The 72,089-nt window shown below is 36.4% G+C and overlaps 2 long non-coding RNA genes across 2 annotated transcripts; one reads left to right on the top strand and one right to left on the bottom strand.

Annotated features, from left to right (window-relative positions):
• The first annotated feature begins 35,512 nt into the window (after positions 1 to 35,512).
• Positions 35,513 to 39,841, top strand: LOC141376315 (uncharacterized). The gene is made up of 3 exons (XR_015500849.1): positions 35,513 to 35,846; positions 36,064 to 36,204; positions 36,955 to 39,841. It is a non-coding gene; the product is annotated as an uncharacterized LOC141376315 (long non-coding RNA).
• Positions 39,842 to 62,305: 22,464 nt separating this feature from the next.
• On the bottom strand, positions 62,306 to 65,968 carry LOC141376313 (uncharacterized). The gene is made up of 6 exons (XR_015500831.1): positions 65,733 to 65,968; positions 65,344 to 65,487; positions 64,515 to 64,631; positions 64,093 to 64,134; positions 63,641 to 63,771; positions 62,306 to 63,300 (listed from the first exon to the last, which is right to left on the bottom strand). It is a non-coding gene; the product is annotated as an uncharacterized LOC141376313 (long non-coding RNA).
• Positions 65,969 to 72,089: the final 6,121 nt, after the last annotated feature.

Raw genomic sequence — 72,089 nt, 5'->3', positions numbered from 1 at the left:
ATATAAATGCATAATCCTCCGCCCCTGGTCTTACCGCAGTCATCCGCCGTTCTGTCTGCTCGGAATGTGTGATGCTCTGTTTGAGATTCAGCGTTGTCTGGTATCCCGCTGTTTAGCCATGTTTCTGTGAAAATCATGACGTTACAGTACCATAATCTTTTGCTGTGGTTAATGCGCAGTGGAATCTCACCCATTTTGTTCACTGGTGACCGTACATTGGCGAGAAAGATGCTGGGTAAGGAGAGCCGTTGGGGTGTTAGCTTTAGCTTAGCTCTTAGCCCGCTGCACTTCCCCCGCCTTTGTTTACGGTCTCGAGCACTTCCGCCCAGCCTGGCAGGGAAACACCGCCTCGGGTGTTCTGGCGATCTCAGGGATGAGTCGAAGATTGCTAATCAAACTGTCTGAAAGGCACAAATCAATATCCAAGATATCCTGTCTGGTGTACGATGTAAAGGCACTACTATTCTGCACGAACAGACCCAAAATGAGCAGGAATAATACTGCAAAACTGCAGAAACTGGAGAGACGCTCAGCTTCGCAATGTGTACGCGCTGCCATCTTGCCTCATTATTTGGTCTGCTGTCTGGTGCCAACGCATGCATCCCACCAGTGCTGATATGCAGTCATATCGCACTGTAATCATGTGGTATTCCTCATATATCGTCACCTTAGAATTATAAGGTTTTATCTGACATTTTTGTCAAAATTGAGTTATTGACATATTCTTATTAAATGACAACTTATTTACATTATGGGATGTTTTTATAAGTTGTTCACATTTTAAGACTTTTTATTTAAAAAAACAGATGTTACACATACTGTTTGCTATGGAATGCAAAAACTTTAAAGCTTAATTACTCAAAATCATTCAAAACGCAGATAGAACCTTATAATTCCAAGAAGACGATATATATGTGTGTGTATATATATATATATATATATATATATATATATATGTGTGTGTGTGTGAGTGTGTGTGTGTGTGTGTGTGTGTGTGTGTGTGTGTGTGTGTGTGTGTGTGTGTGTGTGTGTTCGTTTGTGTCACTGACGACCCAATGTTTGTAATAGTGCAAGTATTTTTTTCCTGTTAAATTATATTTAATTATTTGATAACTCAGCACAGTTTACCTTTTTTCCTTGAAGATGACTATATCTGATACACAATGTTAATTTGATGTTTTACCACTGGTATAAAATAAAGCAGTATCATTATTAAAACTTAAAAAATGGCTTAATTGACTTTACTGCAGAGCTATGAAGATAAATAAGCTGTCAGTGAACAGACAATATTGGAAATAATAGTTTGGCGAATTTTATTAAATTTATGAATATGATGCTCAAGCAATGCATGGGTAAATACACTTTTACAGTGAAAATGCTAGTAAAATCATGAGGCTCAAATTAAACCTTCCAAGTTGAAAAAATGTAAATATGGCCTTTGAATTATATATTATGACAGTTTTATGATCCATTTGTGTTAGATATATAATATGGGTCACTAAAGACCCTAAAATGTAATAATGATTGGCAAAAAAACATTCATGCACTTAAAGGTTATTCTGCAAAAAAAACTAAAAATAAATGTATAAAATATAAAATATATAAAATATATATATAATATATATATATATATATATATATATATATATATATATATATATATATATATATATATATATATATATATATATATATATATATATATATATATATATATATATATATATATATATATATATATATCACTTTAAATATTCAAATTTCCTCTCATTAAGCACTTATTCCAAAGTCATCCACAATGTCACGATGACAATATTGTTTTCAATTATATACACACTGTGCTCTGAAACTCACAATTAAAAATTCATGGGCTCCAAATAAAACAGCATTAAACAAGGAAATAATAAAGATCAGAGATTTATCACGTGCAGCTGTAAAACCGTAAGTGTCAGGAAAGTGGTTACAATGTCATTCATAAAAAATTAAAAGGATCTTGTCTATATCCTCTCTCTCTCTCTCTCTCTCTCTGTGGTTTCATTTTGTCAAGATGAGCAGCAGGCATTAATGACTCTCTTGAGATGCTCAGAAACCTTGAGGAATCGGTCAAGGTCGGGCCCCTGACGAGGCTCAGATAAAGTGATAACCAACACTTAATAGGAGGAGACAGAGTTTGGCAGAGAAGGTGGAAGAACAGTGGAACAGAAATCAAATCCTCCACTCTTATGCATTTTACATGAGACTGTCAGAAATACAAGCACTGGGCTAGCAGGTTTTTTTCACTCTTTGCATGATAAACAGACAAAAAGAGACATGCATGTCTGGAGTGGATCTGTAAGTAGGAATGCTATTTACACCCCTCGCCCCCCAGGAATAAATAGACTCTATATTAGATGCATTTTTAATTCAATGTTTTTTATAGACAACATATGGTCCACAAGTCAATTACAACTTACAAAAGTGATGTTATTTACATATAAAGTACATTAGTATGATTGTAAAATTAATTTATTGTCACGATTACCAGAGATCTAGCCTATGCAGATCGCTGGAGAACTACATCTACCTTGATGCTGTGCGCCAATCAACACCTGCTCCAGATGACAATTATCCAAACACACACACACACACACAGCTGAAACTCATAAACAATGATTACATGGACTAAAAAGACACCATCTTCAAAAGCACTGCTGATGCTTGCCTTCCTGTGTTTTCCTGTGTACCTGTTTTGACAGACAGACAGACAGTCAGATAGATAGATAGATAGATAGATAGATAGATAGATAGATAGATAGATAGATAGATAGATAGATAGATAGATAGATAGATAGATAGATAGATAGATAGATAGATAGATAGATAGATAGATAGATAGATAGATAGATAGATAGATAGATAGATAGATAGTGTCACGGTTGCAGGTTTGTGCGCTCTTCCGGAATGTCTGTGTGATCATGTGGGTTTGTTTTGCTTTTGTGACCCACGTGTATTGTTTTGGTCACGTGGCCTTACGTCACTCCGCTGGATTGATTATTCGCCAGCTGATATACATCATCGTGACTATATAAGTGCTACGTGTTTAGTGTTCATTGTCAGTTCGTTACGTGTGCTCATGTGTGTCTTTCTGTCTGTGCTCAGGACCGTGAGGAGTTTCTCCTAGAGCCTGATTTCCTGTTTGATTCCTGTCCTGTTCCCCTAGCCCTAGCACCGCACTCTTTTGTTGCACCTGTTTTTTGAGTTTGACTGTGTCTAATAAATTCCTTTGTTCACTCGCAATTGGATCTATCCGGACATTTATTTGAACGTGACAGATAGATAGATAGATAGATAGATAGATAGATAGATAGATAGATAGATAGATAGATAGATAGATAGATAGATAGATAGATAGATAGATAGATAGATAGATAGATAGATAGATAGATAGATAGATAGATAGATAGATAGATAGATAGATAGATAGATAATGATGTTGTTTACTTTTTACTGAAGTGATAATTAAAACATTTATTAACCAAAATGGACTTACAAGTAGTTAAGCTAGCCATTAATATTTACTCATGAACTCATGTCAATGCCTTAAATCATCATGAGTTCATAATGAAGTAACGTTTAACTTACATATTAGTACATCATTATTCATGTACTGTTATTGTATTATAAAGTTTTTCCTAAAATAAATGCAAATATAGGAATTGAGTTCAATTTACAGCAGGTGGTGTGTTTGGAATGCAAGACTCATTTGTAAATATGTATAAATCTCTTCAGTCGCATCTTCAGTGCATGTTTACAAGAAAATGTCGTAACACTTTAGTACACAATTTGTGCTGTTAACTACACTCTCAAAATAAAGGTATGAGAGCTGTACATGGGGTATTACCTTTTCAAAAGATACACATTTGTACTTAAAGGGTCCATATAAAATATGATCTCATTCTGCATCCGTAATCCTACTCAAGACTAACCCAACTTCTACTTTACTAACTATTAGCAAACAGCAAATTAGTAGTTCATTAAGCTAGTAGTGTTAGTTAATGGTTTGTTAATACTGTGAATTGTGGCCTAAGTTAAAGTGTTACCAACAAATTCAAGAAAAATTCACGACACAAAAAAAAAAACAATCCTCAAGTAGTCTGGTGTGAACAAAGCTAAAAAACATATTTTCATGTTTGGAGTTGACTAATAAGATTTTTTGAAAGAAGATTATTAATTTCTGCAGTAGCAGCACTATACGTACAGTAAAGGCACTAGGCAGTATTTCACATCAGTCTCAGTCTGTTTACTAATTTTCTCTCTCTGATATTTTGTCAATTTGCTGTTTTTTTCTCCTTTCTGTGTCATAAACCCCAGCTCAATCGCATCCACGACCTTCACTGAATCAATCCGGTCGATTCTAACTGTGTGAGAGTGATAACATTGGCAGAGAGCAATGAAGTCCCAGACTCAAAGTAAAGGAGGAAAAAAAACTCCCGCCGAAAGTGAGAATGAGAAACGCAAAAAGTGTGAGATTCTGCCGAGTTGAAATAAACCTAACGATTTTAAAGCAAAATATCATCTGCAGTTCCATTGGCTCACACCTTAATGTGTGAATAATGTGTTGTGCAGGGCTATAATTATCCGTCTCACCTCTCTCTTACCGCTCAGGGAGAAACCGAAAGATAAGCAGGGCACAGCTGCTCTCCGACTGGATGAACAAAAGCTCACAGCGGAGTTCGCCCTCTGACTGCTCTCTTCACTTGCTCCCAGAGTTCAGCCAAAAATAAAAAACTCTCATTATTTCTTACATACAGCACGCAAGGAGAGAAGTACAAAATAAAAAGTGATTGATGAGCTTTGAAGAATGACAGAAAGAGGTGCAGTAAATCGCATTCACGTTGTGCTGCATCAGGTTTGTTGTTATTGATAGCAGTGGCCAATGTTCTGTTTTATACACATCACAACTTGACAAATTTAAATATGTGCATATTTAAACTGAACTAAAATAGTAGTCTGTGTGTAGCAGAGGAAGATGACAGAATGTTTGCTGAATAACAATACAAATTTTGATTTGTGCTATATTGTGTTGCTTAAGAGGAGAAATGTGGGTAGACTCTAAAGCATAGAGTCTAGAGCACATCAATATAGAATATTGGGTCACACTTTACAATAAGGTTCATTAGTTAATGTAAATTAATGCATTTACTAACATGATAAAACAATGAACAATACATTTACTGCTGTATTTGTTCATGTTAGTAAATGTTAGTTAATGAAAATACAGTTGTTCATTGTTAGTTCATGTTACCTCATGGTGCATTAATTAATGTTAACAAGCATGGACTTGGATGTTAGTAATGCATTAGTAAATGTTCAATTATGATTAATAAATGCCGTACATGTGTTGTTCATGATTAGTTCATGTTAGTAAATGCATTAACTAATGAACCTTATTGTAAAGTGTTACCGAATATTGTTGGTGACACTGTACAACAATAATTGATTTTTCATTACTGTGAGGGGTAGGTTTAGGGTTGGAGTAGGGGTAGGCATTAAAAAAGCATAACGTTAGGGTTATTTTAATAAATAATATACATAATTCTCACAAACTTTCAGGGATTATAGCATTATATACAATGGAGATGCCCAAAGTTGGCCCATGTTAATCTTTTATTTGGCCCACCATCCCATCAGAGAAGAGAGGGAGATTGACAGGTATTTATTTATATAGATTTAACAGATGTTGTCATTTCTGATTTAACTAAACATTTAGGTTTTTTTTATTGCTAAGTTACAAAAAAAAAAGAACTGAAATTAAATCTTTCAATTAAATGTGATCAGTTTTTTTTGTTTTTTACGTAAATACTGTCACTTGACAGATATGGGCAACAACTATTGTATACAGCATTGAACTCCATGTTATACCTTGAATTATTTGTTTTTACTGTATTTAATATTTATAAGATGTAGATAATGCAGTTCAACAAATTTTTGCTTTTTATTTTTAAATATTATAAAATAAATAAGGAAATTATCCTTGTTAACTTTAATGAAATACAGTTTGATATATTTATCTTCGGCCCACAACACTTTATCATGTTTGGTTTTTGGCCCTTCATAAGAAAATGTTTGGGCACCATTGATATCGGTGGAAAGAGTACTAAAAAATCATACTCAAGTAAAAGTACTATTACTTGCCTAAAATGTAGTGCATGTAGATTAAAAGAATCTGTTGTAAATATTACTCAAAGTATGAGTAAAAAGTAGACCCTTTCAAAAGTACTAAAAAGTAGTGAGTAATTAACTGAGTAATTAAATGAGTAATTTGTGCATGTGTGTGTAAACGTAACATTCTGTAGTGCATTTAGTTATTGCACAGCAGCCACACATTGTCATAAGACGTTAATATTAGTTTAGATTTCAGTTGTGATGACAGGTGACCAATATTTTATGTCTAGCCAGCATCTAAGGACACCTTTATTTTGATTTCCAATAACGATGTCAAATGACGTTGATATTTGGTCGATTTTAAGTTGTTAGAAAGTGACCAAAATCCAACGTCAATCCAACAGCTTAAACCAACGTCATATTGACCTAAAATACTGATATTTATTTCTCAGGTATGACAACCAAAATCGAACGTCTGATAGACATCATAGTGGCATAGTCCACACAACATCAAGCTGTAATATCATTAGATGTTGATGTTTGGTTGATTTTAGGTTGGACGTTGGACATTGACATTGGCCTTACGTTGGGTTCTGACATCAACCCGATTTTTATTTCCAAACTAAATGCTGTCAGTGACATGCATCTAAACAGTCTCTGGGTCAATGCGTGTAAAGATTTTGAAATGATCTTCTTTGACATTTTAATACTTCTAAACAGTTTGCTGCCATTTTAAATCGCCCATGTCTAAAGGTGCACTTTGATTTGGACAGGAATCACAGGACAGATTTTTCTAATCCCCATAGACAAGAAAAAATAAAGTAGTGACTGCAGGTTGAAGGAAAGTAGTGGAGGAAAAGTACCGATACCGCACTACAAATGTACTCAAGGGAATGTAAAAGTACACATTTAAAACGACTTAGTAAATTACAATTGCTGAGAAAAACTATTCAATTACAGTAGTTTGAGTATTTGTAATCAGTTACTTTACACCACTGTTGAATATAAATCAATATCAAACTTTGCAAACGTAAACATGGACTTTATTTGTATCAAAAACCAATCACCTGACATCGCAACCAAAATAGAACTAAAGATTAATATCATAAGAAATTGTGTGACTGCTGGGATGGTTGCCTCACAGCAAGAAGGTTTAAGTTCTTTCTGTGCAGAGTTTGCATGTTTTCCCCATGTCTGTGTTGGTTTGCTTTGGGTTTCCCCGGCAGTCCAAAGATATGTGGTATAGGTGAACTGAATAAACTAAATTGGCCGTATAGTGTGTAAATGGGAGAATGTGTGTGTTTGGTGTCAGAACAATTGGTGGTTTTGCTTTGATGACCCCTTATGGAGTGGGGAATAAGCCAAAGGAAAGTGAGTGAGTGAGAAAAAGCTAAAATATAGTAAAATAAAGATAATTTTAAATAGTTTTATAAATAGTTAGAAAGCATGTTTCGTTTAGTTACCTTTGCAAAATTTTCTTTTATTCATTTTAAAGTTTTTTAAAATCCATAATGAATGTGAGAGGCTGTAATGCACCAGGAGCTCACTCAAATACTGGGAAGATAAACCGTTCAGGGTTTTGTAAGTAGTAACTTTAAAATGTATACAATGTTTAATAGGGAGCCAATGCAATGCTGACAGAACTGGACTAATATGATCATATTACTTAGTTCTAAAAAGCAATCTGCCTGCTGTATTTTAAACCAGCTTAAGTTTGTTTATTATGCATTACAGTAATCTAACTGTGAGGTCATAAAAGCATGAATAAGCTTTTCGGCATTAGACTACAACTGCAAATGTTGAAGTTTGGCTACGTATTTAAGAATATGAGACAAAAATTTAGTTTTAAAGATGTTTACGTGCAGTTTTGTCAGGTTCTCACTCATTCACCAAGAAAAAGTTCTGTAGCTGAGTCTTCTTGAATAAATGTCTATTTAAACAAATAGTTTGAATTAGTGTTTTAATGACTACGTTTGCATGGACTAATCAAATTATTTGCCTTAATTTGAATGAGACAATAATATGATTAAGGTGTTTACATGAGTTGCTTTTTGAATGTTTCTTTCATGATCCCGTTTTACATGTTATAGCACATAGATTGATTAACGTTATTGTGTGACCACGATATTCAAATTTCCTCTTGAGTTTCATGTTATTTTGTGTTTTATTTTTGATTCGTCGACTTTAACTGCAGCTTGACACTTCTACTTTCATTTAGGAACATTTCATGCATGTCCCCCATGAAAAACGAGATATTGGATGTGATTATGAACTGCTGTGGAAGAGTGTAGTTTTGATGGAATTTGATACTGCATGACGTATGGGGAACAAAGACCTTCCACATTTTGCAATGCAGGTGTCTGTGGTCCTTCACTGACACAGTAGGTGCAGAGAATAGTGTCAAACAGCCGTGTGTGTATAAACTAACCTTTTGCAAAATGCAGCAAAAATCCTACATGATGATAACAAACTTGATTAAGGTGTTTACATGTCTGCACTGCACATCAATAATGCGACTAAAATCGACATACTCCACGTCAAAAATTGCTGTTTAAATGGTAGACTCTTAATCAGAATATTATCTTAAATTTATTAAAATTTCATTTTTTACAATGTAGATTGTGTCAAAGCAGCTTCACATAAAGGATCATAGTAACTGGATCAGGGTAGTTCAGTTTTTAGTGTTTAAGTTTAGTTCAGTTTAGCTCAGTTCAGTGTGGTTTGAAATCATTAATGAGAGTCCAAACACTGAAGAGCAAATTCATCGATGCGTAGCTCTACAGATCCTGAACCATGCAAGCTAGTGGCGACAGCGGAGAGGAAAAAAAAAACTTCACCAATAGGTAAGTGAAGAAAAAAACAATTAAAAAAGTTTAATTGTTTGTCTCCATGTAAACATACTCGATTCATTCATAAATCTTTGTTTCTAAATGAGCCATTTTGAATAAATCATTTGAATTAAAAGATCCAGTGAATCACTGATTAACACAGGCACTTGTTGCCCCCTACTGGCAGTTTAAGAATCCTATTAATTTATTTACGACAGTCCTAAACTTTTTTGTGTAAATATCAGATTCTGTTTTGTAACATGATTGCATTCTTTTTATTGAAGTTGAATATTTCCTCTGATGACACTAAAAAACTGTCTGCCTCTCTTGTGAGTCATAAATGAGCACAGTAACTATGATATACAGCCACTGTGTAAGTTTGTTTCTTCAATCTGTCAGTGTTTTACTGTTTAATCTGTTTAACAGCAGCGGCTGTGCTGTGTCTCATCCTCTCTTTCTTCACACCCTTCTGGAGAAATATCATGGCTTATTCTTTACCCTACATTGATTCATTCATTTTCTTTTTGGCTTAGTCCCTTTATTAATCTGGGGGTCGGCACAGTGGAATGAACCGGCAACTTATCCAGCATATATTTTACGCAGCAGATGCCCTTCTGGCTGCAACCCATCACTAGGAAACACCCATACATTCTCATTCACACACATACACTACTGAGAATTTAGCCTACCCAATTTACCTACAGCGCATGTCTTTGGAATTGTGGGGGAAACTGGAGCACCTGGAGGAAACCCACGCGAACCGGGGAGAACATGCAAACTCCACACAGAAATGCCCACTGACCCAGCCAAGGCTCAAACCAGCACTACCCATTGCGCCACCATGACGGCCTTTACCCTACAATTAAAAGAAAAAGATGTCCAGTCTACTTAAATAATAATAATACAAAAATTATTACGATAGCGTGAATACTTTTGTGTTGGCACAACTAACAGGGTTGTAGATCTATAGTTTCCAGCATGTGTTTTATTGGATTGAATTTACAGTGGGAAAAGAGCTGTCAGTAAACATAATCTTGAGCGTTTCAATTAAAAAGAAAGACTTGTTAGAGTTTAATCTCTACGTCAGGGCTATTCAATTGGCGGTCCGCAGGCCTAACCCGGCCCTCGAGGCAATTTGTTCCAGCCCTCCAAATAGTGCAACCAAGACATAAAAAATAAATTTAGTTCAGTTGAAAAACGGCCGCTATGGTTATGAAGTAATGTACACCTGTTCAATACTGCACGAGCTGCAGAAGCAGCGCAGAGTGCGAGTCACCATAAGCGAGTGGCGCGAGCAGGGGATGCAATGATTAGCCGATTTCACTATTGACTGCGCTTTAATTCGTCACAGTTAATTAATCGCAAAGTTGCACGGAATGAAATGAAACTGCTGCAACAAAACCCCGTTATGCCAAGTTGTCACTGTGCGCTAGTTTAAAGTTCCAAGTATGTACACCAAGGCTAATACGCATGCATGCACACCGGATTAACTAAAGCAGCAGCCGTTCCCATATCACATCTTTTCCGCTTGCAAGTTTGCTATTTCTAATGTAAGAATATATGACAATATGCGCACACAAGCGGAGCAACATGATTGCGTCTTTCTGGGTGCACGCAGTAGAAAACATCTCACAGTGAGAGTTGTGCGTGCCTTTCAGTGCAATGTAAACAAAAGATATGTTTCTTTAAGTTTCAAAATACAACATATTCACATTTTAATATAGAAAAACTCAATGTGAGTGTCTTAAGGAGGAAAAATACAGCATATGGGCTCTTATATTTAGCAAGTCATATCTCTCCGGCCCTTCGTTTGGGATGCTTTTTATGAACCGGCCACCATGACAAACTAATTGAATAGCCCTGTTCTACGTGCTTTGGAGATTTCGGAAGTTTTGAGGTTGGATATTGTTGGCTTGATTAAAAATAATGTTTGTTGATTCACTCAGTGAGCAATAACTCTGTTGATGCTAGTTCTGAGATCAATCTCTTGTCACTTATAAAAACAATAAACAAATTCACAAGATAATTCAAATGAAAGTGATTTGATCTGTTTGTTTCTAAATGAAATTTGCACTTGGGATCAATTTGCCTAAATTAGGTTGAAATAATATAATTTCATTCAGTTGCAACGACCTAGGAAAATGTGTGTGTGTGTTACATAAATGTTGTCTATTATTATTGAAAAAATAACTTCATGTTTTTGGAGTACTTCATGTAAATATAAATATATTTCTTTTTTTTTTTTTAGGGGATGCGGTGGCGCAGTTGATTGCATGTTCGCCTTATAGCAAGTAGGTCATTGGTGCGAGCTTCAGCTGGGTTAGTTGTTGTTTCTGTGTGGAGTTTGCTTGTTCTCCCCGTGTTGGCATGAGTTTCCTCTGGGTGCTCCAGTTTACCCACAAGTCCAAAGACATGTGATATAGGTGAATTGGGTAGGCCAAATTGTCCATAGTGTATGAGTGTGTGAATGAATGTGCATGAATGTTTCCCAGTGAAGCGTTGCAGCTGGAAGGGCATCCACTGAACAAAACATATGCTGAATAAGTTGGCGGTTCATTCTGCTGTGGCAATGCCAGAATAATAAAGGGCTAAGCCGAAAAGAAAATAAATGAATATTTTCAATTTAATTATTTACACACATCCATCCAACTATATCATATTTAATTTTTTACGCTATTAGCCAAAGTGACTTAAATTACTTTGAAGGTACACATTCTATCATTCCTTGCTTTTACTGTGAATCAAAGCCACAGCCTTGACATTAAAGTGCCATAATTTATTACTTGAGGTAAAAACAAAACGAAAAAAGAAGAAGCTTAAGGCTTATGTCTTAAGTCTTAAAATCTTAGGTGTCCCTAATGTTTTAAAAAATATATTAATATATTAAAATGTACCACAAAAAATAGTTATTTTTTAATGTATAAGCCATTTTGATTATTTCCTGTGGACGTTATATTATCAGCAGCAATATAACTTATTCAAATATAATTTTAATTACATTAAAGCAGTTTTCTTCATTCATAATTAAAAAAAAACAGTATAGCTTTAGGCTTGCAGTTTCAACTATTATTTTTTACTTCCACAAAATCATGTAAAAATAAATTACTAAAACACCTGTAATTGCTTATTTGTTTTTATTAGATGAACAGATTGAAAATGACAAATTATATTTGGTATTTTTATTTTGTAAAAACCCAGTACACTGTAAAACCCAACAGTCAACTTTATTAGGTGAAATGAGTGTAGTTAACTCAGAATTTACTGAAAGTTAATTCTACTCATTTGAAAAGAGTTTTGAACTCAGTGTTGAAGGCAATGAGTTAATTAAATACCTCATTACTTCAACTTAAATGAAGTAAGTTCACAGTACTCATATAGATTAGTTTTTTTTTTTTAACTGAAATGGTTTGTAGCAATCGGTTTCCTCAAATGATTTGAGCTGCCTTAACATATTGGATTTTACTGTGCTCAAATTGCTTCATTAGCTCAAATGGATTAAGTCAGTGCTCATTAGGATTCGTTTTTGAACTAAATTGTTTGTTGCAATCGGTTTCCTCAAATGGTTTAAGCTACGTTAACTTTTTTAGTTTCACAGTGTAAGATTATTATTTTTCAATGTGCTGTTTACAGTGAATAAGATAAATGACTGGTACCTGAACAGATCATGAGAAAGTACATTATCACTTGCTACTGTGGTGTGATCGTAAAAGCTATAAAAGTAACATTGCTGTTGCTCACACTTGCTGAACTGTCTGATCCGACTTAGCTTTTGGTATGTGGTTAATGTCCCTGGTGATATCAGTTTTATATTTATTGAAGCAGGTGCGTTTTTTGGTCAGAAAAATGTCATAAACTCGTAAAGTGAATGGATGATGTGCTGAATGCATGTTGAAAATGTAATATCTTGGAATTTGATCAGTGTCATTCTGTTTGTTTCAAGCCCGTGTTTATAGTGCTTGAATGTATTTGCAAATGACTAATGCCCAAAATGTGTTGTAAGGGGTGTCAGCCATTTCAAAGTTTAAATCTCTCCATTCTGACTTGTTTTGTGAGTTTAAATCACACAGTTTAGTTTGATGAACTCAGTTGAGAGTTATCATATAAACTCAATTTGAGAGTTATTGTTAACATGCTTGCAGTTTGGAGAAAATAAACTTCAATATATAAACTTCTTGCAATTTTGGGAAAACATTGGAATTGCAGGAAATAAAGCCAGAATTGCAATAAAACTGTGACGAACAAAATGTCAGGGTTCTGTGTTTCCCCTTGGCTTGTGTTTATGTGATTCCTTTTTACCTGTGTTCGGTCCCTGTTTGTCATGTCTTGTGTATTTATACTCCCTAGTTTTGGTTATTCCTTGTCCAGTCTTGTAATTGTCATCCTCATCCTGGTCTGTTTATTCGAATTGGGAGTTTATGCTCGCATGAAGATTGTCAATAAATTGGAAGATGTTTTGATGATATCAGTTTCCTCTATGTTTGTGTCGAGAGCAACCATGACAAAGTCAGAAAAATTACCTTTTTCAGACAATTCTGCTTATATTCTATTGTACTATTCAACTATTCTATTATACTTTTAAACCTATATTTAGAAATTTAGTTTGACAAAATTGTCAAAAGTCTGTAGTATATAGTAAATTATCTATTTGTTTGTTTATTTAGTGAATGTGCTATTAAAATATGAAGGAAACTGTGAAGGAATGAACAATTTAGTGTTTTTTAATGCAGTAGCTGAACACTTTGTTTTGATGTGTGTCACACGTTCTGCTAATACACTTTCCTGGAAACCAACGCATAGTTGAAAACAGTTAAAGTTACAACCACAGTGTCCGTTATTCTATTTACAGCACTTAACCATGATGTTACACCTATTGTTTCTCAGTCCTGCACAAGTGTTGCATTGAAACAAGTTAAGAGAGTAAATGATGACATAATAAGAGAAGGTTACTGTGAGTAACATCTTTTCTTCTTGTGAACACATTCAAGTGCAGGTCTGAGATCAGGTTGTGATCAAGTTGCCATGTGGAGTGATGTGGAGAGAAACTGAACTCCTCTGTGACACATGAACTGTCAGTGTAACCCGAGGCATGTGAATGTCATTCACTGCTATACATAAATCTTATCTGTTCAACTCAGTGTTCCTCTCAGTGCTGCATTTTGGGTCTGTTGTTTGATGGAGGGCCATAGTGTTTTGTTGTTATTATCAGACATCTAGATAGGATATGCCAGAGTCACTTTTATAGGCACACAATGGTCTCTTAAAAAGTTAGTTCATCTTCATTTTTACAGTACAGACAGACCATTTTTATTGTTCAAATTAGGTTTAAAGATTTTTCAGGCCTCATCATACCCATGTGACGCAAGTGTTTTTTTTTAATTTTTTATTTTATTATTATTTTTTTTGCTAAAACAAATGACAAAGACTTGATAATGGCTTGACAAAATGCTATGAAGCCAACACTTTTGTGAGCACATAAAACGTATATAATATTTTCTTTTATTTTGTGACAACAGCGTTCTTGCAGCTTGAATACATTCCAATTGAACCACTGAAGACATATGGTCGGTTTTAAGGATGTTTTTTTGTTTGTTTTCAGGCTGGAAAACTTACTGTCTAAGCCCAAGGACATAATCTGATGATACCTGCACCAGTCTGAAATCCACAAACTTTGCAGCCTCTCGTTATTATGGGCTCTATTTTGACGATCCATGCTCCAAGTCCAAAGCGCAGGGCACAAGCGTATTAAGGGTGTGTCAGAATTCACAAAATCCACAAGTTTTGAGAATGGACCAATCAGAGTCTCATCTTCCATTTCCTTTAAAAGTCAGTTGCATCTTGCCATGGCGCATTGCTATATTTACATGGCGGACTTTGTAAGTGGAAAAGCTGAGCATTTTACTAGCAAGAAAACATCTACAGCGCGAGAAAAAGAGATGAGCCTCCTCATTTTTACTTTCACTTTCGCCCTCGTGGATAAGGAAACGTGTTGTATGCACAGACATCCATTAGCCTATACATAATTAATTTTGTTTGTTAAGCGCAAAGATTTGTTTTAAAACAATTTCTAAATTCAGTTCTATTTTTCAGCAAACGAATGCATGAGCAATAATAATGAAGTATAGTCAAAAAAAAAGTTATATCCAAACACACATGCTGTGCCCCATATGGTCTAAAACCTGACAGGTGGGCAAATCTAAGCTTGTTTTTAATAAGTTAATTTTATTCATAAACTAATTTCGAGAGGATCACGTGCTTATGATTTATAACGGCTGGTCTCGCATTTGCTAATCACTATCTTCCAATCATATGAGCCCTAAGCTACTATAAATAGCCACAGTTTTCAGTTCACTTTATCTTCGTTTGGAAGAAACCCCCCTCCTCCCCTATTCTCCTCCTTTACCTCTGATTGGGCGGCACGGCGGCCCAGTGGTTAGCACTGTGAGCCCCACAGCAAGAACACTGCCAGCCCTGGTTCCACAGAACCGGTGGGTGTTTCTGTGAGGAGTTTGTATGTTCTCCCCATGTCCGCGTGGGTTTTCCCCGGGTTCTCCGGTTTCCTCCCACCATCCAAAGACATTCAACATACATAACAGTCAAGCTTTTGTTTAACCCCTTGTGTTCCCTTAGATACCGCAGCAGGGGAGTTCTGAGATCCACTGAGCTCAGGCTCCCCTCTCGCTCTGCCAACGGGAGGAAGCCCCGGGCTCGAGGAGCCCTTAAGCTCGGGGCCCTCTCCCGGGACAGCATGCCAAACAAGCTTTTATAAATCATCAGCTAAGTGTGAACTCTTGAAAGCAAATATAAATATGCATATGATAAAAAATACTACTACTAATAATAACATTATACAAAAGCAAATTGTCATGAATAAACTGAAAAGGCCCCCTTAGATGAAGAAGGTATGAAAGTATGGTTTTTATATTTATGTAGTCTAGAAAATAATAATTTTTGTAATATTTTAATCCTTTAATTCTTTTTCATATGCAAAGATATTTGCGTATTGCTGTACATTCTGTCTGTATTAAGCAATGTGTAAGCGAGGCGCACAAATAACCCGCTCTGCACTGGACTACAGACCTGCTTTGATCTAGTCTATTGAACAGTCTATTATAGTTTCTCAAAATTGCAACGTGCCAGCAATGCACTTTAACACATCTCTTTTTTTAGACCAGAACACCTATGGGCGTGCATATGAGCGCAAATGCATTTGCAATTTAAACGGCGGGTTGCAAAACGTCTTTCGCCAAGCTGAATCTAGCAAACAACAATTGTGTCGCGCCTTGCGCCGGGTATATGATAGGGCCCTATGAGATATGCACCACTAAATGAATAGGAAATATATAAGTATAATATTATTTCTACAGAACATTATCAGACTTTTGTGTTAGTTCACAAGTTCTATGTTAAGTGCATTTTAAAATTGTTTCTTTTAAGACAGGATAGGCAAAGTAGTAGATGACAGACTACAGTGCTTATATATGTGACCATTGTGTTACGAGGTTTATAACAAACAGATTCCATTACATGAATAAATTAAACTATGATGAACAATGGATTGTTTGATTTTATACCTAGGTTTCTAAACATTCCACATGCTAATAAAAAAAAAGAATAACAAAGTAGCAAATTACACATATCAGAACTTAATCTAACATTATAATGCTGTGTATATGAACCATAGCTTACATAGCTATTGCTGGGTTGAACAGAGGTTTTGCTGACAAACTTTATAAAATCTAGGACACATCAAACTCCCGCAACATTAAAGACAATAACTACTGTATTTTACCCACATTTTTTTTATTCTGGTGCAAGCAGCATTAACATTTTGAGAAAATTTGTTAAAATATGTTGTTGTAACGATTGTTATTGAGATATTAATGGGTAATAATGTTACAAAAAATATTAGTAATGCAAAAAAATATTATACTACTGTAATCACATTTCTTTTGTAATGCTTTGCCTTGACAGTAATTGCCAGTTAGTGTAAATCGCAGGAAAAAGACAGAAATCCAAAATAAAAAGTCACATTTAACTTTTTATTTTTTCTGTCCTGTGACAAAAATGGGCTTCCGTAGTTCCGAGGGTAAAAAGTGAGAAACGATACTACAGTCGCCACCGACAGCATTTATCTAATTAAAAGCACCTTAAGGGTGCTCATGTGACTATAGAGAGCTAAATCAGTGAACCAACTCACGTGTATTGATGGTTTAATTTGGTTTCATTGTAAAGAATTATAATTCACAACCCTTTAATTGATTAATTAGCCACGTTGATGATCATCCATGCTCTTATTTCAGGGACAGTCCCTCTGGAGAAACCTGAGATGAACACTTTAGATGTACAATGATGCATGTACAATGATGCAATACTAATAAATAGACTGTAAAACTTTGAAAAGTGCACACTCGAAATTCATTGTGCTGCATTAGAACTTGTGAGTGTGGCAGTTGTAAAGATAACAAAGTCTTTGATCGTGAAAGATAACTTTTGTTTGTTCTGTTCAACTATTAGTTTTGACCTGTACAACATCCATCAATGATGCTGCTGTAAACCATGGTATAGGAACAGTTCCGAAAGCAGCGCTGTGTAGGTGGCTTGCTGAAGGACGTACTGATGGAGGTTCATTAATCATCTCTTTGATCCTACAACCTCTCCAGTTCAGATGTGTAACCATTATCAGGAGATTCTACACAAAGTCCCTGAGTTGAAAGTAACCCTATTATGCTTTTTTCAGATTGTAACTTTCGGGCAGTATAACGCAGCTATGTGTGAATGTAAAAGGTCTGTAAAACTCCAAAGATCAAAGTGCAGGATAAGTGGAGTTACTGTCTCCCAAATGTAAGAATTGATTCTGAACTGCCTGAAACGAGTTGTCAGTAATTCCAGTGTTATTTCTTTTACAAATGTACCAATAGCTGTGTCTCATTTCAGAGGCTGCATCTTCCGGAGCATGCATTCGAATGGTGCTGCATCATCACGGCGTGACTAAGGTTGTCTCGTAAAAAAAAAAACAGAAGGTTCCTTTAAACGTAGCCTCAAAATGCGTCCTTCGTTTCCTAGGTAATGAAGGATACAACCGGTGGCCTTGAACACCCCAAATTCATTGTGCGCTGATAATGGCAGAATGTTTTTAAAAGAAAGCTCTGGGTCTAGGTTTAATTTAACTTGGATATTTAAACATGTTAAAAACCAAAAGAGCATGACATGTCTTACTAAAAAGTGATTTTACAGACAGTTTACCCATTTATGTGTACTTGTATGGGTCAAAGGAAATATATTTCCAGCTTTTTTAAACCTTTTTTTGCCTTCAGATTGCTTAAAATAAGTTTTGAAAAAAATCATTAGAAATTTTAGCACCGAATAATTTTCTGATCTATTTTCCTCAGTGGAACAAACTGAATTTGTAATTAAAATGTCTCATTAAAAGTATCCAAATAATAACTGATAACAGTGTGATTATTGTTCACTGACATTTTAATGACAAACTATATAAACACAATAGTTGAGGTCAAGAAAATAGTAATGATGCAGTTTTTTTTTTTTTTTTATAAAACTCATGTCACAATAATAATGCTCTTCAATGAGTTTTTTGACAGGTTGTGATGTATTTTATGTCATTTTGTCATAACAAAGACATCTGAAACAATTTCAACTTTAGATTTAAAATTGAGCCAATGACATTTAATGAAAGTTGCATAAAATCCTCATTATATTCATAATTATAAAGTTGACTTCTTCCGTTTTTTCTTGTTACAGTTAATTACTGAAGCTTTTATCACGATATAAGATATTATAACCCTAAGCTGAAAAAAAGATTATTTTAAAAGAAATAATAACAAGAACTATTTAGCGTATTGCTTTATTGTATTTACATGTTCAGTGTGATCAAAGGTTTCAACTTAATTATTTTATTTACCTAAATTAACAGTAGAGCAAAAACAGATTTATTACGCTTACTAGGTTAATGTTTAAAAATCCAATAGAATTTTCTTAAAGAAAATTATTACAATATGTAATCAGATTACAGGTAATATTTTAACGCTTTATTAGGCATTAACTGTGAAATTAAGTTTCACAACTAAGATTAAAAAGCTTTTGTAGCTTTTATCTTGAGTTTAGTTAAAATAATTGTTTAGTTTAGGTCACGAACCACGGTATTATCAAACTATTAACTAACATTACTAGCTTATAAAACTACTAATTTGCAGTTTATTAATAGTTAGTAACATAGAAGTTGGCTTTAGGTTTTAGGATTACAGATACGATTGGTCCATATTTCCAATTTGATTACTATGTGATGCGATTTCGCAGGTCAGAGTTCAGCAAGCTTAAACTTTGCAACGCAATGAACTGCAAAAAATGACACACAAACTTACGTTTTTGGTCTGACACATTCACGTACGTACGAATGGAAGTCAATGGGGAGAAAAGTGCAGTGTGACCGCAGCTTTAGATAAACTCAGCTAAAATGTAATACACTAAATCTCTCAAAATCGCAGCAGAGGCTCATTAAGCAACTTTGCAAGCAGCAGCTTTACTTATTAACTTGCATTTCCGAAAATCATCGTTAGTTTGTTGATTTGGCATTTCCCAAATCCGTCATTCCAACAAACATTCACAAACTGTGTCACAAACTTGTATGCTTGCAACTACACCTCTGGAACTGTGGTTAGAAACATAGTTCCTGGCTGTCTTCTATTCCCAGTTATCCCCCTATGCCCTATTCGTTTAGAACATTCTAACATTTAATACATTAAAAACATTTTTAAAAAGCATTAAAGTTATCACTCTTGGGTGTAATTTGCATTCAAAGGATTTTTAAAGTTCAGTTTTAGCGATCTTCATGTTTACAATTGCGCTCCCTTCGCAGTGCACTTTGAAAACATTGATTACATTTTAAACACAGTTGTGGCTCATGACGAAAGCTATAGGTGACCTATAATTTAAAAGCTGAATTTATGTAATGCCTTTAAAGCTTGTGAAAACCAAAAACATAGCATACGTTAAAGCTTTTAATTTATAATAAGATAATTAATAAGTATCTGTACTTTATATGACATGGGCCTGTTGGTTAGAACATTTCTGCAGTGGTTTGCATGAGTCAATTTTGAAAAAAGTAGACAAAAAATAAATAAATAAATAAATAAAAATATCCTACTTAATAATAATATTCGTCATCATCATCATCCTCATCATCATTAATATTATTAATATTATTATTAAAGTATTACTTTTTCGTTTTCTAATAAATAATAAATATTACATTTCATTTCTTAATAAATAGCCTCATTATTTATTTATTTATATGATTTATATATACTACAATACTATTTATTTATTGAGGAACCAAATACTTTTTAAACAGAATAAATTTAACTGCTGTGTACTTTATAACTGCCAATGAACAGTTAATATCTTAATAATAGGCAGGTAATAAGCCAGTAGTCAATAGCATGAACTGTGACCTAAACTAAAGTGTTACCCAAATAACTTAAATTACTATCTAAGCCTTACTGCTCAGTGTTAACGTGTAAAATCCTTATAAATAGTCACCAAATTTTCAATCAATATTTCAGCATGTAGTAGTCCAGATTAACATGAGAATGTTAATATTTTAATAATTAAAATAACCAATTAAGTCTTAAAACATTTAATGCAACTTTAATGACAAATGAAATAACTTTTTCAACCCAAGCTCATTCTGAAAATGTAGCCCTATACACATTTAGGTAGAGTGCCAAATACGAACCCAGGAGGCATGTTTTTTTTTTTTTTTTTTTGCTTTCACTAATCCACAAGAGGCTGCAGTGTATGCTTTTTCAGATCTCAATTTTTTTTTGCCAGCGACATTAGCGCCTGCTCTTTTGTGTAAATCCACCAGAGGCCGCTGTCGACTAACTGACTGCCTGACTGACTGACCAACCAGCGGATATGAAAACCACTGCTAATACACGTTTCTACAGGTTTATGACAAGTTGATAATGATAAATGGATAATATTAAGTTGGTTATTATGAAAAAAACAAACAATTAAAATAACCAATTAACTAAATAACCTAAGCATTTGGCGCTGATATGAACACCACTACAAATGCAATGTAAATATTCTTAAAAATAAATTAATTAATTTCCACGCTGTCTTGAAGTCCCCACTATGTCAATATTGTGCATGTTCATTATCACAATATATTGATTTATTGAATATCAGCAAATGCTTTGCCTATTATGACGGTTTTATGACCGGCATATAAACGCCCCCTTCAAGTAAAGTGTCACCTGTTATGATTCTTACTCAGTAACCTCTTTTTTTTGTTTTGACACCTTGTGGACACACTGAGTAGTGCAAAAACAACTTTAAGTCACATGTGCGAGCTGTTACATAACAGCAATCGCATACTATGCTAATGACAAAATTCATGCCAAGTGCGCTGTAAGCAAATCCTTGTGTACATAAAAAACAAAGCATACCTTGGCCTTGAGTATGACCAGTAATAACAGTGATGCTCGATTTAGCAAACGCCCCACAGCACAAGTCTAATATGGCTGTTCTCCAAGAGTGTCAGAAACACGCTCATCGCCTCTTCACCCTTTGTGGTCTAAACAAGTGGTGCTGACAGGCTGCGCAGACTGGACATGTTATGACTAATCAGCACTTAAAGTGTGTGACAGAAGCGTAAGTGTGTGTGTTCGTGAGGTGTTAAGCGAAGCCATTACTTAGCAATACAGCCATTAAAGATGCAGTTAAAAAAAGTCATTTATTTCTGGCTTTGACCTTCTTAAGAACCACAGCAGGTCTGTCCCACACTGTCGCGTCTGTGGATTCCTGCCATTCCTCTGCATCATTTATGTTTATGAGAGAAGATTCTTTGGCTTTCTATGTGATGATATTCTGGCTGCTCTGTACTCCCTTGAGAGCATATGCAAAACCTGCCTTGTCGTTTTGTGCGTCTAATTAAAGAAGATCCTCATTATCACTTTCTGTTAAAGCGTGCGTTCATGCTGATCGCTTCCCGAGTTTGAGTGTGTTACCCTTGAAAAATGCACATCCTGCTTCTTTTTGTTGTACTGATATTTGACGTTTAGCTTTAAAAATACATCATTGCTTGCTTTATACACACTTTTGAGATTTTTCTGGGTTGTTGAAAATGTTCTGAACATAAAATAACTGAATGTAAGCCATGCTAGCTGCTGTTTTATTTTTGAATTAGCACATTAGCAGAGGAAAGTAATGTACAGTATATTGTATTATGAAAAAGGTTGGACTTTTTTCTTAAGGTGTTTACTTTTTAGCAAATTTGTTTTTCTTTAGGAGAATATTTCAAGGTTTCCTGGTTTTTATCAAATGTACCATAAGCAAGTAGCTACTGGCACTTTAAAAAGACAAAATATCATATACAAACAAAAGTAGGGTGATTTGGGGGGTTCTGCCCCAAAACTAATTACCAATAAAGTCTCATGAAATGTACTACTTTTTTTTATTTAAGGGCTATTTCATATGAATATTTATCATATTATATATTTATATTAGAATATTATATTAATATTATATTTATACTGTATTTCAGATCTCATTTCTACTTTGTTACAATTCCTCATCCCCAGTGATAGTTGGGTTTAGTTAGGGGTTTGGGAGCACAACCCCTTTATAAATGATGTATTTTTGTACAATATACAACTGTATGTATTTAAGACACTTTTTGACAATACATAAAATAGTTATGTTTAGTTTTTTAAGACCTAAAGATGTGAACAAACAGAAATTGCTTTTATGATGTTCAATTTGCAACAGAACTTACCCATATAGAAATTTGTGGTATGCAAATTCCATGTACAGTTGAAGTCAAAATTATCAGCACCCTTTGATTTTTTTAATTTCTTTTTTAAATATTTCCCAATTGATGTTTGGAGTTTGGTTGTGAGTTTTTTTAACACTGTTTTCGATAGTCTACAGAACAAACTATCGTTATACAATAACTTGCCTAATAACCCTAACCTGCCTAGTTAACCTAATTAACCTAGTTAAGCCTTTAAATGTCACTTTAAGCTGTATAGAAGTGTTTTGAAAAATATCTAGTAAAATAATTTTACTGTCATCATGGCAAAGATAAAATAAATCAGTTATTAGAAATGAGTTATTAAAACTATTAAGTTTAGAAATGTGTTGAAAAAACCTTCTCTCCGTTAAACAGAAATTGGGAATAAAATAAACGGGGGCTAATAATTCTAACTTCAACTGTATGTCAAAAAAGTTTATGTTTGGATTTTACATATGTAAAATGTTGTCATATAATCAACATATATTTAAAAATATTGGGGGGAAATGCTGTTTACATGTGTTTTATTCACCCATTGAAATGACAATTTTGTATATACATATGTTTAAGTATATTAGCTGCAATTTTATATCAGCACAGGCTCACAGCAAAAATGTACAAAGGGATACATTTTTTTTAGATCTGGGAAACATGTATGCAAGTACATATGGCTACATTTTATGTAAGACGATTGTTATGCTGTATTTCCACTGACTGATTACCTCAATAAGGACAGGTTTTTGGGCATGACCGGTAGCTCACCACCAACGGCTTGGGAGGTGGAATAAAGGTTCAAGAAACCAGGTAAAACACACACAAAAAAACACACACATGCGCATACACACACACACAATCTGGCTCATTCTGTAAAAATACTCCTACATACATTTCTAGAGAGAGAGCAAAATATGTCCCAGGAGCTACTTTTTTTTGTTTGTTTTTGTTTTTTGCAGTTTTTATTTTTGCAAATCTAGAGGCCTCTGTGTACTCTTTTTCAGATCTCAAATTTCCCTTGCGGGTGCCATTCGCGCCTGCTGTTCTCACATAAATCCACCAGAGGCTCTAACTAACTGACTGACCAACTGAACGATACCCCCACCCTTTCTCTTCCCTAAACCCAACCATTAGTGTTTTAAAAAGCACTGATTGACCCACTGACCCCCTTCCCTAAACCCAACCGCAGTGTTTCAAAAAGCAATCCAGAAAAGAAAAAAAAGAAAAAAGCCCTGAAAAAAGCCTGATGTTTTCAGATTTGACCACATTCTTACCCTTGTTGTTTAATTGTTTATTTTGTTTTTTAGCTATTTTTTTGTCTTACCTGCTTTCTGGAACTGTTCTTGAACAGCTGGCAAGCACGAAAAAGAACATCGTCACACTGCAGTCATATATTCAGCCAAATGCAGCCATACGTAGTTCTGGCTACATAATTCGCAATCTCCAGAAATGTATATAGGGCTACAATGAAAAAAACTGTGTTATGGCTTTTTTCTTCTAGTTTGAAGCACTATTGGTTAAGTTTAAGGAAAGTGTCAGGAGGGTCAGTTGATAGCAAGCTGATATATTATGCACAAACAGGGCTTTACATTAACACCCGCCAAATTTTACCAAAGTCCATTAAAATTAAACTAAACCATTCAAGTCTGAACGCACCTCTAAGCCTTATTTGTTTTATACGATCTATTTTTAATTCTTCCAGAGTATCACTTTCAGACAAACTCGATACTTCAGTGAAAGCACAGAGATCTCTTCTAGGCTCATACTCGGAATGATAAAGCTCTCCTGTGGGCAGTGCAGTGTGTTTGTGTATGTACAGTAAGCTCGTCTCCTGTCTGTAAATTGTCTCGGCTCTCTCATTAGGGAGCAGTACTCTGACCTCGGTGGCCCATCTCTTGTGTTTAATGACAGTATCTCTGGGCTCTTCCTCCTCAGCGTCCAGCACAGATGCAGCGCTCAGCACTTCAGATGTTATCTGCTTTCTTTTCTCATCTCACCCTCCCTCTCTCATTCTCAACTTCAGCCTGTCATTTCAGCAGCTCTGTTCTGAAGTGTTTCTGTCTCTCTTTCTTTCTCTCTCTCCACAGGAACAGCAGCAGCACACAATATTGTAGATTGTGACAGAGCACTGCTCTTACTGACATTAACACTGCCTGTCTGTGTATATGCTGAGAAATACAGAAGAATAGGGCAGGGACTAACTGTGCCGCTATGCAGTAGAAACTGTATTTTGAGTGGTTGCCAAGGTGTTGCTATGCCAGGCTCATTTTAAAAACGTACCCCTATATACATTTCTGGAGATCACCTAATACGTCTCAGGAGCTACTGTAAGTTTTTTTTGCAGTTTTTGCGAATCCACCAGGGGCTGCTGTGTATGCTTTTTCAGATCCCAAATTTCTCTTGTGAGTGCCATTTGTGCCTGTTGTTCTCACGTAAATCGACCAGAGGCTGCTGTCGACTGACTGTTGACTGACTAATCGACTGACCCACCCTCCATCTTCTTTAAACCCAATCAAAAGTGTTTTCAAAAGCACAGACCCTCCCATCCACTTCCCTAAACCCAAGCGACAGTTTTAAAAAGCAATTCAGAAAATGAAAAGGCCCTGCCTGATTTGTACCATGTTTGTAGATTTTACCACATTCTCACCATGTTATTTATTTGTATATTTATTTTTTTGGCTTCTGTTTTTACTTACCTGCTTTCTGGAACCATTCTTCGCCCAACTCGAACCCCGTCATCGTGGTCAACTCTCTACATTTCAATTCTGCTAACATACATGCTGAGCTAACTGGACAAACCAATAACAGCTGGAAAGCCGTCCATATGTAGATAAGCGGTCAGCTGGTGCTCGCGGAAAGAAACGGCAAAATACTGCTTCGTCATGTTCGTTTTAAAGAGGAGACACAGCCATACGTACTTCTGGCTACATAATTTGCAATCTTTAGAAACATATACAGGGCTACATTTTCAGAATGAGTATTTGCTATGCAGTTACCAATATATTTTAAGATTTTAATGGGGATAGCATGAGAATTGTTACACGTTTGCTAACATTTTATTAAGCGTTTTATTGTTTGCTTTGGGGCTTTGCAGTAGGCTATCATATGTGCTGCAAATGGTTGCCAGGTTGTTGCTATGTCACTGCTTCAAGTGTTTAGAAGTCTATTCCATGGTGGCCGAGAGAGCTTAATGTGCTGCAATTTAAGAAAGCACATGCAATTACACAAAACACCAGCAAATAAAGAAATGATCTTTATCAATTTGACAGTACATGTTGCAAATTGGTCACAACACAAACAACTGAAATCAAGCTGCAAATTGGTCACAACACAAACAACTAAAGAAACGTGCTGCAAATTGGTTACAACACAAACAACTAAAGAAACGCACTGCAACATGACGGACCCTGCTAAGATATAAATATTATTATGTCGTGTAATCAGGATAATAAAATAAGTGAAAAACAACTTACCTTTCAAAGACCACCAATCACTTCACCGAGCAACAGTCACGGTGTCATGACCACAGGCGGCATAATAACACATCCATATCTCAGTAGGGTCTGTCATGGTTTGAGGTCCCCATTTTCAGTGTGCTACGTGGATATTTAAGTGTTGTGACCGATTTGCAGCAAGTTTTTTCAGTTGTTTGTGTTGTGATTAATTTGCAACACATGTGCTGTCAAATGAATGAAGATCCTTTCTTTATTTACTGGTGTTTTTTGTAACTGCATGTGCTTTCTCAAATTGCTGCATGTTACTACTAGCCACCGTACTATTCTGCAGTTTTTAGGTCATTGGTATTTGGTTACTGGCTTTGGTTATTATTCTGATGTTGCGTCATAATTTGCATCCTATCTATCATAAATAATATTCAAAAATAGAATTAGTATGTCCCAAATAATAGTACAAAACATTGTACTATAGAAATAAAGATTAATTGAATTGAAATGAATTAAATTTAATTTAATTAAACTGTTTGTCATTTTGCATTATAGGCTCATTCTGAAAATGTAGCCCTATATCTGGAAATTGTAAATTTTGTAACCAGAAGTATGTATGGCTATTACTTTTCGCACTTACTAGCTGACTGCTTACCTCTGTATGAACGGCTTTCCAGCTGTAAGTCCAGTTAGCCCACCATGTAGGTGGAGACGCAGATAGGAGATGACCATAAAGACGGGGTTTGAGTCTGGTAACAGTTCCAGAATGCGATCAAGACGGTTAGGACAAAAACGGAAGCCAAGAAATAAAATAAACAAGTCTATAACAGGGTGAGAATGTGGTGAAATGTGGAAAGATCAGGCGAAGATTTTTCAGAACTTTTTACTGAATTGCTTTTTTAAATTTGTCAGTTGACAGCGACCTCTGCTGGATTTACGAGAGAACAGCAGAAGCGAATGGCACTCGCGAAACAAATTTGAGATCTCAAAAAACATGCACAGCAACCTCTCGTGGAATAGCGAAAACAAAAACGTCAAAAAAATATAGCTTCTGCGACGTATTTGACAGTCTGCAGAAATGTATATGAAGTTACGTTTTTAGAACGAGCGTGGGCTGTCATTTCGCTATTCAGAGGTAACTGTGTTTTGAGTGATTGGTTTTCAGTGAGTTGATTTATGGTTCCCAAATTGTCTTGTTTATCTACTGTTAATACCACATTGAAACTTCCTGCAGTAGCTAGTCATGACTGTTTCCCAAACTGTGTTGCAGATCCATCATTTGAAAAATGTCAGTTATAACTGTCATTACTGATCTAAAGCATTATTGATCATTACCATTATCTTCTTTAAGAAAGTGTTGTAAAAATCAATGAGCTCTAAGGCTTTAAAAAATGCACAATACAATGTGTAAGGCATTATAAACTAAACAGATGTGATTGACATATTACTCTTAGTCCCACTATATACAGTATGTGAGCAGATATGTGTGACCCTGCAAGTGGCAAGCACATAGGCATTTTCAGGTTTGATGACAGGTTGTGAGGCTCACACCTTTGACAGAGACATGGTCAAGTGGCAAAAGCACATAACGGCAGTGGTGGGCAAGGCTGGTGTGTATCAGCAACAGATTGCTAGGTAAGCGTATACAGCGGTGAAGGGTCAGTAGCAGACTGTGTCAGGGTGGGTGAGGGGAAATGGGGAAAAAGGAGCGAGGACTCAAGTGCAGGAAAATGGGGAATTTATTAAATAATAAAAAAAAAAAAAAAAGCAAAATAAACTTCCCCGAGGGGGTAAACATTAACAAAACAAATACATACACAAAAAAACTGGACTGGGCAGACTGGCAAGGATCAGGACTGGAAACACGACAGGACAAGACTTCAAATGATGACATGTGATGATGAACTGGCACAGGACAGCAGACATGAGGGGTTTATAAACTGTAGCAAATTAACACACAAACAGATGAACATAATTAACTAATAATAGGTTAACAAGGAGGGTGGGACTAGACAATAGAAGGGAGAGCACGTGACACAAAGAGACAACACAAGCCATGCGCTCACATAAAACAAGACTAGAACACTCAGCCAATGAGAAATTAACCGCATGTTCATAACACATGCACGCGGTGCATGTAAACACGCACCACGTGCTAAACACAACACCAACAGAAGACTTAACGCAGGACATGTGTACACAATGAATGAAAGCACTCACCGTGCACTCACACACGCAGCGTGCGTATTTCATCCCAGCGCCGACCAAAACTGAAACCAACTAGACTGAGACGCTGGGAATGAAACACCACGCTGCAGACAGATGAAAACACAAACACGAGTACAAGAGCGAGCGCGTCCGAGGCACGCAGAGCACGAGCGGCCACATCAAGTGGGAGCGCGCACTCTGCGTACACCCACTACAGCGCGCGCTCACACAGAGACAACCAATGACAGAAACAGGACAAGACAGAACTAGTGTCCGAGCTCTGCCACCAAAACAAGAATTTACAAGACCAGAGTGGCAGAACCCTGACAGACTGTGCTTGCAGTATTAGTCCAGTAGCAGGTCTCTGAAAGGATTTTAATTTATTTTATCCATGTATCTCTATTTTATTTATTTTTATTAACAATTATGTCACGGTCATCAGCTAGAGTGCCAACCAGACACACTAGAGGGCACTCTATACATCCCATCTGCCATTGAGCTTTACTACACATACATCCCATCTGCCATTGAGCTTTACTACACATCCCATAATTTTCTTTACCTCACACCTGATGTTCATGAACATTGATTGCACTACACCTGCTGCTCACTATCAAACAATGTGTTTGTTAACCGTTGAATGTTTATATGTGGTCGCTGTCTATTCTCTGGTGAATGTCTTTGGACTGTGTTTCTTGATTTTATTCTTATTATTATTATTTGTTCTAGCCTTTGGTTTATTTTTGTTTCATTTAAATAACTGAAAATTAGGATTAGGGTGTCACAGTGGCGCAGTGAGTAGCATGATCGCCTCTGGTCACAGGTTTGAGCTTCGGCTGGGTCAGCTGGCATTTCTGTGGAAAGTTTGCATGTTCTCCCCATGTTCACAAGTTTCCTCCAGGTGCTCCGGTTTCCCCCACAGTCAAAAGACATGCACTATAGGTGACTTGAATAAGCTAAATTGGCCGTAGAGTATTTTTGTGGATGCAAGAGTATATTAGTGTTTCCCAGTGTTGGATTGTGGCTGGAAGGGCATCCGCTGTGTAAAACATATGCTAGATAAATTGCCGGTTCATTCGGCTGTGGGGACGTCTGATTAATAAAGAGGCTAAGCCAAAAAGAAAATGAGGGAATGAATGAAAGTAAGTATTAGTATTAGGTAGTGATAAATTAGATGCATGTGGATCCACCTCTCACTGTTCCCTGGACCTAAATATTACAAATCATTTTGAGCTTGTGTGTCCAACGAGAAAGCAAAACAAGATCTTTAGTATTTATTATCCAATTATTAAATTTTTGATATGAGTATAAATTAGAAAACTGAAAAAAAGTATCTAAAGGCATCTATTGTTTGATTTTGTCTTTTAAAAGTTCCAGTCAAATCCATACCTGTCATCATTGGGATGTGAAAATAAGGGATAACCCCTCCAAAAAAGAATAAAAGAAATTCCCCAAATGACTAAATATGTTCTTCTGGAGTTCATCCTTCATTTTATATAAACAGGTGAAACATAATTATTATACTTTACTAAGAATAGAATAATAAGGATACTTTAGAAAAAGCTGCAAATAAGTTAACAGTTTAGCCTATTAAAATTAATAACTGTTATAAAGTAACTGAATCAAGTTTTCAAATCTCATTAACCTTTTCTTCACTGTATAATTTAAACATTCTGATTAAAGAGAAGAGAAGGAATCTCTCATTTAGATTTTTTTATTTGATTACATTAACAGGTGTCACTTTAAAAATGCACAGATCTATAATAAAAGCGTCTGATTGTTTTCCTACCTGTTAATGCTCATTTAACACAACATTTGTTGTGTTTAAAAGAAAATCCAAAAAGATCGACATGTTTAGGTGTTGTTGTTGTTGTTGTAGTTGTTGTTATTAATATTTTTATTATTATTATTATGTGTATTTGTATGTTCAGACATGCACCCAAAACTCTGAATGTCCACTTTCGCTCTGCTTCAAAACGTGTGTACAGAATCTGTTTGGGGAACAACAGCTATTTATCAACATCGAGCACGTCTGATAGTCACACAGCGATACATGACTGTTTTGAGGATTGCATAGGAGAGGCAATGACTAGAAAGGAAGGGAATCCTGCCATTTTTACATTTATTTTAAAGTGTTTTCTTGCCTAAATAAAACAAAAGCACAGAAAAGAATCACATTTAAGAGCAAAGGGCGTCCCCTGGTTGTCTGTCGGTATCGGTTTCGTATATAGGGAGGATCAGCTCAAATGTTTATTGGCACTCTTTATAGAAAGAGTAAAAATACTGGAGAAATATGGGAAAATACCTTTACGCGATGATAGCAGGATAGAATTTAAAAATACAGGAGAATCCTGGGAAAAGCGAAAAGGTCAACAGTTATGGTCAAATGCTGGTGGACAAATTAAAATAGCATGATTTCAAGACATTTCTTTTCTTGTTCTTAAAGCTGTCACCTGCACATTTGCATCACACAACATTTCGTTTGTTCTTTCTAAAACTATAGATTTAGAAACAAATAGAATATTTCAGATATATTCTCTGACAGCTTTTCTTGGTACATTTACCCTGTTTACTAAATGTTTCTTTTACTCTCATTTTACCAGGAGACGCAACAAAAATTCCTTTTTTTTTTAAAGTGAGTGATCTGAAACAGATTGTGTCGGAGTGAAAGAGAGGAAGAGAGAAGGAGAGAGACAGGAGCTGATGAGGTAACACATCTCAGTGTCAGCTTCAGATAGAATCATCACCAGGAGGTGTGAATTGAACCTCAGCCAGAGTGTCTGTCGATCACTGATATACCACCACACCAACACTGAGTTCTTCTGCCCGCTTTCTCTTTTTCTTTCTCACTATCCATCCCCACCCTATCTCTCTCTCTCTCTCATTCTCTCTCTCTCTCTCTCTCTCTCTCACACACACACACACACCTCCCAGTCCTCCCTCCTGCATCTGTTAAGCTGCAGCAGACCAGATGTTGCCCTTGTCAGACTCAATATCAGATTTCCGTAGTTTTCTGTTGCAACAGCTGAGCTAAGTGGGTTACTGCCCTTCCCCATTAGTCTGAGTCCTAATTGATTTACCCATAATTCTTTCACCAAACATCTCACTTAATTTACATGCTCCCATAATCCATAAAGGGACATGGGGATGGGCAGATGAGTTTATCAAGCATGAGACAGAACGTCAAACCCAGAGTTCCCTCTGGAGCTGTGGAGAGAAAACGTAGAGTTAAAGATAGGCAGGTGGAGACAATATTCTGTTACAAGACTAATCTGAATATACTTGTAGCGAGCAATTGTTGATTAGTCTATTTTAAAATGAATATAAATAGAATATAAACACAATGGAAGAATACTTTCCTCACCCAGTTAAAGTGTATCGTGTACACCGCTCTCTCCAGCCTAAACCAGCTGTGAGTGGGACACCTCGCACAATCCTGGCACATCTCGAGCGCCGAAAACGGTGCATTTTGAAAACGCTGGAGAGGCCGTTTTCATTCTAAAACGCTGCTGCACCGTCTCAGTGTGGATGAGGAAAAAGGGAGACATCTGAAAACGGAGGCGGGACTGCTGAGATTCGCCTATCACATGACTATAACACATGACTTTAACGCTACCGGAAGACAGTGCTGTAAACAACAACATGGGCACAGAAATGGGAGCGTTGTTTGCACTGTTGTCTGTTTTATGCACCATTGTGCAGTTATTCATTTGTTACGTTTAGTAACAACTCGACCTCATTGTCAGTCCACAAAAATACCTCTCTTGCTTTCTTTGCCATTGCGTTTAATGTTTATCCGGCGTTTGTTGACAAGAAATAACCAAATGCCGAGCGAGACGCATGCTTTCTGTTTATACTAGAATGTGCATGCCCAGAGTGCGCGAATGGTCACATGATATATGTTTTTGGTGGCGTAGTGTGGACGGAGATATGTTCAGAGACGCTAGGTGAAACGCTAGTGTGGACGCGAATCATTTTTAATCTAAAACGCTGTTTTAAAACTAAAATGCACTAGTGTAAATGGGGCCCAAGAGACCGAATTGATTCTGCGTCACTGGAGACTTCAACCCCTGGAATATAAAAGCACAAGGGTTTTAATTTTCCCTGATTATACAGCAGAGGTCATGTCTCAATGGAATTCCTTTCAGGATATAATGCAAGCGCTATGCAAAAAAGCATGCTCAAGTGCAGCTCCTGTCTTTTTAAATGAGGAAACATCAAGTTTTCCAAAACTGTTACAATTAAATTTCATATTTGGAAATATCAATAAAAATAATAACAAAAGTCTCATTTTTTTTTTCAAATGTTCTAATCATAACAAAAAAGCTTGACCAAGCGAATCCAAAAGGAAATAAATCCACAACACAGATTTCCTTCATAATGTAGGACACGATCAGACATCGTACTGTTGATCAACCAACTAATGTTACAGTAAGAATCAGTAACTTACATGTTACAGGATATTCTCTTCTCAATAAAGTTGAGGCCAGAATGGTAAGAGTGTACCTCGCATAAAATACCACAGAACTGTCACGAACGGTGAAGGGAAAAAGGAGCGAGGACCCAAGCGCAGAGTGAAGTAGGATTTATTTAACAAACAAACTTGACTGGGCAGGCACGACAAGGCAGGGCTGGACACAGCAGGACAGGTAAACGTCGACAACATATGATGACGAACTCGCACAGGACAGCAGACATAAGGGGTTTATAAACTGTAGGAAATTAACACAAAAACAGATGAACATAATTAATTAATAATGGGTTAACAAGGAGGGTGGGACTAGACAATAGACGGGAGAGCGCATGACACAGAAAGACGACACAAGCCATGCGCTCACAAAAAACAGGACAAGAACATGCAGCCAATGAGAGAACTCATCAACCGCATGTTCATGACAAGACGAGCAGAGCACAACACTGAAGCACACGACAAAAAGCACGTGACCACAATGTAAACATCGATCCACGTGCTTTGACAAAAGACGCAAGACACGAGCACACGATAGATAAACACCTTACCGTGCGCTCACACATAAGCAACGCGCATGCTTCATCTCAGCGCCAACCAAAACTGAAACCAACTAGACGGAGGCGCCGAGAATAAAGCAGCGCAATGCTGACAGAACAAACACAAACACTAGTACAAGAGCGCGCGCGTCTGAGGGACGCAGAGCGTGCGCGGCCACATGAAGCGGCAGCGCGCACACTCTGCGTATACCCACGACGGCGCGCGCGCACACAGAGACAGAAACAGGACCAGACATGGGTAGTGTCAGAGCTCTGCCACCAAAACAAGAATTTACAAGACCAGAGTGGCAGAACCCTGACACAGAACATTTAGCAGCTTTTCCGAAATTGTGGCGAGCCTTTCTAAGAACCGTCATGGTATGGTTATAGTTGTGTTACAAACCATTACAAACCATTCTTGGCCTGGAATTTTAGGCATGGTTAGACAACCAGAAGAAATCTTAGCCCCCTACTCGATTTCAGTTCAGTAAAACAGCATTCTAATGTAAAAGTCTTATATAAAAGTCTGATTCTGTAGAAATTGTCATAAAGAATGCATCTGGAATGCATCTTCCTTACTTCAAAAGCTGGGGATTATTTCACTAGAGTGGTCATTTTGACTGTTGCATTTTTTCTCATTCAAAACTATATTGCCGACATGTGTTATTTTCATGATTGAATTTCTCCTGCATTTTTGTTTATGCTATTGTCTTTAGGAGTAAACAATTTTGATTGAAACCATGATCATTGTTGATTCATAAAATGCAAGTCACAGACATACAGGGAACCTGGTCCCACTTTATATCAAGTGACCTTAACTAATATGTACTTACAATGAAATAAATAATTTGTTGCAATGTACTTATTGTGTAAATATATGTTTTTTTAATTATACTTATGATTGATTAAACACTTGCATGTAATTACATCTGCAATTACTTTCTGTCCCTTAACCCTTAAAGACCTAGAGGTATTTTGTGGGCACCTAATGGGCCTATATTATTATTTTTTTTTAAAGCAGTTTTATTTTTATTTTAGCAGTCAGACTCAAGTGTCACATATTATTTTAAACAGGAGAACCTGTAGTTTCAATCTGTATCATTTAAAGGTCCAGTCTAAAACTTTATTTGGTCCAAAAACATATGAACAGACAGAAAATATTCGAGAATTTTCCAGAAACGATTTTTAAAAAAAGTGGCATTTTCTAGTTATTACAAACAAAACCTTATTAAGTTTGTTTTTCTTTCTTTAGAAATACATATTATGATGTTTTATACTTCCAAAATAAATTTTGTCTACATCCACCATTCCCTGAGCAAGTTATAGCAATTTATTTCAATGTTATTCCAAGGCGTTTTTCAATGGGGGGAAAAAAATGCATTTATTTACTGACAATGTATTTGCCCAAAACTTCTGGGAATGAACTAAACAGAAAAAAAATGTTACAAAATAACAGAACACTGAAGCAAATTTGACTTTTTTCCAAATAATATATTTTTAGTTACCATAAACAACACCACTTATAATAAACAAATATAAAATAAGAAAATAACAAATAATGCGTCAAAGTCCAAAAAAACATGGTGCAAATCCTCAGTAAATAAAATAGATATAAATATTTACTATACTATAAATAGTTACATAACTAAACTAGATTCAATATGGACCATCCTTAGGTTTTATGTGCCAGCATGGATATGGTTGTCTGCGGATATGTATATGGTTCGCGTGCAATGCAGACAAACAGCCCAACCTTTATTTGCGTCCTTTGAAAACAACAAGAGCAGCACTTCGTCTTTGCTGTGTCACCGTTTTGTCATGTTTTTGTGCTGTTGTGCATGCAAAAGTACTTAGTATGAGAATTATTTCATGCAAAACTTTTTTTTTAGCGTTTTATTTAGCCGCGCGTAAATGTGCAGCCTATCTCTCATTCCGTGTTGTTCAAATACCTGATTGTTGGTTCACAAAGCGAAACCTATGCTTATTGGTTGAGATAGAGCAAGTTTGAACCAATCTGGGCATGGAGAAGGGACAATACATCCATATATCATGTCTGGTTTGTCCGGAGAGACAAGTGACGAGCGTTCCTTTGTCAAATCAGCGTTGTCAAAATTTGATGACGTAACCACACTGATTCCGGAGCCTCTGAAAGTCCGTGAATGTAATGTGATACAGCACTGGAAAGCTGAGATTCTCTTCTTTATGCCAATCTTTGAATTGTATGGATCGGATCAGCGGATCAAAAGTTATTAAACATTTAAGAGCAATACTTATTTTTAGCCGCGGGCGGCTGTCTCGGTCTTTAAGGGTTAAACCTTAACCTATCCTTAAATATACCCATACCACCAAGCCTGTCCCAAACCCTAGCTGTATCCCACCTCAAGAGCACCAGACATTATGAACACAGTAAGTACATTATTGTAGTAAAGCTTTGTTTGGGTTTGGAAGAAGAAGGCGGGGTTGGTGATACAGGTAAATGAAAAGTTTTTTCAAATTGTTTTTACACAGCAACAACAGCACACAGGAGCTTCTCTCTGCTCTGCTCTCTCCCATTTTTGGCTTGGCCTCTCACTTAAAGTGGAAGTGAACTTTATATTATTTTATAAATTGATTTCCACTTTAGGGCCTCACAGAAAGAAGGTCGCTGGTTCGAGCCTCGGCTCAGTTGGTGTTTCTGAGTGGAGTTTACCTGCTCTCTCTGCATTCGCGTGGGTTTCCTCCAGGTGCTCCGGCTTCCCCCACAGTCCAAAGACATGCGGTACAGGTAGGCTAAATTGTCCCTAGTGTATGAGTGTGTGTGTGAATGAGTGTGTGTGTGGATGTTTCCTAGAGGTAAGTTGCGGCTGGAAGGGCATCCGCTGCGTAAAAACATGCTGGATAAGTTGGCGATTCATTCCGCTGTGGCGACCCTGGATTAATAAAGGGATTAAGCCTACAAGAAAATGAATGATTTCTACTTTATTGAAAATATATTAAACAAACATGATTAATGTAACCATTTAAAAGAAAATGGCAAAGCTTTTAGACCTAGGGTGCCACCATCTTGGAATTCCGCTGTGTCTGACGTCACGAGGTTGGTTCAGTTCCTTTAGCCGAATCAATATATTTTTATATATTAGACACACATCTGATGCTTGTATTTGCACCAGCTCCAAACCCAAAGATTCATGCATTGGGTTAAATTAGACTTTGCTGTCTCCGTGTTCAGTCCATTATTTCCACTGTATCTGTTCAGCTGAGGGAACGGAACCAACCCTGTGACGTCAGACACATTGATACTGCAAGATGGGGCACCCTAGGTCTAAAAGCTATAGTAAAACATGCCTTTTTTTTCAAAATGTTTACATTAATCAAGTTTGTTTAATTTATTTTCATTAAAGTGGAAACCAATGTACAAAATAATGTAAACTTGACTGAGTGCGTCACCTCCACTTTAAGAAGCGTCTCTCCAGCCCAATCACTGAGAGAAAACATGTTGGTGTTGATCATAATATTAATTGACCTACTTTTTCAGCTGCTGGTCTCCTAACCTATGTTGTTCGACCACGCCCTCCCCGCCACGTCTTAGGCCAGGTGGCTGTCTGGCCTGCAGGCCACCTACACCATCACCACCACCTAAAATCAACCAAATATCAATGTATAACGATGTTACAGCTTGAGGTTGTGTGGACGTTACCAATATGACATCTATCAAACGTTGAATTTTGGTTACCATACCTGATGAATAAATGTCAGTATTGTTATGTTTAAGATGTTGGCTCAACGTTTGATTTTAGTCACTTTCTAACAACCTAAAATCAACCAAATATTAATGTCATTTGATGATGTTATTAGACATCAAAATAATGTTGTCCTCAGATGCTGACTAGACATTGAATTTTTATCACATCCTAAATCTAACTTAATATTACCGTCTTAGGACATTATGTGCCTTCTTGGCAGTAACTAAATACACTACAGAATGTAACATTTACACACATCCACAAACTAGATCTTAATGCATTAGCTTTATACAGTGCAATACTCACTACTCACATCTTGAGTAATTTTAAAAGGTCTTAAACTTTAATTAATATTTACAACCAGGGTTTGGCATTAACACCCACAAGCCCACCAAATGTGGGTAGATTTCAGCTATGGCGGGTTAGACAGCCACCACCACTAGACACTTTGGCTGGTTGAAAATAATTTTTTAATAGTTTTTGACAATAAAGACAACCCAATATGCATGCAAATGCCATTTTAGGATTGAGAAGCAGCAAAGCTGACAAAAATAATTGTTCGTGCGAAAAAAAGAAAGCAGGTGAATACCGAATGAGAGGATGATAACTTGCGCGAACAGCTGATGTGATGCATGCTCCCGTTTCTTTGTGTGAAGCAACCGTGCCTAGAAACACCACTGGTGTAATCTGTTCTCTTTTAAATAGACTAGACAAAAAGTTATGCTCATGCACCTACTGTCTTGCAGCTTTTAAGAGCTCCAGATTTTTATTTTTGTAAGCAGCTCTGGTTGCTTTTGCTTTAACCATTTTTTGAACAGATTAATAAAAGGCCTAAAGTTAACCGTGTGCACGTGATCATCCTTTCATTATCACACATGGTATGTTTGTCACCTGCTTTCTTTTGCTAACAGTTATTTTTTTTAATATGGTTTAATTATCAGTTTTTACAGAAGCATTGCTTTAATGGGAGATTAACTCCCCATTTATGTTTAGTTAACTGATGATCTGGGACCTTTAGCCTGGACAGATTACTGTGCATATTTTAGAGACATGACAATAATAATTTTTTTTAAATGTCAATTGTTTTTGTGTTTTTTTAAGAAATGTTTTGTTAAATAAAATCTATAGTACACAGCTATATTTTGCTGGTTTTGACACATTTGAAATGTGTGGCTAAGAAAAAATGATTTATTTATTTTTAGTGTGGTTAGAGATACAATTGGTAAATCCTTTATTTTGAGTTCTGAAAAGTCATGTGAAATAAAAAAAAAACTAACTAATATGACACTATGAAACCATAACCCATCTCATTGAGCAAGTTCATAAGCAACGCACAAAAAGTTAAATGAATGAGGAGGCATGTGGACATAACACAAATCAAGTGATTTTAGCATGTCCTATTTATGCATATAAACAACAAAATTGTGGCTGGTAAAATGGCTAATGTTGGAAAACTACTAGCCACAGTGGCTGGTGGTTAATAAAAAAAATAAAATAAAAAAAAGCTAATGTCAAGACCTGTTTAAATTACAACAGATACAACATTTTAAGTCAATTAATGGTACTTTTACTTAAGGATGATTTTTCAGTACTCTTTCCAACACTGGTCGCTAGCGTGTTGTAATACTACCTTAACATGGCACAAGCATCTAGCATGTTTAACTTGTTGCGTATTGCATGCATATTTACTATTTACTATTAGAAATTAAGGTTCTTTATTAGGACCTCATGGAAATTCATGAAACCTTTCAAATACCCAAAAGGTTCTTAAGATATTAAATGGGATTTATTGAAATCTTCACAACAAGAAAAAAAAAATCTTTAATGTGTGAAAGTAATATCCACTGAAGCAGGAAGATAGGGCAGGATATAGTGAGCATCTCTTTTTAAATGCCAATAGCACTTTGTTTATATCACAGCTCAGCTAGAGCCATTAAGCTCAATAAAGCTGCATTTGACACCTTATAACCACCACATACTAATAACAGTCTAATGCAGAGTCTGTCTAATCATTTCTGCTTCTAATCTCCTATATATCACTTTAAAATATAGCATTCTGTGCAGAGGCCAATACATTTTGTGGTCTGCATCTGCTCACAGATATGATCTGCTTTGTGCTGTCATTTTTCTAGACTTTGTGCACCGTGAAGCTTCATGTGACACTAATTTAGAACCAGACTTCCACTCCAATGAAAAGCATACTTAAACTGTCTGAATCAATTATCCTCTATGTAGTGCCATTCACTATATTAAAATGTTTAATTGTGTGAACAAGTGAGTGATTTTTACCACTACTTTAGCATCTATTTATAGCTTGGTCACTTCAAATTCCAGAGAGACTTTGATTGGACAGAAGATGTAAATTGCAGAGTGATATCATCAAAATCACTGATTTAAATGAATGGAAGAGTCTGGAAATATGCTTTACAGTAAATTAAATGATGCCATTGTTTACTAGATTATAAATAACCTTACCTGCCTACCTGTTTTACCTGCCTGTCAAAATATGTAGTTGCATACCTCTGCGCACTATGTTTTTGCAGAAAGGATTATGTCATTTCAGCCAGAGAATAGCAGTCAAACATCAACAGCTTACCTACTTTTCAAAACCTTACCTACTTTTTAAAAAGTTTTGTGGTGTAATTATTAACTGTACTATAAAGTTTTTTGGTGAATGTTACGTTATGTATTGTAGTGATGTTGTCTTGTGTGTGTTCATGTACTCAGGAGGCATGGTTGTGGATGTTGATTGCAAGGTGTCTTTCAGTGCTATCAGGCTAACGTTAGCAGATCTCTTATTGCACTTTCAACAAAACAGACAATAGGATACTGTAAGGGTTAAGCTTAGGGTTGGGGTTGGTGTAGACAATAATAAAACACAATAGGTTACTGTAAGAGGTAGGTTCAAGGCAGTGGCGAGTCTAGCTTAAATGGCACCCTGCATGAATTACCCCATATACTCCCCTCAACATAAATGTGAATGGCTCCTAACGTCTTTATTCTGGATTCTTCTAACACTCTAAATTAATACCTTTGCATAAAGTATATTGTATCTCCCAAAACTTACTAGGGAACAGATGCAGATGAATTTTACTAGGGAATTTTAATTGTGTTTTTTTTTTTTTTTTTTGCATGCCGTCCCCAGCAAGATGCTGCCTTGGGCGATCACCCATTTTCCGGTTCAGGATCTGGGTAATAAAACACAAGTTACTGTAAGGGTTAAGTTGAGGGTTGGGGTAGGTGTAGGGATTAATAACAAACGATAGATTGGATTCCGTGTCAAGACATTAAATAAATCAATTTAAGCCCAAGGAGGTTTGTACAGCCCACTTGGAGCTCAAGCCCCATCTTTTTATACCTAACTCATTTTTATTCCACATGGTCTCCTTATGAAAACGTGAATAACTGCATTTCTTGAGACCGCAAATGATGTAGCCAAAAGGACGTATGGCTGCATTTCATTTTAAAACAAATATATATATATATATATATATATATATATATATATATATATATATATATATATATATATATATATATATATATATATATATATATATATATGCGCTGAAATAGTTGCCGATTCATTTTGCCAACTGATACCTAAGGGACTAAGCCAAAGGAAAATGAATGTATACACACACACACACACACACACACACACACACAAACACACACACCTATCTATCTATCTATCTATCTATCTATCTATCTATCTATCTATCTATCTATCTATACATACATATATATAAAACATTTTCAATTATCTATGATTTTCTTATTTTAAACTGTCTTGCCGTTTTGATTCAGTCTGCTTGAGTTAGGTTCTAATTATTTTTTATCTTAGTTAGTTTTCAATTGTTTTGCTTTTTTGCATTAAAAAGGTTTCCAATAATTCTAATAGTAATTGTTCGAATAATTCTAGGGATTATACTTTTTTTTAAATAACTAAATTAATAAACAAAATACAAATAATTAAATACAAATTATCCAAGTAATATCTATTTTTCAACATTAAATAAGAAAACAGATTCTTACTAGGACATTTAATGGTACATGGCATCTAAACAATGTAAATCCCCTGTCTTGAACAATAATAACAAAATATTAAGAATAATTTAAAAATGACATCATCAAAACCTCATTAGGCACTTGTGACCCTCATCAAAATCTCACTCTAACCACAAAACCAAATTATGCAAACCTGGATTACACACACTGACCTGTGCTCTTTTATATATATTCTAAAATTATATATATATATATATATATATATATATATATATATATATATATATATATATATATATATATATATATATATATATTTATTTATATATGTAATTATAAACAAAAAGCAGTATTACTGTTATTATTATTCTAAATAAGTAACAGAAATTGATCCTAAATATAACTGGAAAACAATAAACAATCTAAAGACACAACTGGAGTGATGCTAAAATAATTTAAGAAATCTTTTGCATGAATTTTAATTTTATCATAATGAAATTATATAGACAATTTAAAAGAATACAAAAAAAGATGTTTTATAGAATTATCTGATTTGTGTTGTCTTAGACCCGACTCAAGGCCGAAAATTAGGTTTTTTAAGTCTAACCTCTCTCCCTTCATCCCTCTGGTTTCACAAGGCATAAGCGGGGCGGCTATTTTTTCAGTGTGCATGTTCACAACCGGAGAGGGAGCAGAGCAGAGCGTCAGCGTCAAGCAGGAGCAGTGTGCGTGAAATGTATGTTTTTTCTGCGCACATGCTCAGTTTGCTTTTTGATTAAGCTACATTGCTTTCATCAGCGTTGGTTTGGTTGCACATAGAGAATGCTCATACTACCTTTATTCTGGGATTACCACTCTTAATAAACACACTTGCATATAAAGTAAATTGTATATCAAAGCATTTACTGGGCACTAACGATGCCCCTGGTTATGGGGCAGTATGACGCCATTGCTTTTTGCGCTAGCAGCTGACTGCTTACCTCCGTGTGGACGGCTTTCCTGCTGTTAACAGTTTGACCAATAGCTCACCATGTATGTCGGTGGACTTGAGACACAGAGTGAAGTTGACCACGTCAACAGGGTTGAAGTCCAGAGATGAATGATTCCAGCAAGCAGGTAAGATAAAAACAGAAGCCAAAAGATAAAATAAACAAGTTATTAAAAGGGTGAGAATGTGGTAAAATCTAAGTACAAAAAATCAGGTCGAGGGCGTTTTTTTTTTTTCTGTAATGGTTTTGAAAACTGTCAGTTGGGTTGAGGGAAGTAGGTGAGCGGGTCAATCTGTGTTTTTGAAAACACTATTGGTTGGGTTTAGGGAAGGAGGAGGGTCAGTCGATCAGTCAGTCAAACAGTCAGTTAACAGCGGCCTCTAGTCGATTTACAGAGAACAGCAGAAGCGAAGGGCACATGCGAGAGATATTAAAGATCTCAAAAAGCATACAGAGTGGCCTCTAGTTAATTCTAAAACTGCAAAAAACATAGCTCCTGGTACATATTTGGCGCTCTCCAGAAATATATATAGCGGTATGTTTTCAGAATAAGCCTGGGTTGCTTTTATTGACCCTATTTTAAAATGTGGAAATGTGCTCGTTTTTGCGATTGTTTTAGAATTTCTATGTCAGTTACCCATGAAAGTCTTGGAATAACAAACGGCAGAAAATGGTCAAATTACTTGCTTTACTGTAACGACTGGGGTGGAGTGACAGAGGACAACAGGAAGTAAGATCCAATATGCAGGTTTATTTAGCGTCAGACAAGCAGTGGTCATACAGGTGCAAACGGGTATGTGTAGGCAAATCCAGAATCGTCGTCAATATAACAGGCAATAGGTCTAAAGGCAGGCGGCTAAGCAGGATAACAGGGAATGCAAGGCTAGGGTCTAAACACGGATAAACAAGACTGGGAGAAAACGCTTCGTAATGCTACTGAAACAGCTAACAAGACTCTGCAAACTGGAAGAGTGAATGTGTGGCTAAAGTAGGGTGTATATCAGTCTCTAACAAGGTGCAGCTGGCGAGAGTGTAATCAAGCTAGATGAGTGAGCATGAGTGTAGGCGAAGAGCATGTATGAATATGTAGTCCAGGAGAAGGCGGAAGTGTAGTCCATATAGTTTGTGTGAGAACCAGCGATCTCTGAGAGCGATCGCTGGTTATGTGACATTTACAAGCAAGTGTGTTTATGACAATACATAAAAGCAAAAATATAATTACAAAATATCAGTTTGCAACATCAAGCAGCATAAGAAGATGATTTTTATGGCTTAAAATGAATGAAAGTGAACAAGACTGGAAATTACGAGCTAATAACGTTCCACATGTGTACATGCAAGAATAACGTCATTAAACTCTTTCTTGATCAACACTTTTTATTTATGTATTTATTTATTTCATAGCATACATTTCATATGTGTATCTCTTCCAAATGCAATTATTAAACAAGCATTTTATGATCCCGAGTATTCCACATAACAACATATACTGAAAAGTGTGAAAATAGAGTACACATGGAGGACATTATAGCAATGTTTCAGGCAGAGGGGTCAGACAGGAGTGAGACTGCCGGGCAGACAGCGGGAGGCCTCAGGGCAGCTATGTTTAGCTTATAGACATGCTGCGAGTCCTGAGGATAATGGAGGAGATAGACATACGTCTGAGAGCGTGTGTTATCAGGATTACAGCCGATTCCCTCTGATGCTCATCTGGGAATCCATAACGAGTTTGGGAATGCTGTGGAAGTACTGCCTACAGGTTATGACTGAGAAACCTTGGTTGCTAATATAGCACAACAACCTCAAAGAAAAGCATGTTCTGCTTCGCCTTGAGCATTTGACTGACAGAAGTACGTTTGCTTATTTCTTTTCTCTGGCTCAGACGCTTGAAAGAGACTCAGGATGAAAGATTAACAGAGAAGAAGAGTAAGAGGAAGTGTGTGTGTGAATAATAAAAAAAGAGAAGAATCCCATTTGAATGAAATTCATATTCAAATCCAGGGTGAAGACTGAGCCGGTGAAGCGAACAGCCTTGAGGGTTTTTGCATAATGGCCACCAAAGCTAACGTTACAAAGCTGCTCTGCTCAAGTAAACAAATGCTCCAAGAGACTTTAAACCAAGTTTTTTTGTGTATGTGTGTGTTTATAGACACCCACTCACTCACCTGTCTTACATGTGTGAGCGTCAAACCTGACAAACAAGCTGTTTTTGTCTCAACTGTTTCATTTTGGACTCCTTCCTCACTCGATTAATCTATGTCTACCTGCGTTTCCCCATCACCGTCAGTAGAGGATAGGCACATGCCGTTCTAAATGTGGCAGTAATTAGCACATTTAAACTAGGCGAGCAAGTGGCACAAATAAAGCTAGCCGATTAAGGGCCCAGCCACATTAAAAGTGGATTATCTCGTGTATGTAAATATCCATGCTCATTTTCTTCAAAGTGTGAGGGATCCAAAGCCAGAGTTGTCATTCGGGAGCTCAGGTGTGTGTGTGTGTGGGGAGAGCCTTGCTGGGGATAAAAGAGTGCTGTGATATCGCTCTGGCATGAGATTACAAGAAATCATTCTCACTTTGCAATAGAGCAAATGTTGATTGAAATAATGACTGCAGTCCAAATACTGACAACCCTGAACAAAATTATCTAAATGGGGATATGCCGTAGAGTGTAGCATTGTTTTCGAATAAAATGAAATGGGTGAAACTTGGAATTTAACATGTCAAGAGAAAAACTGATAATGATCATTTGTGAGTCTGGACCACTACACCAGTCTTATTGTCACAATCACCAGCGATCTAATCGCGGTAGATAAAGGACTTATCTACCGGGATAGTACCTAAAGGACTATAAATCCGCTTGTAAATGGACTGCACTTAATTCATCTTTATTTCTATAGCGCTTTTACAATGTAGATTGTGTCAAAGTAGCTTCACATAGAAAGTTAAAGTAAATTGAAATAGTGTCAGTCCAATTTTCAGAGTTAAAGTTCAGTTTAGTTCAGTTCAGTGTGGTTTAATTTTTACTGCTAAAAGTCCAAACTATGAAGAGCAAATCCATCGATGTGCAGCTTCACAAGTCTGGAACCATGTAAGCCAGTGGTTACTGTGGTGAGAAACAAACTTCACCAATTTGCGAAAGTGAATGAAAAAAGACCTTTAGAGAAACAAGGCTTAGTTGGGCTCGACCATTTTTCCTATGGCCAAACATCTTGTGCAGAGCTGCAGTCTAGACGCCGGAGACTGGAGAACACTGGACGTCCATCATGAAGAAGCTACAAGTTCCAGTCATGCACCACACACACAGAAACCTGTTCCAGATCACGACTGATTACACTCACACCACTGGGAGCTGCTCAAAGACTGATTAGATGGACTTTAAATACAACACACACACACACACCTATTTGCTGAGTCTTGTTTATCTGTCTTTGTGAACATTACAATGCGCTTTCCTAGTCTTGTCCTTCCGTGCTTGATCTCTGCTTTGTTTTCTCGTTTTGATATCTTGTCACCTATACTGATTATTTGCCTGTTCATTGACCCAACTTTGGATGTGCCTGCATACAGTATATCTGTTTGCTCTTGATTGTTTTACAAACCTGCATCTGGAGCCACACCTTTCATTGTCCAGTATCTCATTCACAATACAGATATTTTGCACAGAAGTATTTTTGGTAAATTGATAAAAAAAAATCACAAAAATCATTAGAATATTACATTAAGATCATGTTCGATTAAGTTATTTTGTCTATTTCCTACCATGAATTTGTAAAACTCAATTTTTTTTCATTAGTAATGTGCATAACTAAAAACTTATGTTTAAACTATTTTTGAATTTTTTTAATCCTCAAATTCCAGTATTTTTATTAATTATTATATTCAGCAGGGGAAATAAGTATTGAACATGTCTTTTTTTTCCTGGGGATTATACTTCTAAACGAGCTGTTGATACATACATTAATTTTCCTTCAGCTTAGTCCCTTTATTCATCAGGGGTTGCCACAGCAGAATGAACCGCCAACTTATCCAATTTTACACAGAGAATGCCCTTCCAGCAACCCAGTACTGGGAAGCAAAATTAGTTATGTGTAATAACAATGAAATGACATAAGGAGAAAGTACTGAACTACTCAAATGTATTTAGTATTTTATATAAAATGCTTTTTTTTAATGATGGCAGCTTAAAGATGCCTTTCACACACACTGCTCAGGTGTTATTTTTTAGACTTCAACATAGTGTAAAGATCTTGATGGTTCTGTGGGTTTCATCATCAAATCTCATCTTTAATTTGTATTTTTATATTGAATTCAAGTCAGGTGGTTGACTGTGCCATTCTACAGCTTGATTTTTGTTCTTTGAAAGTTTCCTTGGCTGTGTTTTGGATCTTGTTGGTGTCGTGCTGAAACGTCCTCCCTGGTTTTATCTTCATCATCCTGGTAATGTAGATGTTAAACTGAAGCAGACAATATTTATTTACAATGGTGAATGGCAAAGGGTTGCTGAAGAACTATTGAGAATTTTCAGCTGCTGTCTGGGCTTTCACTGCCTAACACCTCCTTTTCTTCATGTGTTCAATACTTTTCCCCTGTGTCATTTCATTTTATTACGCATAACTTCATTTGTAAACTAACGAGATTTGTTTTATTTGCATATATGGATTTCTTTGGTTGTTACTAACATCCAGGGCAAATTTCAAGACAACGTTTAGAAATATGTTTTGGATATGAAATATGTACAGTATGTTATCATTATATATATAATGATGTATGCATTAGATTTCATAGAGCAGAAAAGAATCTATTTACATTTAAAGAGTACACAAATAAACAACTTTTGAAAGACAATTTGAATAAAACTGATTTAGTCCACTGAATTAATCAATGAGGATTAATCATTCATGTTCTTTTCAGCCTAATTTCTTTATTAATCTGGGGTCACCACAGTGGAATGAACCGCTAACTTATCCAGCATATGTTTTACGCAGCAGCTGCAACTGCATCACTGGGAAACATCTATAAACACTCTTTTAACTACATACACTACGGAACTATTAGCTAACCCCACATATACCACGTTTTTGGAAATGTGGGGAAAACTGGAGCACCATAGGAAACCCCTCGTGAACACGGGGAGAACCTGCAAACTCCACACAGAAATGCCAACTGACCCCGACGGGGCTCAAACCAGTGACCTTCTTGCTGTGCTACCCACTGCGCCACCATGCGCACTTTGAGGATTAACTAATTTTGTATCAATAATTGTAATAATAATAATCCACGAAGTAGTTTTAAAATAAGGGGAAAATAAAATGATGTAAAATGCACTGCATAAATAAGCTAAATCCCTGTTTATTTGTCATAATAATTATTTATTTTTGCAGATTCCCCCAATTATCTGTGCTGCATCCAAACATAATAAGGCCTTTTTGAGAGCAGTGATGTCAAATGCCATCAGAACAAATGTGCCCAGCCTATTCAAATATGCCCATTCTGAGAACTCATTCTATATACACTTCTGGGGAGCGCCAAATACGTTCCAGAAAATACTTTTTTTTTTTTTGCAGTTTTAGTGCCAGAGGCCGCTGTGTACGTGTTTTGACATCTCAAATTTCTCTGGGGCGTGCCATTTATGACTGCTTTTCTTGTGTACATCCACCACAGGCTGACCTACCCTCCTCTTTCCCTAAACCCAACCAATAGTGTTTTTAAAAGCACAAACTGACCCAAAATTCGGAAGCTACAGTCTGAGTGGAGTTGTTTTGATTTAAAACAAGGTCATTTCAGTCTATTTCTCACACAAAGCTCTCATATGTCTTGATAAACAAAAAAAGCATTGATCCATATTTCACTCTGAATGTTTTGTCACCAGAAACACTGGGTCTAATTTTGCACTAAAAGGTTAAACAACCTCTACACCAATCCACAAGCAAGCTCAGTGTCAAATCTTCCACACCAAAAGTGCCAATTGTCTCTTGTCTTTTTTTCTCATTTCCATTTTGGCTTCCTATCACTGAATAATACCTGCAGCTGGACCCGCAGGGACCCAGGATTCACTCCTCATTTGAGCAGTCACACGAAACACAAATACTCGCCAGCACTCAATTAGAGCCAGTCTCTTCACAACAAACCTGTGAAGCTAGCAGAGATGTAAGAATTTAGCACAGCGGCAGAAGAAAAAGTGAAACGTGAATCATGGAGCACTTATATAATCCCTATATGAACCTCTCCCTCAAGTGCAACTCATTGTGGACCGCTTTTCTTGATGTGAAATAGGTATTTATGTACTGTACGTCACACATTTGTACATGTGGGTGGAGGGCAATTTCATCCTATGTTTAGAATATTGTGCTATATATTCTGCTGGAAACTTACCAACAGGCACCAACTGAACAATCATTGAGTCACACTCATGCTGTTCCATGCCTCTGTTACTTAAAAAAAGAAAGAACAAAAAAGAAAAAAAAACAAATTCTAGTCATATTTCTTTTTTTATGGTCAGAATCTCTTGGTGTTACCTTTGAATGCATAAAACTACATACCTTAGCTATACAATTCTGTTAATGTTGTCATTTAACCAACACAGGCTATACAGAGGTAAGCTGGTAGCGCGAAAAGGAATGACATCATCAGTGCTTAATTTGTGAACAGATCGGGGTAATGAATCCGGCATGTTACCCAAGGATGGAGAGGTGTCATGCATGAAAGTGAAGAGCCAGGGATTTTGTAGACAAAGGACGAAAGTGAAGAGCAGGGGGTTATCACAGACAAAAGTGAAGTGGGTTGGGGAGTCGTGGAACAAAGTGAAAGTGAACAGCAAATGGGGTAGGAGGGCGGTTGATAAGGGGGATCGGTAAAATTAAGTGCAGGATCAGATTTCAGAGGTTCCTGATCCGGCGTATTCTGACACAAATTAAGCCCTGGGCATCATACTGCCCCATAGCATTCATTTTAAAGATGAAATGCAGCCATACGTTCTTCTGGCCTCAAAATTAGCAACCTCCAGAAATGTATATAGGGCTACATTTTCAGAATGAGCCTTTGTTGCATTAAACAAAGATAAATGTGTGAACATTACAAGACATTGGAAAGTCCTTCTTGAAATACACTAGTTAGAAATAAATAAAATGGTTGCAACACAGGCTCATTGTGGATACAAACCAGGGCCAGAGTGGGACTCCTTTTCAGCCCTGAAGTGTTAAGCCTTGGACCATCCCACCTCAGTTCACGACTGACCATATTAAAATAACGTCATTTCCAATTGAGTTTTTAATGACACTATCACGTCTTTTTCAAGGAAACAGCTGCTTTAAAACTTCAAATGTTTTTTATAAATATGAGAAGATTAAAGGGTAGCTAAATCTCCAACACTATTCTTTAAAACATCACAATGTCCTTTCCTGCAATATCTAAATATATATTCTGTGCAAAATTCTTTATAGATATCCAGTCCTTTATAACAGTGGCCACACAAAAAAAAATATATATATATGTACACCTATATAAATAACCCAAACAGAATTATGTGTCTTAACTAAAAATGAAAAAAAAAAAAGATAATAATTACTCAGATGAGGTTCAAACTTTGCTCAGTGGCATCATAATGCAACGTGCTGACCACTGGACCACAATGGCACTGTTATGCTGGTATGTTTGGAATAAAAAAATAAGTATTGCACTGTTATCTGCAAAACTCTTTTAACCACAGTATTACTTTCTATTGATGGCTTAATCTTTTTCTCCCCTTTTTAGATTTCTGATTAAGTTATGTCAGATTTATTAATGTAGTGAATCATCTGATTTTCTTTGAGCAAGTGTAATATTCATTAATATTAATTATTCAAATTCTTATTTTCACTAAGATGCCTTTGTTTGGGGTCGAATGATTTACATCATCATTGACCTGCATGCTGCATTTTGCTAACGGGGCTGCGAGATTAATTAATAAAAAGAGCGGATCTGCGGCAAAATAATGTATAAAAGGAGTGAGGCTATGGTCAAATGAATAAATAAAATAAAAGAGTGTGATTGCTGAGAGTACAAGCAGCAAGGGACACTGGCCCTTGCGGCCAAAAAACAGACCGGCTCACCAGGAATTCTCCCAGTTCTTCCGATTGGCCAATCCAGGCCTGATACGTACCTCTAAATAACTGAAGTGTTGAACTATATAGGGGTACGTATACATTTCTGGAGAGTGCAAATTATCTACCCAGAGGAATGAATGGCTGCATTTCAAAATGAACGCGACATGGCGGTATGATGGCCATAGGCTTCTGTTCCTTTAGGCGCTTCCAGCCAACTGTTTACCTCCATAGGGACGGCTTTTCCAGTGTTGCCAGTTTACAGTAGCTCATGATTTACGCCGATGGACTTGAGACAGTTCCATAAACCAGGTAAAATAAAAACAAACAATTAAAGAAAAAAACATGGTGAAATCACACGGCCACAACAGCTTTTCTTGTCTAAATAGAAATGTAGACCTGGGTGCGTATCATTAATGGGCCTGGGTTGCAAGTTTGTGATGTATCGGTGTGGACTAAACACAAAAATAATTATTTTATGAGTCTTATTGATTAGTGTTAGTCTGTTGTTAAAGTACACATGAAATCAAATTTTACAATGGTTGTTATACTTTAGCGCACATTATTAGTTTTAAAGTGAACAACTAATCAATCCAAAAAAAAAAAAAACATGTTATTTTAGTATTTTTATTTAAAGTCTAACCATTTGCATCTACTCTGCAAACAGCAGTTCTTCTCTGATGAGGTCAGTTTGACAGCTTGGGCAAAATATGATTAGCCACACCCACACACCCCTGCAATTTTGCTACCCACACACCCATTAGTTTGCTGCTAGTGTAAGATGAGAGAAGCATAAAAACAAAACTCAACCTTTTGTTTCAGTTGGAAATATGTCATCATAAGCTCCAACTGGACAGTAGGGATGTCTGTAAAAGTAAAATCTCCATAGGTCTGCAGTGATTAAATGCATGCTTTCAGGTGGTAGATCTTTTTATGGTAGAGTTTGTAATCTTATGAACCTAGAACAGAACCATTTATCTTTCATGTGCTCAGTCAGATGCTAGTATTTATATGTGGGATCCTTAAATATGGCCCTTGAGATTCACTTTCCTGGATAGTTTAGCTCAAACCCTGATTGATCTCACGCTAATGGGACGTCTGCATCAGTAGTAGGGCTATTGTCATGACAACAGCCAATTATTGGATCACAATGAAGTAGCTTTTGACAGCTGTAAACAGAGTACATGGATACTGATCTTTGGATTGATCTTCATTAGAAAGTCTTGTGTGGATTCAAATGGCAATTAAATCTCCATCCGACTATTGTGTTGGTCAAAAAGGAAAAAAGGGGATTTTCATGCAGGTTGTATGAAAAAAAAAAAAAAACTTAATCTGGGTTCAGATGGCTATACAATCACCTACTTTTTTAAATTGTGAAAATCCCTTACGTCCCCCTGAGAAACAATTCTCTTGACAATTGGGCTATATTGAAATAAAAGTCTGCAGCAACTTCCAGTTCATGCAAACTTTAACTAAGCCTGAAGAATGTTCATGTAAAAAAAAAACGCAGCCTAAACATTTTTGATTGTGGAAAATATTTTAATTTATTTATTTTTTAAATCATACAATGAAAGTCATTCTACAAAATATCTTGTTTTGTGCACAACTGAAAAAAGGAGCCCAAACATGTTTAGTACAGCATTGGAGTAAATAAATGATTACAGCTTTTTTGGGGAGATGAAAAAAACAAATTTAATTAAAAAAAACTTCCCAAAAGGAAACTACCTCTCTCCACATTTTGTATGTTTCTCTTATAACTTCAGAAGTTTGCTCCTTTCGTCCATAAGTGCCCTGCTAAATGGACATCACAGGATATTTTGCCATGATTCCAGCTCCAATGAAGTGTGTTCAATTCAAAGGATAAAACCCATATGAGACGTGACCTGTGCGCAAATGTGATGATTATGGTTGAATAACACTTTACACTACTGTAACCCGATGACGCTGCAAACACTGTGGTGCAAATCTTTTTTTAAAAGTTAAGTAATCTTAGAGTTCAGCTGATTTCCCATGTACAGTACAAGGGGAAGAGAGCAGTGAACACTAGCCAGCAGACACACAGTGTCATAAGACAGTAATATTGGGTTAGATTTAGGTCGCCAGTGTCTAAGGACAAATGTGTTTTGGTTGTCTGTTATTTTGACATCCAATAATGACAAGAAATGTATTGATATTTTATTGATTTTAGGTTGTGTTGGAAATTGACCAAGATACAACATAAAGCCAACATCTTAAAGAGTCATGAAACCTACCTCTGAATTTAAAAATAAAAATGCTCCATGATAGACGTGGAGTGCTGCAAGCAGAGGAGGGAGTGGGCATAGCCGGCAGAACAGTATAAAAAAGAAGTCTTTTGTCAGTGGGCAGTCTTATTCTCAGCATGAAGGTTGCTGGTTCGAGCCTCGGCTGGGTCACTTGGCATTTCTGTGTGGAGTTTGCATGTTCTCCATCTGTTTCCCACACAGTCCAAAGACATGCAATACAGGTGAATTAGGTAGGCTAAATTGTCTGCAGTGTATGAGTGTGAATGAGTGTATATGGATGTTTCCCAGAGATGGGTTGCAGCTGGAAGGGCATGCACTGCATAAAACATGTGCTGGATAAGTTGGCGGTTCATTCTGCTGTGGCGACCCATGAAACATGAAAGACTATCAAAAAATGCCGAGTGGTGGAGTTGGGGCCAAGTTGAGAACAGTTGCTTTAGAAAACTCAAGAAGAACTATGCCTTTAAATGAAGACACAGCATCCTGAGCCTCCCAAAGTAGCAAGTTGTTCATCTTCAGAAGTGCTGATTGTAGCAACCTAGTAAACACAACTTGGTTTCCCAGAGGAGTGATAAAAAATGCACATCCTGACTCCCGGAAAATGTGCCGAAGCCAACAAATCAGATCTTACGGTTTGAGCCAGCTTGTGGCATTTGTGTATTATAAGCATCAGACAGCCTGTGAACTGTCCGCAGGCGGCTCGTAGGCGTCCCATCTGAAGGTGAGGCTATAGGTATAGCATAATGTGACCTGTCTGTCTATCTGGAAGAGAATCCTCTGTGTAGGTTGGATGAGAGTCTGGTGTGTATCTGGAGGATGGATAATCACAGAAGGGAGGATTAAGAGCTCTTCTGTATGCTAACAGCTAGCTGGCTGCAGTCTATGCTAACACAGTGACTCATGCCAGGGCACATGCAATTCAAGTTTTGGTTTAAACATTCCTACACAGACAGCCAGATTTGTGCTCTAAACTACTTGAGGTCAGCCATTGTAGGTGTGAGATATCATTTGTTTTGTGTGGAGATGTCTCATTATATTAAAGTGCGAACAATAATAGTATTATAAAGAGTTAGGAATTAAGAAATCAAATTTGAGTTGATCTTTAGAAAAAAAAAATTGTATTTTACTATTAAAAACAACCTGTAAGTTTCAAGATTTCTTTGTTAATTCACAAACGAAATCACTGATTATTAATATCTACACACTGTCATGCCATTATGCTTGTATCCAGTGTAAAGGTTAGCAAGGATTGTTCCAGATCAAGTCACTATGTCTATAGCTTGGTCTGATACATTTTACATAATAAGTATTGAGTATTTATACTTTTGAACCAAAACGAAATGTGTTTCCACAGCACATCTATCTATTATATAGCCCATAAATAATTCAATATTTTCCCAATATTTATTACATATTTATAACCAACCTATAACACATATAAATCTCTTAAATGCTGCAACAGCCTGAAATGCTCCCTATAATGTTATAACAGTTACAAAAGAATGAACTAAAGTCAATTTTGTCTATCTTTGGATTTTGGAATATTTTGTTTCAAAGGATGATTTAACACACTGAAAACATACTTATACAATGCATTTCAGCAGCTAGCTCTCTAAAAGTCTCACATGGTCACCCACTGAAGCTAAGCAAAGCTGTGCCCAGTCAGTACCTGGATGGGAAACTACATAGGAAAGCTGTTTCTTCCAGAAGTGGTGTTAGTGAGACCAGCAGAAGGTGCTCTACCTGTGGTCAGTGTCAGTCATAATGCCCCAATATATTGATTGGGACTTTAAACTGCTCAGTGAGCACCGTCTTTGGATGAGAGGTTAAACTGAGGTCCTGACTCTCTGTGGTTATTAAAAATCCCAGCATTGCTGCACACTTTTGGTGGATGAGGAGATTCCCCCCAAAAATGTGTAAAGCTCTTTGAGTATCCCGAAAAGTGCTATATAAATGTAAGGAATTATTACAATTATTATCATTCATCATCTGACATATTCATGATATCAAAAGTATTTGCAGCATATTATCATTATTAAATGTGGCATTTCCACATGCTTTCAGATGTAGCAGCAACACAGGCAAAGTTTACTAAGAAGAGACACTGCTGTCAGATCACAGAATGATTTTCTATTTCAAGAATGTGACAATTAAATTGTGCACTACTTCACCTGAATGCAGGTGCTTGAGATTTACTGCCAAAATGCACATGAAATTTGGCTTCAATGAATAAAACAGCCCTAGAACGCCCTTTTAAGTTTTGCCAATTATATTATTTTGCTTTATGCTATGTGGTATTTACATCATGGCATTATATGTATTGAGTCATCAAATATTCAATTAATGTTGTGCACTATTACACACCTCTGGTCACTAATGACCTTGTAGACTTGAAAAATAAAAAATGTAAAAATGCATGCTTTCATCAGTTTATATTTTTCTTGTTCATTCATTCATTTTCCTTCGGGTAAGTCCATTTATTAATCTGGGGTGAATGAACCGCCAACCTATGTTTTACACAGCAGATGCCCTTCCAGCTGCAACTGACTATTTATTCTACTAAATGCAACACAGGCTCATTCTGAAAATGTAGCCTTTTATATATTTTTGGAGATTGCGATTTATGTAGCTTAAAGTACCCATGGCTTTAAAACAAGTGCTATGGGGCATTATGACAGCGTTCCTTTTCACGCTTACCAGCTGACCGCTTACTTCCGTGTGGACGGATTTCCCGTTGTGACCAGTTTGTCCAGTTAGTTTGTCCGGTACTTCGGCGGACTTGAGACGCAGAGAAGAGCTGGCCACAATGACATGGTTTGAAACTGGTAAAGAATGGTTCCAGAAAGCAGGTGAAACAAAAGCAGTAGCCAAAAAATACAGTAGAATAAACAGGCAAATAACAGGGTGAGAATGTGGTAAAACGTGGTAAAAATCAGACGAGGGCTTTTCTTTTTCTGGATTGCTTTTGAAAACTGTCGGTTGGGTTTAGTGAAGGAGGAGGGTGGGTCAGTCGATCAGTCAGTCAGTCGATAACAGCCTCTGGTGGATTTATGTGAGAACAGCAGGTATGAATGGCACTCGTGAGAAATATTTGAGATCTTATAAAGGGCACACAGCGGCCTTGGATGGATTTGTTAAAACAAAAACTGCAAAAAATTGACTCCTGGCACATATTTAGTGATCTCCAGAAATGTGTATAGCAGTACGTTTTCAGAATGAATCTGGGTTGCCTAAATACCCTAAATGCATTAATTTCACTAAGCAATTTGATTACGTACAGATTAAGTACAGTACTGTAAAATGTGTCACCCTGATCAGGCTGGTGTTATCACTGACAATAATACCCTTATTTGGTAGGCATGGTGTACACCAAAAAGATGCGATTGACCTCATTGCCACTTGAAGAAGAAAGCCGTATGGGTCATTAACATATCGCATCTTTTACGCACTCAAGTTCATTATTCGTAATGTAGACACACAGCAAGCACATGTAAATAATAAGAGGAAATGACATGCCTTGCACCACACACATTTAATAGCAACTTGTGAACTGATGTTGAATTACTAGGTGTTGTGTTTTGGCTGTTTATTTAAAAATGGTGCTTCCTGTGTTGTCCTTCCCTGGTTTTGTTATTGAAGATAAGTCAAAACCAGTCACAAGTGAAGCTATTGCCATCGACAATTTCTTCATTTCTCTTTGTTATATTAGACAGTAAGCAAATAACTAATTTGCATAATTAACATGTTTAGTACAGTAAAAACAGACTAAAAATAAATATCTCAAGAACATCTAAAATGGGCATACAAGTGTTAGATATGGACAATGGAGCAGTGGAAAACGGTTAAGTCTTATTTTCTTTTAAATCATGTGAACAGCTATTTAGGTGTGTGCTATTTATCTGGGGTAGAGGATGCAAGAACAACATCAAGTCATTGGAGGAAGTGTGATGCTCTGGACAATCATTTGCTGGGAAACCCTGGGTCTGACCATTCATGTAGAAAGAGTTTAAAACAAGCTACCTAACAGATTGTTGCAGATAGTTACTCATCTTTATGACATTGGTGTTACCTAGTGGCAGACACAACAGTACAACTCTGGAACAGCCTTCATTACACAGTTTGGGAGGCAGACTCACTCTGTCAGCCTAAATCTAAACTAAAGACACATCTCTTTGCACTAGCATAGAAATACAACACAATTGCATTACTTTGAATTCCAAATTCTTTAAAGGACTGCATTAGTCAGGGCAACCAGAGCAAGGAACACTTCCCATAAAAACACTGTAATTGAATCTTTGGTTAGTCTGTCTGTTTGTCCTCATCCTAAGGTTCACATAATCCTTGATCCATCCCGTATCCAGAGCAGATGGTTGTTGTGGTCATCGATGAATCAAAACTGCAAGACTGGATTCTGCAAAGACCCAAGTGACAGACGATTTTTCTGTTTTTCACTGAGATTCCTTTGGCTAGTCTGAACACCACCCGGTGACCTACTTGGACCTGCACCTTCTCCAGGACAGACGCTCATTGTTCTCAAGCCTCCTGATGTCCAGACCGTGGCTCTGCCGACAATGAGACAACTGGAACAGAGGGAAACTGGTCACCCTGGCTGAGCCACACCGTAGCATACGCATTCACTTCGCGCAAAAGTATAAATCAGCCTTAATGGCCGCAGATGCTCTGTCTCTTAGAAATTTTAAATATTTAAAATAGGCACTATCCTTGTAAATAAACTGCATAGTTGTAATCTAAAAAACTACATTCTCGACTTAAAAAGCCTCAAAAGTACATTATGTTGCCCAACAGCATGAATATTTTTCAAACTGTATAGTGTCCTCAGCTTGTTGCTGTACACTGTTAGACCTTACCAGGCTTTTTTACAGTAGAACACTGGCAACACTGTTGCCAGCTACTCACTGTGAAAGTTTGGTTACAGTAAGTAACTGGCAACAGTGTTGCCAGTTAATTACTGTAACTGAACCATTACAGTGAGTGGCTGGCAACAGTGTTGCCAGTTATTTACTGTAACTGAACTGATACAGTGAGTAGCTGGCAACAGTGTTGCCAGTTTCTTACTGTAACCAAACTTTCACAGTGAGTAGCTGGCAACAGTGTTGCCAGTTAATTACTGTAATAGAGCAGTAGCGGTAACTTACTGGAAACTGTGTACAGTTAATTACTGTATAGTAGTATTACAACTCACAGCATTATACTGCATACACATTAATAGTATGTCATAGTGTTACTAAAATTAATTAGTAATCTTACCTGTTATTAAAAATAGAAGGCATAAACATTCTGACAAATTTATTTTATTGTTTTGGCAGCAAACAAATATACAGCAGAAAATGTATAACAAGATTAAGAAATCATCAGCAGATATAAATATCATCTTACATGTTACTGAGAGCCACAGGTCTGCACAGTAAGGCTGTGGTCACACTAATGTTTGAGCATGCGAAATTCTGTCATACGGCACTGCGAAAAGGAGTGGGATTAAACAAAATAATTAGAGACTGAAAAAGCGAGCAACTGGTCCATAATTTTTGTTCAGAGAGGTCATGGTTTGATCTTTGATTGGTCTCAAGCAATCACATAATGTGACTTCGCAGGTCAGAGTTCTCCAAGCTTGAACTTTCCAATACTGCGAACTGTAAAATTTCTGGTCTGCAGCATTCACATGGTCTGCAGCATTCACATGCGTATGAATGGAAGTCTACAGGAAGAAAAGTGCAGTGTGACCGGGACTTTAAGCTGTAACTCTAATTAAACACACCTGATCAAACTAATTAAGGCTCGTTAGAAATCTACAGGTAATGTTAAAGCAGGGTGGGAACTAAACTCTGCTGCGCTGCAGTCCTCCAGGAACTTGGAGTTTGACCCCCATGGTATATAGCATACTTTTAAAGCAACTTCCAACATTTATCACAATCACATATGCATTAAAACACACACACACACACACACACACACACACACACACACACACACACACACACACACACACACACACACACACACACACACACACACAGAAAGTGCTGCAGTGAAATGTGTTACTCTCTCCTCAATGCGAACCATGCATAAAAAACTGAACAGCAAAAAACACAAAATATTTATTTTATTTTTTAAATAATTAAAAAATAAGCATATGAAAAGAACACATAGATAGAGATATAGATAGAAACATGTTTGTCAAACACAGGCACATACTGTCACTTCTCAATAAAAAGTTTTAAATAATTATAAAAAAACTAAAATAAAGTCAGCAACACAGAAAATCCAAAGGATCCAATCTTTTATTGTTATAATTATTATTGACTTTAAAAATCTCATGAAAACAAACTTTTCTATTATTTCTAATATCAATTTATAGGTGGAAACACAGCTCTGAAAAATACTTAGCAACAAACTCATAACCTAGGACCTAACAGTGGAGCTTTGTGTGTGGATGGTTATGTGTATCTAATTTTTGTGATTCCCTGTGATGATTTCTGTGCACATGATACCTTACTAAGGTGATGGAATTTTATGGTTTTTATGTGCATAAAACTGCTTATTTGCCAGAAAGATACATGAAAATGTTAGCGTCTGTACATTATGACAATATGCAATATCCAATAAATAAATATACTTAAACAAAAGTAATGTAAGAGGTTATATGAGAAGAGGCTAACTAGCTAACAATGTAGCTTTCAAGTACACAGTTCAAGATAACAACAATATAACTTAAAACACAGCCTTATTTTAGAAACCCTCAAACTTCATTTAAACACATTTTACTTACTCATTGTAGATTCTTACTTAAAGCCTAAAAAATATCAGACTCTACATCCTAGTTGATGGACAGAGAATAGAGCACATTCAGCAGTAAACAAATCAAACACCTGACTCCCTTAAAGGGCCAGCATTTTCTGAAAACTTTTTCTAAAACTTTTTGGTTAAGAATAAGACAGCCGGTGGGAGTGTCTGGTGATGCAGAAATCATTGTTTTCTGCCTTTAAAATGCACGCCTCTATAATTAGCAACATAAAGCATCAGAGTAGATGGGACAGTAATGGTTGAACAGTAATTTGCCATTTATTGTCACAGTTACTACCTGTAATGTGTACATAAAGTAAATTACTGTAATTTATCATTTGCACTACACAATTTCATACAAAATCTACTCATTTTACAGTAAAATACTCTTTCTTTCATTACTGCAAAACACTGGCTATTTTACAATTATTTACTGCATAATCTACAGGGTAACAGTGCAGTTAAGCTTTAACCTTAATTAAACACACCTGATCAAACTAAATCTAAAGGTAGTGTGTTGAAGCAGGGCTGGAACTAAATTCTACTAGGCTGTAGCCCTCCAGGAGTTTGACACCCCTGGTGCATAGCATATTTTCAAAGCAACTGTCATTTATCACAATTATGCACATATTGTTAAATAAAAACAATTAAAATATACAAACTTCATCCAAAGCAAAAAATAAATAAATAAATAAATAAATAGATAAATAAATAAATAAATAAATAAATAAATAAATAAATAAATAAATAAATAAATAAATAAATAAATAATCTGATTCTCATGTCGTTCCAAATCTGTAGTAATAATAAAAAACACAAAAAATAACATGATTTATACATTTATTTAGGAAAGCCTTTATACTGTTAATGCCACTTTTACCTACTTCATTTGAAGTTTTCCAGACAAATTCATTGAGTCTCTGCAAAAATGTATGTACGTGCTGTTTAAGATATATATATTTTAATAACACATTTTTACTAGTTATTTAGCAAAATACTAATATTCAGTTTAAAGTGCAATTTAAAATCTTAACTATAGGCCAAACTAGGCAATTAGATTAAATTAGATTAATTTTTAGGACAAGTAAACAAAGTTATAGGAATTGTTGTGACAATTTCTTTGCTCTGTGCGAATATTTTTGCCTTTAAATGCATCTCGTCCATATCTTATACTTACCTTTTAATAAGCTCTGTGGCATTGGTTGACTCCTGATACTCAATGTTAAAAACATAAAAGGAACGAAAGAAAACACAGAGATGGCTGCAGTGAAGTTCTGCTTATCATCAATGCAATGTCTCACTCACCTCAATACTGACCATTCACATACCAAAACTGAACTGTATATATATATATATATATATATATATATATATATATATATATATATATATATATATATATATATATATATATATATATAATTAGCAACATAAAGCATCAGAGTAGGTGGGGCAGTAATGGTTGAACAGTAATTTACCATTTATTATCACAGTAAATATCTGTAATGGTACATAGAGTAAATTACTGTAATTTATTCTTTGCACTACATAATTTCATACAAATCCTGCTCCTTTTACAGTAAAATACTGTTTCTTTTCATTACAGCTAAACACTGGCTATTTTACAGTTATTTACTGCATAATCTACAGTAAGGGTTAACAGTGTATGTGGGTGGCGTAATACACAAAAGTGAAGGGTAAAGAGGCGGTCTGAGTGCCGTTACTGGCAGAATATTGCACGACTATCAGCCAATCAGATTCAACAACCAGACAGAACTATTGTTTATATATATATATATATATATATATATATATATATATATATATATATATATATATATATATATATATATATTTACAAAACATTTAATATATGCAGTGCACACTGAGTATTTATAATAATTATAGGAGTAAAATGTATTATGGAGTGGAGTTCATGTGAGAAGGCAGATGAGTTTGTTTGTGTGCTTCAGTTTTGGCTTTATTAAAAACAGATCAATTGAATTTCTTTGCATAAAGAGACAGTTGGATCTCATCCATTCTCAAAATTCCATCTGTTTGTGAAAGCAAAGTTGTAGGCTTTTTGTTTTTTATTGTCCTATTTCCGGCATGTCTGTCAGATCAAAATCTCTTTCTCTCTCACTCACCCTCTGCTGTTCTCTCTTTCCCCTTCCTGTTTGCTCATGCTTTGAAGTGATAGAGTGTGGGCTTCAGGGCCGAAGTGACTCCTGAGAGAAAGGCAGAAATGGAGGATAAAAAAAGAGAAGATGAAAGGATCTTACGGTCTTGTAGAATACATCAGATGGGTGTAAGGGGGACTTGGCAGTGGTCTTAGATATTTGTTCCTGGGCTGTTGAGGGTAAACTAAGCCAAACAGGGGTCAAGGAAATGCTGACATGCTGTACAAAATATCAATGTCCAACTATAACTCTTCAGTCTCATCAAGCAACAAGTTCTTGTTGAAAGCCGATTCAAACTTTTACTGAACTTCATTTGTCTGAGTTGGACTGATTTCCAATACATAAGTCAATGTGCAATTGCACCAAGGGTGAACAATTGGAATGAATAACATTAAAACCATGGATCATCCTGTCCTGTTTAAACTGTACAGGTTGTTGTTAGTGGCGTAATGGTGTAGGTAATAATTACTTCACCCAGTTTAGCTACATTGCAACTCAACATTCTGATTACGTACCCCCAAATACATTTCTGAAGAGAGCAAAATACATCCCACACTGTTAGACATTTCAAAGGGTTTTTACAGTAACTTACTGGCAACACTGTTGCCAGTAAGTTACTGTATTTTAGATTTACAGTATACAACTGTAAATCCGTTTACAGCATGTTACCGTAGTGTCTGAAAATGGTTAACTACTGTAAAAACCTAAGTTAACAGTAAGCTACTGAAAACCTTTTAATTTTGTCCTAAATATTTTATAATATAATTTTATTAATATTATTTTAATACTATAGACCTAAAAAAGACACAATTACAAAATATTAACAAAATAAACACTCTTTATTTAAAACATTGGAGATGCTTAAAACAAGCTTAAAAATGTGTAAAAACATTACATTTTAATCATTCAAAATATTTTATTTTAAGAAAAAAAACATTGAAAATGACAAAGCACATTAACATACATGTGCAAAACTAATTTAAGTGTCTGACCTGCATATTGTTGAGAAAAAAAAACCAATTGTACTAAGTACTACTGACATTAAACCAGACACAATTACAAAATATTCCATTCTTTAAAACATTAATAATGCTTAAAGCATTTAAGGAAAATGTGTGAAAATTACATTAAGCAATAAAATCAACACATTAAAAATAAAGAAATCACACAAAGCACTAGAACATGCATGTACAATAAACATTTAAACTTCTGAATTGCATATTGTTGGAAAAATAAATATTTGTAACTATTAGCCGACTCAGAAACAACCCAACTTTAAAATATTACTAGTTCTGGTGTCAAATGCTCAACAAGGTCTGAATTCACATGTTCAAATGCAGTTCATCTTTATTTCTATTGCACTTTTACAATGTAGATCAATGATGTCAAAGCAGCTTAACATAGAAGTTCTTATAAATTGAAGCTGCTTCAGTCCAGTTTTCAGAATTGAAGCAGTAAATGTCACTGCTGAAAGTCCAAACACTGAAGAGCAAATCCACCGATCCACCAATCGTAGCCAAGCGATCCAGTGGCGACAGTGGCATGGAACAAACTTCACCAACTGACGAAAGTGTAGAATAAAATCCCTTGAGAGATACCAGGCTCAGTTGGGCACGACCAGTTCTCCTCTAGCCAAACTTGTGCAAGGCCGCAGTCTAGGCACCAGAGGCTTGAAAGTTCACCAGCGGGTGGTCAGGCTGGCCCAATGGATCAATGCGGAAACTCATTGATCACGTGTGTCTTTTAGGATTCACTCCTCCATGACCACCACAGCATCTGGTCAGGATTTGGCCCAGTCCAGGATTATGAAAAACTCTGGATAAGGACAAACAGACTAACATAAGCATAGAAGAAGCTTGTTTAAAAAAAATAAATCATATACTGGTTAATTATTTTGAAGCATGGCAGCTAGGTTGGGGTAGTTTTCAGCTGGTACTGAGCAACTGGCTCCTGCTCATAACCTGCTCACTACCATGTTTAAAAGATAACTAACCAGAATGTCCTGTTTATTTTTTTCCCTAACAAGGTTTTACAAAAACATTGTAGCATTTGTGATGGGTTGACTCACTGCAGGACAGATTAGACTATTTGTTTTATGTATTCCTAATAAACTAAAACTGACTGAATACTGATACAACTATTGAGAGTGTCTCACCTAATCCAAGTTCTCAGTTAGCTGGTGAAAGAAGGATAACACACTGTTGTTCATGGTTGTCATTCTCTTCACTACTTCTCCTGCTATCTTCTGGCTCACTCTGGTTGTTGCTGTGCATTTTGTTTCATCCTCTGGAATTATTTATACAAAAAATTGTATTATTTTATTTATTACAAAATATTTAGGCAACATGAAATGGGGAAAAAGACATTTAATACATAGACAAATGCATGTATCCCAATACTAATTATTGTATTTTGAAATGTCTGACCCATGACAGACCTCAATCTGCTCAAAAATATTATAAACAAAGATGAAAAAAAAACCTACTAAATGGTTTAATAAAAAAGGGAAAACGATTTTTTTATTTAGCTAGCAACTAAACATGTGACACATTTTGTATTAAAAGTAACGTTACTATATTGAGAAACAAATAGATGTACAGTACTTACTGTTGTATGAGGTCCAGTTTGCACAGGCAGGCTCCCAGTATTCTATATTAAGACCATAAAAAAGCCAAAAATACAGATAAGAATACCATGCTACAATATAGAGGTAAAGTTGGTTTTATATTCGCACATTCGTTCATTTAGAAGTCTCTATATTATTTACCATGTTACTTTGAATATTCGATTGGAATTAGCATGCAAATATGACTTGAAAACAGCATTAACACTGTTTATTTGACTGTGAACAATGTTGTACTTTGATAGTCATTTGCTGCTAATATGATTTTACTGTTTAGAGTTTGCAAATAATACTTTTATGAAATTATATTATTAAGGGGAAAGTCTGAATGTGTGAATATAAAACCAACTTTACTTCTATTGCTACAATCCACAACCTCCACACAACTTTTTTTTTATTTGTTTACCTTGGTTGCTTACTGGTCTTGCTTATTTTTTAAGCATAAGGCTGTGCTGATCAAGATGTTCCTCCGAAATGCTGTTTGTTTCTTCAGACAAAACCTGCTGCTGTGCCAGTGCCATATCTAAACAGAAAAAAAATATAATGGTAACAATTATGTTAAACCAAATGTCAAGAGTTGTGATAAAAAAATAATTAGCAAACAATAAATAGCAAAAAGGTGGTTATTAGCATAATGCATAGAGGTAAAATTGGTTTTATATTAGCAGATTCAGACTTCCCCCTTAATAATTTAATTTCATTAAAGTATTATTTGCAAACTCTAAATAGCGAAATCATTTTAGCAGCTAATGACTATCAAAGTACAACATGCTCACGGTCAAATAAACAGTGTTAATGTTGATTTCAAGTCATATTTGCATGCTAATTCTGATCGAATATTCAAAGTAACATGGTAAACAGTATAGAGTCTTCTAAATGAACGAATGTGCGAATATAAAACCAACTTTACCTCTATGCATATTGTATAGATTTACGTTAACGTTCTTATAGGTTACGTCGCGATGTTATTTTCTCAAGCTAACGTTATAAGGTACTCTAAACCAGAGAAAAATAAGTTCACAACATCTAATATATATAGTATAAATCAATATAAGTTAAACGTTGCACGTTAAAATGAGTTTGAGTCCAATTCAGTATAAACTTAGCTCAGTTTAGCTAACAGTTAACATTACCATTTTAAGATCGCTTCAGCCAATGTTGCCGAGCAAACAAATGCTAATAGAGGTGCTCAAATCAATGTCGAGTGTTGTCAGCACAGACAGACGCGCTTTTACCTGGATTATTTGTTGGTCTTTCATTCATATTCTTCTGGGGGAAAACACTCTCTGCCGGACCGTTGTCTCGTGCTAAGTGTCCTCCAAAACTGTCTGCATACCTCTGGTTCCCTCCTAAACCAAAACCCGCTGCAACACCGGTTCCTATGTAAATAAATAAAAAGATATGACGAGAACAATGGCTAATAGTCATAAACAGTCTTATTTAAAGTAATAGTAGTGTTAATGTAATAAATTAAATAAAGGTAACATCTTAATAGATGATATATTTCTCAAATGGGCGAAATAACGCCAAGCCAGAGAAAATATTAATAGCCAACTTTATACTTTACTTTGTTCTTTTCTCGTCCACAAAACATTCTGTAAAATGAAACACTGCCTCAGCTTACCAGAGTAAAGTTTGTTAAATCCAGTATGTTCTTCAGGCACACTAATAAATTGTCCTCCAGAATTGAAATACAGTAAATAACTGTGTAATTTACAGAAATGTCTAACAGTGCAGGAGTTATGTTTTTTGTAGTGTTTGTTTTCCGCCAGAGGCTGCTCTGTACTCTTTTTCAGATGTCAAATTTCTCTCACAAGTGCCATTCCCGCCTGCTGTTCTCACATAATCCACCAACCAACTGACCAGACTCGAACCCTGTAGTCGCAATCAAATCCGCTTTGCTACCGGACAAACTGGTAACAGCAGAAAAGCCGCCCACATGCAGGTAAGTGGACAACTGGTAAGTGAGAAAAGGAACGGTGTCATACCGCACCATATCGTTCGTTTTAAAGACAAAGTGAAGCCATACGTAACTCTGGCTACATAATTTGCAATCTCCAAAGGTATAAAGGGCTACATTTTCAAAATGAGCCTGTGCTAGTCCCTTTACTAATTGGGCATTGATTAAATGCCACAGGATTGAGCATTGCTGCTAATTATGTCCATCCCACAGTAAACGCATCTTGGTATGTTACATCCAACATGAGTCATTTCACAAAGTTCAAAAAATTTCAGACTAGTTTCTTGAACATGACAGTGAGCTCACTAAACCTATGTCCTCCTCAGTCACCAGATCTCAATCCACTAAAACAATTTTTGGTAATTCTTGAAAGGAAGATTTCCAACATGGATGTTGTGCTCCCAAATGAGTATATTTTAATGTTTTTTTTCCAACCCAAGCTCATTCTGAAAACATAGTCACGCGGACGTTTCTGGAGACTGCGATTAATGTAGCCGGAGGTACGTATGGCTGCATCTAATTTTTTAAGTGAACACTATGGGGCGGTGTAACGCCCTTCCTCTTCGCGCTCGCCAGCTGACAGCTTACCTCCGTATAGAGGGCTTTCCTGCCGCAATCAGTTTGTCCAGTTAGCTTGTTGTTTTTGTCGGCGGAGTGGAGACGCGGAGAGGAGCTGACCACAACAACGGCGACGACTGGGTTCGAGTTCAGGGAAGAGCAGTTCCAGAAATCAGGTAAGACAAATACAGAATCCAAAAAAATAATGTGAATGAATTCATAACAGGGTGATAATGTGGTGTTATTTGAAAATGTGGTCAAAATTAGATGTGGGCTTTTCTTTTTCTGGACGGCTTTTGTAAATTGTTGTTTGGGTTTAGGGAGGCCAGCGGGCAGGTGGGCGGGGGTTTCAATCCTTAAAACCGGTTGGGTTTAGGAAAGGAGTAGGAGGGTGGGTAGGCCGATTGGCCGGTCGCCCAGTCAATCAATCAGTCAGTCAGTCAGACAGATGGTCACTTGACAGCGGCCTCCGGTGGCTTTACGCAAGAACAGTTCATGCCCGCGAGAGACGTTTGAGGATTCACAAAAACAAAAACTGCACAACTACGTACCTCCTGAGACGTATTTCGCAGCCTCCAGAAACGTCCGCGGGACTACGTTTTCAGAATGAGCCTGGGTTGTTTTTTTCTTTTAAACCATACATGCCACTGTCTGGCTTTCCTTAACAGAGCACATTCAGGGCTTCTCAGAAATACCAAATATTTGAAGGTTTCAGTATAAACCATTAATTTAAGTTTAGTGGAGATGTGACATTTTGCAATTATCATTGAAATAATATGTAATAAAATGTAATAATGGGGAAGCAAAGTGGCTAAGTTAACAATGTCACCTGACAGCAAGAAGGTTGCTGGTTCGTGCCCTGGCTGGGTTAGTTTACCTTTCTGTGTGGAGTTTGAATGTTCTCCCTGTTTTCGTGGGTTTCCATTAGATGTGACGGTTTCTCCCACAGTCCAAAGACATGTAGTACAGGTGACCTGAATAAGCTAAATTGTCTATAGCTAATGTGTGTGAATGTGAGTGTATGGGTGTTTCCAAGTGCTGGGTTGCAGCTGGATGGGCATCCGCTACGTAAACATATGCTGTATAAGTTGGTGGTTCGTTCCCCTCTAGAGACCCTTGATACATAAAGGGACTTAGCTGAAGAAAAATGAATGAAGAATGAATGAAAATATAAATATACATTGTTCGCTTCACGACTTAAATTGTCAACTTCCTCCTTGATGGCACTAATTTTAGAACCTTTTGGCATAGTTTTTGTTTGTTTTGCCATTTTTTCAGTTCCTTTTGAAAAACATTGATCTACAGACTTGGTAAGAATTCCTCTAGAGCCGGGGTGTCAAACTCAATTCCTGAAGCGCCGAAGGCCTGCAGAGTTTAGTTCCAACCCTGCTCCAATACACTTACCTGTAGGTTTAAAACAAGCCTGAAGGACTCAATTAGTTTGATCAGGTGTGTTTAATTAGGGTTGTAACTAAACTGTGCAGAGCTGCGGCCCTTTTGGAACTGAGTTTGACACCTGTGCTCTAGAGTATATCTAGTTGAAATCAGACTACTAGGCTAGCAGGCTGATTTCAACGAGCGAAAGTGTTTTTTTTTTAATAATTCCTGTAAAATGTAAAATATTTAAATGTAAACCAATTATTATTCCCATTGCTATTTGATTTGAGTGGTCCTTGATCATGCTGTGCTTGCTACCACAATACCAAAGTCCTAAATTTAAAATCAGTGTATATATTTGTGTGTGTGTGTGTGTGTGTGTGTGTGTGTGTGTGTGTGTGTGTGTGTGTGTGTGTGTGTGTGTGTGTGTGTGTGTTTGTGTGTGTGTGTGTGTGTGTGTGTGTGTGTGTGTGTGTGTGTGTGTGTGTGTGTGTGTGTGTGTGTGTGTGTGTGTGTGTGTGTGTTCTATTCAAAGGGAAAACCCACTTGTAGCAATTTTACTGCATTTAGCAAAATGGTAAATCAATTAATTCAGTTGTATCTTTCATAGCAAGAATAATCTTTATATAAAGGCAGATTTATTAAGTTGTGTTGTCTTGGTATTGTCAAAGTGTCATGACAAAGACAAAAACAGGTTGTGATGTATTTGTTTTTGTGAAGTTGTCATAACAAACAATGTCATCTTTGCATTTAAAATGTAATAACTGAGCAAATGACACTTAATAACAGTTATTATAAGCTGGAATCTTATTCAGATTCTTAATATGAATGATTTGTAATTAAAAAAAGTAATTGTCCTAATCTCTGGACTACACCGGATGATGCATAACATATGAATAAAATATACTGTTTTTATTCATTCATTCATTCATTTTCTTTTCGGCTTAGTCCCTTTATTAATCCGGTGTCGCCACAGCGGAATGAACCACCAACTTATCCAGCACATTTTTATGCAGCGGATGCCCTTCCAGCCACAACCCATGTCTGGGAAACATCCACTCATGAACACTCATTCACACTCATACACTATGGACAATTTAGCTTACCCAATTAAGCTTACCCAATTCACCTGTACCGCAAGTCTTTGGACTGTGGGGGAAACCGGAGCACCCGAAGGAAACCTATGCGAATGCAGGGAGAACATGCAAAGTCTGTACAGAAACGCCAACTGACCCAGCTGAGGCTTGAACCAGTGACCTTCTTGCTGTGAGGCAACAGCACTACCTACTGCGCCACTGCACCACAATCTAATGACTTGAAACCATATTCCACAAACATTCCACAAATGCAAAAATGACCCAAAATCCTTGATTAATGTTTTAATTTGAAATGAATATACATGGCGACGCGGTGGCACAGTAGGTAGTTTTGTCATCTTGGAGTAAGAAGGTCGCTGGTTCGTGCCTCGGTCGGGTCATTTCTGTGTGGAGTTTCAATGTTCTCCCCGCGTTCACGTGAATTTCCTCCAGGTGCTTCGGTTTCCCCCACAAGTCCAAAGACATGTGGTATAGGTGAATTGGGTAAGCTAAACTGTCCATAGTGTGTGTATGTGTGCGAATGAGTTTGTATGGGTTTCCCAGTGATGAGTTGTGGCTAGAATGGCATCCGCTGCATAAAACATATGCTGGATAATTCGGCGGTTCATTTCGTTGTGGCGACACCAGATTAATAAAGGGACTAAGCCGAAAAGAAAATGAATGAATGAATATACATAATAATACAGATATCACTCAGCGTGTGTAAGGTACGTAGGGTAGTTTAACTGTTTGTTAACACTGCACATTCTTTCCGGGTTAATTCAGAACAGAAACTCACCTCAGTAGCAGAATCACTTTTGATCTGGCCCAACAGGAAAGTGCAGTTTTCAGTGGTTTTGCTTTCTTTCTATCTAACATGGCCAATAAGTAAAAAATCCCAAAATACACTGCAGAAGACTTTGTTGAAAATCGCTGAGGAGTTTAGAGAAATATTGTTAGCAAATAGAGTTGCTCTTCATTGGATCAGTGCCATCAGAACTGAACTTTAGCACTGAGCAGAACTAAACCAGTTTTAATTTACTACTTTAGAACTCCACCAGCATTCTACAATACTCTCCTACCTGCCTGAATTGCTGGAATGTTCCTCTTTTATCTTTTATGTTAAACTGCTTTGACAAAACCTACTTTATAAAAATCACTATATAAATAAAGATGAATTAAAAAAATATTTAACAAATACATATACTGCGCTCAATTTGCCAATATTTTTGTAAAGTTTTTAAACAAATCTTATGTACACAAAGCCTGCTTTTATTCTCCCAAAAACAAAGTACAAATAGTACAGTAAAATCCAATTGTAACCCTTACTTAAAAAAAAGCATGCAAACTAAATTATTTAAAGTATTTTATGGAGTATTCCTAACTACACATTTATGCAAATTGTGCTAAATTGGTTTTCTTAATTCAACTTTTACTGAGTTTACTTCAAAAAGCAAATAATTTTACTTGTAAAAACCCATGCAAATTGATTGCTTTAAAAAAAAAACAAAAAAACAAGTGTTACTAAATAATTGAGAATGCTGGAAATAGGTTCACAACTTTATAGTGGTGACATTTACAACCACACAAATGAATGGCATATGGCTATCATACAGTTCAAAGGCCATTTTATTGTATTCATTCCATTCCATTCCACCACATCCAAAAGGTGCTTTATTGGATCGAGATCTGGTTACTGTGGAGGCCATTTGAGTACAGTGAACTCATTGTTATGGTCAGGAAGCCAGTCTAAGATGATTCATGTTTTATGACATCACGTTATCCTTCTGGAATTAACCATTAGAAGATGGGTACACTTTGGTCATAAAGGGATGGACATGGTCAGCAACAATACTAAGGTAGGCTGTGGCATTGACACAATTCTCAATTGGTACTAATGGGCCCAACATGTGCCAAGAAAATATCCCACTCTTCATTACACCACCACCAGGCTTGAACCATTGGATCCATGCCTTTATGTTGTTGAAGCCATCTGAAAGTCACAGCAGTAATAGAGACTCAGAGACCAGGCAGCGTTTTTTCCCCATTTTCTATTGTCCAACTTCGGTGAGCCTGTGTAAAAGGTAGCCTTAGTTTCCTGTTTTTCGCTGACAGGAGGGCCACCCGGTGTGGACTTCTGCTGCTGTAGCTCACCCACCTCAAGGTTTGATTTGTTGTGCATTCAGAGATGCTCTTCTGCATACCTCGGTTGTAGCGGGTGGTTATTTGAGTTACTGTTGCCTCTGACCTCTGGTATCAATAGGGCATTTGTGCCCACAGAACAGTCGTTCACTGATTATTTTTCTTTTTCAGACCATTCTCTGTAAACCCTAGAGATGGTTGTGCGAAAAAAAAATCCCAGTAGATCAGCAGTTTCTGAAATACTCAGAGCAGCCCGTCTGGCTGCAAAACAACCATGCTATGTTCAAAGTCACTTAAAGCACATTTCTTCCCCATTTTGATGCTGGGTTTGGTGAGAAATTTGTGTTAACGAGCAGTTGGACTGGTGTAAAAAGTGGCCAAAAAAACATTTGCATTATGTTAAAATCCACATTTTATTCATCATGAAGGTTTTGTTTAGTGTAAAACATGTTAAAGATTGGCAAACAGGCTTTCAATTGATTACATTACATGTTATTTCATCACAAAAGCTGTTTATTGCATTCAGTGACGCCTCTCCTCCATTGACTTCCATTTAAATAAAATGGGCTTTCTCACTCACTGACGTTAGCATTGCCCGTTACACTTTTTCAGTTAATGATTTGCTTATTGTCTATTAGCTTTGCATCAAGCTTTGCATACTCTTACCATGGCCTCTTCTTCTTCTTTGGTTGTCTGGCACATTAGGTACACTTGAATGCACTGCTGCCTCTCACTGGTGCCATAACTTCAATGCATATTTTGTTGCTGCTTGTTTTAAGTAAGTGTCACTCAAACGATTGAGTAAATTGTTATTTTCTCTCTGCCAGTTATTGTAACTGTACTAAATCTTGTAAGAAGTATGTATTTT

This window comes from Danio rerio, chromosome 10 (assembly GCF_052040795.2).
Source record: "Danio rerio strain M-AB ecotype USA chromosome 10, GRCz13ab, whole genome shotgun sequence".
Taxonomy (NCBI): domain Eukaryota; kingdom Metazoa; phylum Chordata; class Actinopteri; order Cypriniformes; family Danionidae; genus Danio; species Danio rerio.
This window is presented reverse-complemented; position numbering and strand designations above follow the sequence as displayed.